The sequence below is a fragment of the Helianthus annuus genome, chromosome 10, assembly GCF_002127325.2.
Source record: "Helianthus annuus cultivar XRQ/B chromosome 10, HanXRQr2.0-SUNRISE, whole genome shotgun sequence".
Classification (NCBI taxonomy): domain Eukaryota; kingdom Viridiplantae; phylum Streptophyta; class Magnoliopsida; order Asterales; family Asteraceae; genus Helianthus; species Helianthus annuus.
Genome location: NC_035442.2, coordinates 175,490,506 through 175,562,594, shown reverse-complemented (window position 1 = coordinate 175,562,594; position 72,089 = coordinate 175,490,506). Strand labels below are relative to the sequence as shown.

At 36.4% G+C, this 72,089-nt stretch overlaps 4 protein-coding genes across 5 annotated transcripts; 3 read left to right on the top strand and 1 right to left on the bottom strand.

Moving 5' to 3' along the window:
• The first annotated feature begins 9,756 nt into the window (after positions 1 to 9,756).
• Positions 9,757 to 13,154, top strand: LOC110886713 (EIN3-binding F-box protein 2). The gene is made up of 2 exons (XM_022134549.2): positions 9,757 to 10,154; positions 10,865 to 13,154. The coding sequence occupies exons 1-2, from the start codon at positions 10,130 to 10,132 to the stop codon at positions 12,706 to 12,708; spliced, it is 1,869 nt and encodes a 622-aa protein (XP_021990241.1). The 5' UTR covers positions 9,757 to 10,129; the 3' UTR covers positions 12,709 to 13,154.
• Positions 13,155 to 21,757: 8,603 nt separating this feature from the next.
• On the top strand, positions 21,758 to 23,630 carry LOC110886714. Its single transcript, XM_022134550.2, has 3 exons — positions 21,758 to 22,324; positions 22,964 to 23,136; positions 23,229 to 23,630. Exons 1-3 carry the CDS (start codon positions 21,815 to 21,817, stop codon positions 23,389 to 23,391), a joined length of 846 nt encoding a protein of 281 aa, XP_021990242.1. The 5' UTR covers positions 21,758 to 21,814; the 3' UTR covers positions 23,392 to 23,630.
• A 1,735-nt stretch (positions 23,631 to 25,365) lies between these two features.
• On the bottom strand, positions 25,366 to 27,672 carry LOC110886715 (equilibrative nucleotide transporter 8). The gene is made up of 2 exons (XM_022134551.2): positions 27,163 to 27,672; positions 25,366 to 26,132 (listed from the first exon to the last, which is right to left on the bottom strand). Exons 1-2 carry the CDS (start codon positions 27,647 to 27,649, stop codon positions 25,438 to 25,440), a joined length of 1,182 nt encoding a protein of 393 aa, XP_021990243.1. The 5' UTR covers positions 27,650 to 27,672; the 3' UTR covers positions 25,366 to 25,437.
• A 21,471-nt stretch (positions 27,673 to 49,143) lies between these two features.
• On the top strand, positions 49,144 to 58,591 carry LOC110886716 (DNA replication licensing factor MCM7). Of its 2 annotated transcripts, XM_035978821.1 has the most exons (10): positions 49,144 to 49,387; positions 49,503 to 49,793; positions 49,918 to 50,038; positions 50,119 to 50,145; positions 50,381 to 50,449; positions 50,541 to 50,743; positions 50,836 to 50,892; positions 57,871 to 57,979; positions 58,077 to 58,298; positions 58,384 to 58,591. In XM_035978821.1, the coding sequence occupies exons 6-10, from the start codon at positions 50,643 to 50,645 to the stop codon at positions 58,486 to 58,488; spliced, it is 594 nt and encodes a 197-aa protein (XP_035834714.1). In that variant the 5' UTR covers positions 49,144 to 49,387; positions 49,503 to 49,793; positions 49,918 to 50,038; positions 50,119 to 50,145; positions 50,381 to 50,449; positions 50,541 to 50,642; the 3' UTR covers positions 58,489 to 58,591. The 2 variants fall into 2 exon arrangements, with proteins under 2 accessions (XP_035834714.1, XP_021990244.2); XM_022134552.2 differs by lacking the exon at positions 50,119 to 50,145.
• The last annotated feature ends 13,498 nt before the right edge of the window (positions 58,592 to 72,089 follow it).

The following is a 72,089-nucleotide window of genomic DNA, read 5'->3' as shown; positions in this document are numbered from 1 at the left end:
CATATTTACGTCTTGCATGGTTCGGATCGTCTCGGCTATGTCCTCAATCATAGCCACTTCGGTCAAACTCTTGAAGTCTTGATAACAATATCGTCTACATATACCTCCAGGTTTCTTTCCCGTTGTTCCCTGAAGAGGGCATTCATGAATCTCTGATAAGTTGCACCCGCGTTCTTGAGCCCAAAGGGCATTTTGGTATAACAAAACGTCCCTTCGTCTGTGATGAAGGCGGTCTTCTCCTCATCTTCCATCGACATTTGAATCTGGTGGTATCCTTTATAAGCATCCAAAAAGCACTTCAGGGGTATTGAGACAAAGAGTCTACTTGTACATCTATTTCCGGGAGGGGGTAGCAGTCCTTGGGACATGCTTTGTTTAGATCTTGAAATTTAATACGCATCCTCCATCCTCCATCTTTCTTTTGAACCATAATTGGGTTTGTGACCCAGGATGGGTACTTTACTTCCCTAACTATTCCGGCTTTAAGCAATTTTCTGGTCTCTTCGCAAGCGGCCCTCCTTTTACTAGGGCCCATGCTCCGCTTTTTTTGTTTAACTGACTTTGCCCAGGTGTAAGTGTTGAGTCGGTGTTCAGTTAGGCTCCTGAGGATCCCTGTCATATCCCTGTGCTGGAACGCGAATACATCTATGTTGAGGAGGAGCAACTCTTTAAGGGCGCTCTTGCATTTGTCGCTTAAGTGACTTCCCACTTTGATCGTCTGCTCTGGGAACCTGTCACAAAGGACCCATTCTTCCACCCCCTCCCTTCGGGGTTTCCCGGGTGCTTTCTCCTCGGACACAGAAGAGACTACCTCATATGCGGATTTCACCCAGGCTAAGCCCTTCGGTGTCTGAAATACTAAGGCTCCATGTGGGGTGGATGCTTGTGACTGCAAATCCCCAATTTCGGGTCTTTCTAAGATTGCATTATATTTTGAGGGTGCCCGGACCACTGTGAAAGTCAGGTTTATGGTTTGGACGCGATCCCCTACCCCGACTGTGAATAGGAGTCTGATTTTTCCCAAGGGGTGTGATATACTATTGTTGAACCCTACCAAAGGGATATAGTCTTCCTCAAGCCGATCTCTTACATCTCTGTCAAATCTGAGGAAACAATGCTCGTATATTACTTCGACCCCAGATCCCCCATCCACATGTATCCGAGACACCTTATGACCAGCTATTATGGCCGAGATGTTGAGGGGGAGCCGTTGCACTTCGTTTTCCTCCAGGTGTGGCATGAGAATGGGAGCTCTCATGCAGTCCGGGGAGCCCAGGATTCTGGCCTTTACACTTCGGGTGGTATCGAATTCGTTCCTTCTTCTAATCATGTCCACATCTGCCCTCCCAGGCTCCCTTGCATTTCTTCCCTTGCGATCCCCTCCTCCCTCCTTGATTTCCTTCACCAGATGGGCCAGTCTTCCCGTTTTCACCGCGGCCTCTATCTCTTTCTTCAGGTACATGCAGTCATCAGTTTTATGACCAAACCCTTTGTGGAACTCACAATACTCGTTTGGCTGTGCCTTTGGTCCAGGTTTTATGGGTGGTGGTCTTGGAAAGGAGTCCTTCACCCTCTCAGTGGCCAGTATCTCGCTCGGGGTTTTGGTGAGAGGGGTGAAATTGTCAGAGTAAGGAGGAGGGTCTCTTCCCCGAGGTCTGTATGGGGAATAGGAGGGTCTTGCCCTGTTAGGAGGTTTTGCGGTTGGGGTGACCCTTCGGGGTGTGACATCGGTCTCCTTAGCTTTGCTGACTGTGTCTTTTCCCCTGACAAAGGCTCTGACCCTGTCCATGAGGTTGTCAAACGAGTGGGGGAATTCCTCCCCCAGTTTTTCACATAACTGTGCGTGCTTTAGCCCGTTTATGAAACTGCTGATTTTCATAACTTCCGGGACATCCTTGATGTTCATACTCTCCTTGACAAACCTCTCCATGTATTGGTCTATCCGTTCGTTGTCTCTTTGCCTTATGTGCAGAATTTCGTTTGGATTCTTGACCACCTTTCTTTGTTGACCAAAGTTCCTGAGGAACTTCTCGCTTAGCTCTTCGTAACTGTCAATTCCTCCTGGAGGGAGGCTGTCAAACCAGAGCCGGGCTCCCTCTGTCAAAGTTTGTACAAACATGTGGCACCAAACCGGCATGGACCATCGCCCAAGTTGTCCTGCTCTCATGAAGGCATGGAGATGATCTTCAGGGTCTCTTGTCCCATCATAGCGGTCAAAGTTGGGGGGGGGGGGCAACTTTGTTTTGGGGGGCATCGTTGCTTCTGCAATCCTCCGAGTGAACTTTGAGACTTCGGCTAAGTCCCGTGGCAGATAGGGCTGATCCAAGCCGTCATCATTCTGATTATCCTTTTCTTTCTCCTTTCCTTTTGATCTTTTTCCTGTGACGAGCTCTTCCCTTTCCTTTGAGGACATCTGTCGAAGGGCTGTCATGAATGTTTCTAGTGGGTCACCATTACTGCCTTTGTTTTGAGGGTCTGCCCCTTCCTGGTTGGAAGGTGTATCAAAGGAAAGTCTAGCCCTAAGGCTGTTAAGTTTTTATTGCCTCTCCAAGACACTTTGTTAGTTTTTCTCTGTGCATGGCCACAAAATCTGGAATGATATGTTCCACTCTTTCTGGGTTTTCCACTTGATTCTCGTTGCCTTCTTCATGAGTTATATCTTCTATTGTGACCTGATCACGATCATTCTGTACCGTCTGAATGGTACGTGAACTGGGTGGGGTTGCCATGCTGCTGTTTGTGAGACAGGTTGCTCTTAACGTCGGAGTTTGATGTGGAAGCACCGGTCAGGTTGGTGTCCCACGAATGGCGCCAATGTCGAATACCCAAATCCCGGATGCCGTTAAATAGATCTTCGCTGACGTCAAGAGACCTATGTCTTCGTTACTGCAAAAGAACAAACCGTTAGCCTCGCCACGGAGGACCCCAGAGGGGGGGGGGGTCCGTGACCAAGCTCCGGCGTGAGAGTAAGTAAACTTGCCAGAGAATGAGAAGGAGTTATTCCGATGATTATGATCACCGGAGTAGTTCCTTTAAGGTGTGAATCTAATAAATGCCTGAATGTAACTAATGTGTGAGAATGTTGGTCGGAGATAATGCAGGGAGAGTAAATGAGAGTGTGTTAAATGTGTTCATACCTCTTGTTACCGTTTTTCTCTTCTTATATAAGCGAGTAACCTTATCTTGCATGTGGGATATTAGTTGACATGTTCCAACGGCTTCTGGTAATCTTTGGGGGGCTCAGACACGTGTCTGAACCCCAGCGGAAGGATGATAGTCTCATTTAATGCTTACGGCTGGAAGTGTACCATGCCAGCCGAGATGCTGGTTACATCGGACATTAAATGCTCTTTTTTACTTTTCTGAATTCGTGCTTCCCGCTCATATTTTCACGTGGAAAACCTTAATGGAGAAGCAAACTTATTCATGGGCCTCATGTGTTGGGCTTTTGTTGCGTCAGCCCAAACCAGGTAAATGGAGCAACCCATTGGCCTATCGTCATATTGTCTTTGAAAGAACATGCCCTCGACACAACCTCATTCTACAAATGATAACAACTTAAATCATTTTAAATACCTAATATCAAAGAAAAATTTACCAAAACATATAATAAACAATATACTCTTGGCTGCAAAATTAACATTCTTCTCATATAATTCAAATTTTGCCAATACTACTTAAATCATGCAACCACCAATCTAAGACATAAGTTGTGCTTTGTGAAACTTGAAAAAAAAAAAAAAAAAAAAAACGCCCCAGCATAGAAAAAAAGAAAACTAAAGGAAAAACCATGCACACTAATGAGTAATCGAAAGTATAACATGATAATAAGTTATTTCTATGCCAGAATTAGAATCATATTTAATAGGGCCAAACTATCTACACACCAAGTGTGATAGTCACCATTAAAAGGTGTTTTTTGTCCTTACATGCACACTCTGCAGTGTCGAACTGTGACCAAAATACGGCGTTTTGGTCCGTTTAACCAGACAAAGACTGACGGGTGTCTGACGGGTCTATTGCCCGGACCAAAACGCCAAGCTTTGGCCGCGTTTTGGTCCTGTCAACCAGACCGGGTGTCAGTCTTTTGTCTGGTTGACAGGACCAAAACGCGGCCGAAGCTCGGCGTTTTGGTCCGGTCAACAGACTCGTCAGACATCCGTCAGTCTTTGTCTGGTTAACCGGACCAAAACGCCACGTTTTAGCCACAGTTCGACACTGCAGGGTGTGCATGTTACAACATCAACTCAAAAGTTAATCCAAAAATGCATGATTACGGGCCTGTTTGTTTGCATCTGAGTGGATCCATTCAGAGCCTACCTCTGAATCGGTTAGAGGTATAGGCTGTTTGGTTCACAAAACATTCACCTCTTAATGGAACCATTCAGCTCTGAATGATTCAGCTAGTTCTATACGCTGAATGAAATATTTGACACTCATGCCCCTTGCCCAAACAAAAGAAACAACTGCTCTTCTTATTACACAACGACACCATCATCTCCTCCCCTCTCCTCTCCTCCACCACTCTGCCGCCCTCCACCACGTCGGCCCTCCACCACCACGGTCGGCCCTCCTCCACCGTCGCAGCCTTCCCGACGTCGTCTTTCTTCTGTCGCCGTTTCCTCCTCTGTCGCTGTTTGCCTCGGCTCTCCTCCACAGCCGGAGCTTTTCTCGTTGCCTCTCCTTCGCAGCCGGTGTTCTCAGGTATGTCAAGTTTAAAGAAAAGTGTCAGTTTCTGTTGTGAGCCCTAATTTTTCATAGTTTATTCAAAAATTAGCTGTTATTGGAATGTGAAAATTGATGATATTGAGATGTTATTTTCATTCTATCATATTAGATTTGAGGTGTTCAAGAAATAGCAGTAGCTTTTCAGTTTCTATTGTGAGCCATAATAGATTTGAGGTGTTATTTTTAATGGTAGCTTTTAAGTTTCTATTGTGAGCCATATTATGTATGATGTGCAGTTATTTTATTTGAAGTTGGTGATATTGGATTGTGAAAATATATATGTATGATTAGATGTGAAAATATATATGTATGATTAGCAACAATAGACAGTTTAAATGTGAAATTCTCTTTAGAAACAATTTGTAGTTCAGAGGGGTAAAAATGACATTTTACACAGTCATTAAGAGGTGTAACCAAACAACACTTTATTAGTTCAGCACTTACTGGTTTAGAGCCTCTTACCCATTCAGACCTCTTATTCATTCAGCACTTATTGGTTCAGATGTTGCCAAACAGCCCCTACATATTAAAAGATGATCAAAAGTAAATCCATAATAAAAAATTATCCAAAAGATAATCGAAAATCATTCAATTTTCCAACAAGCTCTGTTAAATAAAAGTGTACGATATGTTTATGCCATTTGAGTGTTGAATAGATCAATTTAACGATCGCATAAAAGATGAAATTCACAATTATTACCATCCTCATCAACTAGAGAATAACTATTTTCGTTTCATACAATATTAAATAAGAACTTTTAGTTACGAATAATCATAATATATAAAAATTTCGTAAGATAAGTAACATATATAATAAAAATAAGTAACAACTCAAACTAAAATAACCCTGGCCGGTATCGGTATTACGTTTCAAACCGGTATACCGGATTTTACCGCCGGTACAAACCTTATGTCGTTTCACTTATTTGCCGGGGTGTTTCGTACCGGATTTACATCTGGAAACGGTAATACGTATAACCGGTCGGTATTTACCGGTTTTTAAAACGTTGATTGAGAACGTATAGAAAATATTACAAAATCATAACGATTTTAACAAAATGAAAATGCAAACAATTGTAAAATGATTAAATTATGAAAAGAGTATAATTAAAAAAATAATCTATTATATATGGAGTAAACTTACAAATTGAAGCATCACTAAACTTATAGAATTTGGAGATAACTAACAACTTGAGTTTAATATTGTTAACATTGTTGTGGATCTTTGATATGCAATTTAATTTTTGTTACGAAACATGAAAGTAAAAAAAAAAAAACTCTTGAATATATCATATTCAAACAAATGTATGAGATTCTGTATATATACAAAATAGTAACACAATTTTTTTTTTCATAAATGTAAGTTAATCATGAAACTAATAAACTTATGTTTAAACAATAAGTTTGAAAAAGTTGCAATCCTTTTATCTAATAAATTAAAATAATTGTTCACTTTAAGCATCAGTTTTAGTTTTAGAGAATAAGAGGGACCTAATATAGCGGAGAGTTTAAACGAGAATAATTTTTTTTTATAAAAATAAAAAAGAGAAATTTAACCAATAATAATGTTTTATTTTACTTCATTTAATATTTCTATTAAATGTTATTATAAGAGTATATTGGTAAAGTTAAATTATTATTACATATATAAATAAGCAAACTTTTTGTGCATAACCACTTGTAACTTGTGCTTTAAGAGTTTTTCAAAAAAAAAAACTTGATTTTTTAATTTTAACCCAAAGGTTTTTACCTTTTGTAATTTTAACCCTACGTAATTTGTTTTTTTAACTTTAACCCAAACTTTTCATTACTTTTAACCCAAAAGGTTTTTACCATTTGCAATTTTAACACTACATAATTTGTTTTTTTACTTTAACCCAAAACTTTTCATTATTTGCAATTTAACTTCACAACTTTTGTCACTTATACTTTTCATCTTTGGCAAATTTTCGGTTTACGTATAGTTCTTAATTTTTCGAGTTAATACGACGCAACGCACAAGTGTGGTTCAACTTTTTTATGTTTTGTTTCAAATTTTGTAAGTTAATACGACGCAACGTACATGTGTGGTTCAACGTTTTTACCTCTATTTTTTCATGTTTGACAGGTTCGTCGCAACACGCAGATCCTAAGTCGAGTCAGTGTTGGTGGTCTATATCGGTTGTGTGACATTAGTACTATTTGACGCCGTTTTACGCTCCGCAGCAACGCGGCGTGTGCTTTGGGGTTTTCTAAAGAAAAATGGTTATACATATGGTTGTCGTAACCTTGGCTCTGGGGTTTCCAAAAAAATTGATTTTTTTTTTTACCTTTTACCCAAAATTATTTCATAAATTACTTTTAACCCAAAACTATTTGTTTTTTTTACTTTTTAACCCAAAAATTTTTATCTTTTGCAATCTATTCTCACAACTTTTTTTACTTTCAACTTTGGTCCTTTATAGTTTTTATTTTCTGCAAATTTTTCGCTTTATGCTTGGTTCTAAATTTTGTGACTTAACACATCGCAAGGTGCGTCTTTGGCTTAACCTTTTTACGTTTCGTTCTAAATTTTGCGAGTTAACATGACGCAACGTGCGTGTGTGGGTGAACGTTTTTACATCGTCTATTTTTTCACGTTTGACAAGTTTAACATAACGTACGGGTCCTAGATCGACTTAGTCATGACTAAAGAATCCCCGCCGCATTGCGGCGGGTCTCAATTCTAGTTGACCATTAATTTGTAGTCTTCATGTTTAATAACTAACTACATTAAATTTGTAACTTGTTTTCATAAAAATGTATATTTTAAAAAATAAAAAAAAAATTTAGAGTGTAGGATAAATTACGAGATGTGTAAGATAAATTACGAATTGTGTAAGTTAAATTTTAATATGTGTAGGATAAATTTCGAAATGTGTAGGATAACTTTTGATGTATGTAGGCAAAAAAAAAAAAAAAACTAGTATGAAGGATGATAAATTCTATAGGAGGTGGTTACCTCTCTAGAAGGGTAAACTCCTACCATAACCAATCAAACCAGGTCATCTTAACTCTTCTCTCTCACTCCTCTTTTGCACCCAAACATAACGTGTGATGTGTCCAAATAATTTTTTTTAAAAAGAAAAAATTATGATTGGTTGAAAGAGAGTGAGACACATCATTAACCCCCTCTCTCTCTCGTTTCTTTCTTGTGTGGTGATTAATCACCAAAATCAACTCCCCAATGAGGTAAACTCTGATGGTGGAGGTGTTCCCCGCGCGATAAAGGGGTTTACCGCACCTCCCCGTAATTCCTTATACATCCTTATGACTAATTAATTAATCAAAGATAATAATAAATAAGATAAGAGAAAAACTATTTAATATTTTACCATTCTAATTTTTTTTTTCATCAAATGATCCTCCCCTCCCCTGTGTTACGAAACTCATTAATGTTTCTTATGATTATAATTATAATTGACAAGCACGTGATTTACATTTCTTGTTCCGAAAATTTATTTTCATTAAATTTATTGTTTATTTTCTATTTTTCATTTTCGTTATTACTGAAAATAAGCATAATTTCAAAACCAAAAACTAACTTAAAAAGTAATAACTAAATTATATTTTATTAATTATGTATCGGTTACAAATTTAATTTCATTAAATTTGTTGATTATTTTTCATTTTTATTTATTATTGAAAATAAACATAATTAAAAATCATTTATTACCTATATAGTGGAGATTAGTTTAACATAGAAATTCTTACCCTTTTTATGTAAATAACATTTTAAAAAATAAATGTTTGAATTTTATAACACACTATATTATTTAGAATAAAATTCTAAAATGGTCCCTGAGTTTAGGTCATTTTTACCACTTCAGATAAAAAATCAAACGTTTTGTATCTGTGTACATCAGGTTTCATTTTTGTTGCCATTTTCATTCAATTTTTCAAATTGGATTAGAAATTTCTACCTTTTTTGTCGCTTTCCTTGTTTAGATGGAGTTCCTGATGTCAGAAAATGATAAACCCTCCATTTAAATGAAGAAAACGACAAAACGGGCATAAATCTCTAATCCAGTTTGCCAATTGTATGAAAATGACAACAAAATGAAACCTCATGGACTCAGATACAAAAAGTTTGATTTTTTATCTGAAGTGGTAGATGTGACCTATACTCAAAGACCATTTTGGCATTTTACTCTAAATAATATAGTGTGTCAAAACTAACAACTAACATTTTATTATGACTAACCATGTAAAATGGAATGGAAAAAACAAAATAAAAAATATAAAAGGTTTTTTTTTTCTAAATACTTAAATGGGGTTAACAAGTCAATTTTATACGGGTCAGCCCAAACCCGACCTGTTTTTAATACTAGTCAACCCAACCCCAACCCGTATTTCAAACGGGTCATGTTAGTCGACCCAAATTTGTGTTTTTTCGTGCCGTGTCAAGAATTGCCACCCCTATAGGTCATGGGTTCGAGTCTCGCCAGGAGCAAAAATGTTCTGGTTTGAGTAAGAGGTTTTATCACAATGATCTTTCGAGCGATGCATTTCCTCTGAAATGGTGGCAGGCGAGTTACCAGCGCCATCCGCATTTGCGGGTGTGGATGACCTTTGCCATTGGGCTTTACTTTATTGGTCGTCAAACAAAAAAAGAACACCTACATAGATATCAACTTTGAAGTTGAGTTTACCTAGCATGGCCGGACCTGGGGGTGGGCGGGGAGAACCACCGGCTAGGGCCTGATATTTCGAGGGACACGTTTTTTATAAAAAAAAACCCGATATGTATATGTAAAATATTTTTTTTAATCGGGTACATCCATACAAACACCAACATAGTCCCCTTACAAAACTATTCTTATAGTTTAGATTAGTTATTAATCCCTTTGACATTAGGTTTAGACCAAAGGGATTAATAACTAATCTAAAAGAAAACCCTACATAAATACATAGTTTGAAGTTGGAACATAATTACCGGCATTATCCGGTTTCGTGTGAACAACGCGTACCAAAATAAAAGGACAACAGTTTTGACATAACAAAATACATTTGATAAAGATTCAATGAATGTATGCAATGCATTACCAACCATGACTGTTTAGGGGGAGGTGGTTATAATGTATCTAACACATCAGCATGATTTACATACATCCCCTTTTGTATATATATAATCCCACTAACCCAATCACCATTCACCACCAATATCACATTTCAACCAATCCACCATTCTCCAAACCCCTCTTTCTTTTTGCCCTGCTACTTGACTGTACAGGGTTTCCTTGTGAATGCAGCAAAATCTTGACCAATATTTCTTCAACAACTTCAGTTTTTTCATCATTTTTGTGTGTTTTTTGGTGAAAGATTCAATCTTTTTGGTGAAAGATTTGATCTTTTTGGTGGGTTCTTTCCAGCTGTTACAAAGATGCCTGCTTTGGTTAATTACAGGGGTAAGTTTGCTTTATATTTTTCAAGAATCTTTTATTTGGGTGTTTCTTGAAAATTTGTATGAGTTCTTGATGGGTTTCTCAATTTAGGTGGTTTTGATTTCTGGGTGTATATAATTTTTTTTTTTTTTTTTTTATAATTTTGCAAGAAAAACTAGATCTGTAGGGGAAACAAGATCATGATATTGAAGCCTTAAATTAGGAAAAATACTGTTTTCTAATATTTTTTATATAGTTTATGTGATAGCATATATGGTTTGATAACTAGGGTTTCTTGATACCTTTCAAAAAAAAAAAAAAAAAAAAAAAACTAGGGTTTCTTGATTTCCATGGTACTTTATAGTTTGTTGCTAATAAAAACTAGAAATTTGGGGCTTATTGATAGATAAATTGGCTTCAAAAATCAAAATTTGCAAGAAAAATTAGATCTTTAGGGGAAACAGCTCATAAAAAAAGATATCACACTTAGGGTTCAGATCTTAATTTTAGAGCCTTAAATTAGAGGTTTTTTTTTTTTTTTTTTTTTTGTGGTTTATGAATAGGATTTAATGTAATTGACTTAAAGTTTTGCAAGTAAAATTGGATCTTAAAGGTTTTTTTTTTTTTTTTTTTTTTTTTTTTGGGTTTAGATCATGATTCAGTTGAGTTCTACGGCTTACGGCAATCAGGAAAATACCATTTTCTAATAATATATATGTTTTTTTGATTTACAGGGGACGATGACTATCATACAGGTGGATCACTATGCTCAAAAGATTCGACCCGTTTGCTATCCTTTTACGGGTCTCCTTGCAAACGTCAAAGAATCAGTGATTCATACTTCCATTTTCTCGAAGAAGAAAAGAAACCGTCTATTGAAGTCCTTCCAGACGAGATTCTTTACGAAATCTTCAGGCGTTTGTCCGGTGGTCAAGCGCGAAGTGCAGCGGCGTGCGTCTCTAGCCGTTGGCTCACGGTTCTGAGTAATGTCAGAACCTCAGAGATGGTTCATGATGTTCACGAACCATCTGATGACGTTGAGATGGTACAAGAAAACGATGGGTTTCTTACTAGATGTTTAGAAGGAAAGAAAGCAACGGATCGCAGACTTCAATCTGTTGCGGTTGGGACGTCTGCCCGTGGTGGTTTGGGCAAGCTTTCGGTCAGGGGAAGTAACAAGGTTACCAAGATAGGGCTCACCGCGATCGCACATGGGTGCCCGTCACTAAAGGTTCTATCTTTATGGAACGTTCCTTCAATCGGCGACGAATCGTTGATCGAGATCTCAAAAGAATGCCGTTTGTTGGAAAAACTTGATCTTTCTCATTGTAATTCAATTTCCAACAAGGGTATTTCTGCAATCGCCCAAAACTGCCCGAATTTGTCTTCGTTAACAATCGAGTCGTGTATAAACGTTGGAAACGAGAGTCTTCAAGCCGTTGCCCGATGCTGCCCGAATCTACAATCGATTACGATCAAAGACTGCCCGAATGTTGGTGACCAGGGAGTTGCTACTCTCTTGTCGTCGCTTTCGTCGGTTTTGAAGAAAGTGAAACTTCAATCGTTAAACATAACCGACTTCTCCTTAGCTGTGATCGGGCATTACGGGAAATCAATTACCAATCTTGCGCTTATCGGTCTTCAAACCGCTAGTCAAAAGGGGTTTTGGGCGATGGGTAGCGCGAAAGGTCTTCAATCGCTAACGTCGTTAACTGTCGTTTCGTGTTACGGGATCACGGATCTGAGCCTTGAAGCAATAGCGAAAGGTTGCGGTTTGTTGAAACAAATGTTGATTAAGAAGTGTTGCTTCGTGTCCGATAAGGGATTGGTTTCTTTTACGGAAGCTGCTGAGTCTCTTGAATGTCTGCAATTGGAAGAATGCAATCGGATCAGTCAACACGGGATTTTGAAAACTTTAAAGTCAAAATTGAAGTCTTTGACAATAGTCAAATGTATGGGAATCAAAGATATCGCCCAAGAAACATCCGATTTGACTCGATGTGAATCGCTTCGATCTTTAACCATTCGAGATTGTATCGGGTTCGGAAACACAACGTTGGCAATTTTCGGAACGTTTTGTCCACAGCTACAAAATCTTGAACTAAGCGGGCTTTGCGGGATAACCGATTCCGGTCTATACCCGATTCTCGAAAACTGCCAGGCTGGACTGGTCAAAGTCAACCTAAGCAACTGCCTAAACTTGACCGACAAAGTGGTGGTCGATCTCGCTAAGATTCACGGTGAAACCCTAAAAGTTTTGAATCTCGAAGGCTGCCGGAGGATCACCGATGAAAGTTTGGCGTCAATTTCCGACTACTGCTTCTTACTCAGTGATCTTGATGTTTCGAAGTGTTGCGTAACGGATAATGGATTACGTTGTTTGTCCGAAGGTGTTTTGATCGGCTTGCAAATCCTTTCCGTCTCGTGTTGCTCCAAGATTTCGAACAAAAGCGCGCCGTTCTTGAAAAAGCTCGGACAAACGTTAGTCGGATTGAACATCCAGCAATGCAATCTCATCAGCAGTAGTTTAGTCGATTCGCTCGTTGAGAATCTTTGGCGGTGCGATATCCTTTACTGAAGAATAAAAGTATCGGTTTCGTGTGGATCTTTAGCTAGTCAGCTGGTTTTCTAGTCACAAACGGCGAATTTTGTGACGGTTTTACCCTTGTTTTTTTGAACAAAAACAAGACGGTTCGGCTGCTGCTATGGTGACACACAACCCTGTCATGGTGTCTTGGTCTTTACTTTAGGGTCTAGTTTAGTTTAGTGGTTCGAGCGGTCTTATGGTTCGAGTCAGTTGTAAGCGTCTAGTACCGTTGTGCGGTTTGAGGATGCAAGAGGGTGCACCTGGTTTTTGGGCTATGGTAAAAACAACTTTGTGGTTGTTTTTTTTTTATGAACCATGGTTCATGTTTTTTGATGGGATTTTAGAGTCCTGTTTCCCAGGTTGATCTTCTTGCTACCTTAAATTTGTACCCTTTTTTAGTGATTATAATGAAGAGAAATGTTTAATGTACTTTGTTATTTATGTGCTTTCTTTAGTTATATACTTGTATTGTACAATGTGGTGTTATTAATTTTTTATAAATTATAAATATTTTAATTAGAGTAAATTGCCAAAACCGTTACTGAGGTTTGGATATGTTTGCAATTTTCATTCAAAACAACTTTTTTGTACCATATAGTTATTCACTTTTGGGATTTTTGACATTTTAATCCAAATGTCTGACTTTTTTTTTTTTGCCAAAATCGTCCTTGAGATTTGAGATTTTTTGTCATTTTCATCTAATTGTTTGATAGAAAAAATAAAGCAAATTAGATGCTTAGATGAAAATGTCAAAAAATCCCAGAAGTGAGGGACTATACTGTACAAAAACATTGTTTTGAATGAAAATGACAAACATGCTCAAACATTATGGACGATTTTAGCAATTTACTCTTTTAATTATATATAATCTAATATTTTAATGGCACAACCTATCAAATCATTCTTTTGGACAAGAAAATCATGTTCATTAAAAAAATAATATTACAATGTTCCATGCTTGTCCATATGGTAATTATTTTATGTAAAATAATAATGAAGGTTCAATGGACATGGACTCAACAGGTAGGGGCCAGCATCACCTAATCATATAAACAGTTCATTTAATAATGGTGTAAAAATGCCATAAAGATTTGACATTGTATCTGGCTTGTTTGTTGTCATATTTTGATATCACATATTTTCAGATTTTGCTAAAAGTATTTCATATAAAGTTGTGAAATATAATATATACTCTTTTTAAATAAATTTTTAGTTGATTATTTTACCTCTCTTAAATATATATGATTTTTTTTAATCTTATTTCGGTAAATAATTAGTCGAAATTAAAGTAGCAACATCCAAGTGTATATTTGTATTTGACTGAGTTCTGAATAAGTTATGGTATATGATTGATTGTGCTGTTTTGATGGGTTTTAAACAATTGTAAAAACTTAAGTGAATTTAAAAAATTAACATGCCATGATTGTACATATTGTGTGGTGCTTGTTTTGGATTTTTTTTTTTTTTTTTTTTTGTGTGTGTGTGTGAGATAAATAACCTTTCATGATGGTCTGAAAATGATGAACTTCATCCCCACCTTCTAACCATTTATGCATAATCATATGTACATTTTTAAGTACTGCAAGATGGAGAAGCGGTAATATTATATTGACATCAGTTAAAGTTGTTTAAATAGCTTTGAAACCTTGAATGTTGTATGTTGATTTGATTTGAAACCATTTAATATTTATGCAGTCATAACTCATATGCACATTTTGGCTACTTTTGTTGCAATTGTTTTTTTTTTTTGGATTTTGTGCCATTATCTTGCCTTTTTAATACCTACATATAAAACTATTTTTTCAACACCAACAGTCACGGATTCAACATTTTTTTTCATTAGATTCACTTTTTTCATATGACTGAACATAAAAAATTTCAGGTCGGTTCGACAGTGATCGGTAAGGTTCATCACATAATAAAAGTACGATACAATAATTAAAATAAATTCGTCATTAGAAATTTAAAAACACATAATATAAAATACGATAGTCTTTACAAATAAAAAAAACTACCTAAAATTATTGACGACGAGTTGTCATCTTTTGAAAACGTTGCATTACACTCACAACGAAAATTTGTTGTAAAAACTCTTTTTCAATGTAACAAATCCAAGAATCGTTCATGTATCCATCACCCATCCTATTACGCAATTCTTTCTTCACAAGCTTCATTGAAGAAAAACTCCTTCCAACACTAGCCGTTGCAACCAGTAAAACTCGTGACAACTTTATTAAACGATAGACCAACTGATACTCAATGTGTTTCCTTGTTTCCACCATCCTTTTGACACGTGTATCAAATCTCATGCCTCTTTATCTTATTTTTTTATTTTATTTTTATTTTTTTCTATTATTAAACAATAATGAAATAATATAATTTAGATATGGATAATAACCTTTTTATTAAACTTTGAATTAATAATTTCCTTATCTTATTTTTCAATTTATTTTCCTATTAAACAACAGTTCAATTAAATATAATTTAGGTAAGGATATTATTTTTTTTTATCAAACTTTGAATTAATTTTAACATGTAATTTGTATTTTCTCCTTCTTCGTATGAGATGGAAGAAGTTTTTTTTTTCTTTTTCTTTTGTAAAACCAGGCAAATATATAAATTTTTAATCTCATTTTAATTAGATTTAGTTAAGTATTTTTTAATACTATTATTATTTAATATTTAATAGGATACAAAAATAAGAAGATAATATTAAATCACAAACTTCATGGATCTCTCTAATCTTTTATTTTTTTCCACTTATTAATAATTATCTAATATTTCATTGGTTTTGCCACGTGTAATACACATGTTTCTAACCTATTAATAAGTTAATAAAAATTTAAACTTTTAATAAGTAAATAGTGCATCGAAATTATTAAAATATATATCTTGACCTGTATGTGTTAATCGATTACATAATGTTTATTAACTCGTGTATACATGAGATATTTTAAAAATATAACTATATTGCTTATTATATAAAATTAAATTTATATAACCCGTGTAAAATATGGGGTTCTAAACTAGTGGGTAAAATTGTCATTTTAGTCCCTGAGTTTTGTCCAAATTTGCCATTTTAGTCCAAATAGTTTTTTTTTTGCCTCGGGTCCCCGACTTTTCCCTTTTGTTGCCATTTTGATCACATACACTAACTCCATCCAAAAAAACTCCATCTTTAACCAGGGGTATTTTGGGGATTTTCAATTTAAATGTTTTCAATTGCTATTTTGATCCAATTCAAAAAAATCAAAAAAAATCCAAAAAATTCTAAAAAATCATAAAAATTCTAAAAAATCCAGAAAATCCGTTTCGGCGCGAACCGTTTCGAGCCCGAACCGTTTTGACGCGAACCGTTTCGACCCGTACCGTTTCGACCCGAACCGTTTCGAGCTGAACCGTTTCGACGCGAACCGTTTCGACCCGTACAGTTTCGACCCGAACCGTTTCGAGCTGAACCGTTTCGACGCGAACCGTTTCGACCCGTACAGTTTCGACCCGAACCGTTTCGAGCTGAACCGTTTCGACGCGAACCGTTTCGACCCGTACCATTTCGACCCGAACCGTTTCGACCCGTACCGTTTCGACCCGAACTGTTTCGAGCTGAACCATTTCGACCCGTACCGTTTCGACCCGTACCGTTTCGACCCGAACCGTTTCGACCCGTACCGTTTCGACCCGTAACGTTTCGAGCCGAACCGTTTCGAGCGGAAGCGTTTCGAGCCGAACCGTTTCGACCCGAACCGTTTCGACCCGTACCGTTTCGACACGTACCGTTTCGACCCGAACCGTTTCGAGCCGAACCATTTCGAGCCGAACCGTTTCGACGCGAACCGTTTCGACCCGTACCGTTTCGACCCGAACCGTTTCGAGCTGAATCGTTTCGACGCGAACCGTGCCTCGAAACGGTACGGGTCGAAACGGTTCAGCTCGAAACGGTACGGGTCGAAACGGGTCGAAACGGTTCAGCTCGAAACGGTACGGGTCGAAACGGTTCAGCTCGAAACTGTACGGCTCGAAACGGTTCGGTTCGAAACGGTTCAGCTAGAAACGGTTCGGTTCGAAATGGTTCAGCTCCAAATGGTTCGGCTCGAAACGGTTCAGTTCGAAACGGTTCAGCTCGAAACGGTTCGCGTCGAAACGGTTCAGCTCGAAACGGTACGGGTCGAAACGGTTCAGCTCGAAACGGTTCGGGTCGAAACGGTACGGGTTGAAACGGTTCGCGTCGAAATGGCTCAGCTCGAAACGGTTCGGGTTGAAACGGTACGGGTCGAAACGGTTCGCCTCGAAACGGTTCAGCTCGAAACGGTTCGGGTTTGAAAACGGTTCGCGCCGAAACGGATTTTTTGTATTTTTTTAGAATTTTTATGATTTTTTAGAATTTTTATTATTTTTTAGAATTTTTTTGAATTGTTGGAATTTTTTTGTTTTTTTTTGGAATTGGATCAAAATGGCAATTGAAAACATTTAAAATGAAAATCTCCAAAATACCACTGGTTAAAGATGGAGTTTTTGGATGGAGTTAGTGTATGTGATCAAAATGGCAACAAAAGGGAAAAGTCAGGGACCTAGAGGCAAAAAAAAATATTTGGACTAAAATGGCAAATTTGAACAAAAACTCAGGAACTAAAATGGCAATTTACTCTATATTAAAATTTTAAGTTTTAGACCATAATTTTCCTTTTTGAAAATTCATATTGCTCGAATGGATTGATAATTGATAAACCCTTTAATTTTTTTTTAGCATCTTTGAAAATTCATATTGCGAATCTATAAACCAAGTTTTGAACATGTGTCATTCATTGAAGCCATCTATTTTTATAGATAATTAATATCAATTAAAAGATAATTATACAATTAAATTTAATATAAAAATAACAATTCATATGGGAGATAATATATATAATATTTTAAAATAGAGTAAATTACAAAAATCGTCCTTTATGCATGTCGCTTATTGCAAACTGTGTCCTTTGTCTTCAGTAATTATAGAAAACGTACTCGATGTTTGCAAACCCTTGCAAGTTATGTCCTTTAGCACTAACTCAGTTAATTTAAATGATTTATTTATTTTATTACACTAAAATAGTTAAGGGTAGAACCTATTTCAAAAATGTTTAAAAGGTGTTTATTGGTTCTATACTTATATTTTTGTGTTCAATTCTCAACTCAAATATGGTAATCACTATGTTTACGTGACATTTATAAGAACAATCACTGCAATCACCTCATCCATCGTATATCGAGTATATCCGTTAGTTTTTTTAAGATATACATTTTTATTAGATCCATTGAACCCGTGTAATAAACGACGTTTTTTAAAGATATAACATTTTTATTTTTTTACTATACAAAATTACATTTATGCAACTCGTGTAATACTCGAGGTTTTAAAAATATAACTTTTTTTATTATGTAAGTATATAAAATTAGATTTATTCAATACATATAATACATAGGATTTATAAAGATATAACTTTTTATTGTTTGGTATATAAAATTACATGTGTTCAACCTGTATAACACAGCCTCCCGCTTTAGTCTCCCTAACGGTCGAACTTAGTCTCGCTCCTCAGCTCGACGAGGTTCTTAAAAATGTAACTTTTTTATTATTTAATATATAAAATTAAATTTACTTAGCCCGTACAATACATGGGAGGTTCTTAAAGATATAACTTTTTTTTATTATTTAATATATAAAATTACATTTATTCAACCAATGTAATAAATGAGATTTTTAAATATATATTGTTTTATTATTTGGTATATAAAATTGCATTTATTCAACCCGTGTAATAAACGAGATTTTTAAAGATATATTTTTTTATTATTAGATATATAAAACTGCATTTATTCAACCCGTTTGTAATACACGGGATTCTAACCTAGTGGATTGATAATTGATAAACCCTTTAATTTTTTAGCATCGACTTTATAACCAGGCTGGGCCTCGTTAAATCACATTACTTCATATATGAACCACGAACGCAAAGTAGACTGTATATTTGGGCCTGGTGCCATATTCGGCCCATCCTCATTATCTGTTCCCTTTGAAGATTTGGTAATAGCCAAAGGCCCTCGAGGGTAGGATAGGGTTTTGTGTTTTTGGGCCGCTTGAAGGCCCATATCGTACTGGGTTAACACTTGTGTAGTTCTCTGTTTTGTTCTTTTTGAACGGCAAAGAATCTCACGTATAAACCCACCCTGCTCGGGCTATGACCAAGGTCAACTCCTCGACTGCTATGAGACCGTGCCCCCCTGTTTAGTGGTATTTTGTATGATTTTAGTTTCATTGTTTCGCTAGTGGTAGATTTAGATATAGTCTACTACACCGTTATGTTGTGTATCGTAGGTGGTTTTATATTTTTTCTTTTATGTGACATAAAACCTGCAAACGTCTTTTGGATAAATATTTTTGCCGGGCGAAAGCTCGTTTACCTAAAAAGATGACTGTATACATAAGCCCATATAACTTTATAACCAGGCTAGGCCTCTTTAAACTGAGCCGATGTCGGGCTCAAAACCGTTTGAAGCTCAAATCGTTTATTAATTATTATTTAAATTTTTATACATTAGTAGCAATTATTTATACAACTGTAATTATAATTTCTACAGATAACATAATGCATATAGCTATTTTAATCATATTTTAATATAAAAGAAATAATAGACTCGTTTAGGGTCGCGAACCTAAACGAGCTCGTTAAATGAAGTTCGCCCGGACTCATTTATATAACGAGCAGTCAGTCATATTTCTAAGCTTGAGCTCGTTTAAGCTCGGCTCAAGTATCTCACGAGCATCTTGACTTGTTTACTCTAAATATATTCAAAGCTAAAATTGATCAAGTTAATACACGAAAAAATTATGCTAGTTTTTATACTTTAAACACTTAATATAAGTATAAAATTCATATTCATATTCATATTATTAACAGAATAATATACATGTCATGTTTTATAACCTTTTTTAAACGATATTTAATGAATATGTTCAATTTACACATCATATGAGTAATCAAGTTGGTTTTAATTTCCAAAGAACCAAACAAAAAAGTTTTGTTTTCTCTCTGAGCAGAATTTGATCCTCTACTCCCTACCCCACCCCTACCCCAAGTGTGTGACCTTGTAAAGATATGAAAATTCTTCATGAGGCTCATAATTCACATGTCATCTATAACATATAGTCTCCTCCACACAACTTGTAGATCTTTCCCTAACTCAACTACATCTCTACTATACAAAATTCCACTTATTTTCATCATGTGTGTGTATATGTTGTTATCATTTACTCACATATAAAGTTATTTTTCTCATATAATAAGCAACTACGCGATATTTGTCCTGATCCTCAAGGGCGGGTTTACACTAAGACACCAGTTCCTAGGAATCCACTCGGTTTGTAATTTTTAGTGAAAATCTCTATAAAAAATACAGTAGAAACCCATAAATAAATGCTGAGTGAACCCATAACAAAAAGCTTCTAGTCTTCCAGGTGAACCCATAACAAAAAGCTTCTAGTCTTCCATTGGTAAGACTCGTTGTTTCTATCCTTGACATCCAGAGTTTGATTCTTGCATCAACGCTTTCTTTTACAAATCAATATAGTGGTAAATTTAGAATTTTTTAGAGACGGAGATAGATAGTGGGATGGAAAAAAATATTGACTTTAGTGATAAAGCCCGACCCAACCCGACCCGAAAATTCGAACATTGAGTTGACTGAAAATTAAGCACCTAAAAAAGTGAACCTAGTGAGAAAAAAATCTGGATCCACCAACTGATGATCCAACCTGCTAGAGATATCAGAATCACTATCTTTGTGCAATGATTGAAGTCGAAACGCACATTCAACGAAATCTTTTACATATACATGATATTTTGTTGTGAACATTTTTAATTTTCAAAGTTGCACAAAAATAGTGATTCAAATATCATTTCGAATTTTAGTCGAACATATGATTTTCACATTGTAATCAATTATGGGTCCCATTGATTTCATCAAGCCTAAATGATTTACTACACACCAAAACCAATGGAAGGTGAGTGAACCTCAAGTCATAATCAATATATATGTATTTGAGATAGACACATAGCTTATTTGTTACGGTAGTAGTAATCCCCAAGAAAATAATGCAAACGACCCTATTAAAAAATTAATAAAATCTAAAATGCATTATATATCCATGTGAATAATGGATTTCCGAAAATCCATTCACAATAATGTTGTACCATCACGTTTTTATTAAATTATGATGTACTTTTTCATCATTACGTTTACATGTGAATGTTCATAGCCAAGCTATAACCACAACAAACAAACTGAACAAGTGTAGATATCATTTTGATTAGTATTATGACTTTATTTTTTTCTTTCTCGTTTTTTCATAGCGTATAGTCGTATACAGCTACCATATCAACTAAATATTCACTGGGTCCCGGCTGTAACTAGGGGTGTAAACAAGCCTAGAGGCTCGAGAGATACTCGTTATCGACTCGGTTAAACGAGCCGAGCTTTAACGAGCCCGAGCTCGAGCTTGAAATAGAGCTCGTTTAGTTATCGAGCCCGAGCTCGAGCCTGAAATACAAAGCTCGTTTAGGCTTGCGAGCCTAAACGAGCCCAAACAAAAATTTATTTATTTTATATATAATATAATAATAATGATGATAACATTGGCGAGCCGAGCTTGAGCCGAGTTTTGGCTCGTTTAAGCGATACTGAAGCGAGCCCGAGCCAAGTTTTTAGCTCGCCTAATGTTGTTCTCAAAATAGCTCGAGCCGAGCTCGAGCTTTGGGTTTTACTCACGAGCCGAACTCGAACTCAAATAAGTAGGCTCGAACCGAGCCGAGCTCGAGTTTCAAAAAAACATGACGAGCCAAGCTCGAGCCCAGGCGAGCTCGGGCTCAGCCCGACTCGTTTACACCCCTAGCTGTAACACGCAGGTTTAATAGCACTAGATTATTTCATAGTAACAACTCACAACCGTCCCAACGGTCAAGATTAATCCTCCCGCCTTTTCTCCTTATAAAACCCTCCAAACCCCCTTTCATTTTATTCAAACACTCTATCTTGAATTCTTTCAGGGTTTTCCATTTGGAAGATGCTACTTCGCAGCTCATCAAATCCAGCCCTTAATTCATGGTTTCTACATGAAACCCACAAAGAATCATCACCATTCGATCCGTTATCCATCCGCCGCAACCCCAAATCACCAACAATCACACTTTGCTCCATGAACTCACCCAAGAAACTCATCAGAGCTTCATCCGAAACCGATCTGATCATGAACTCTCTCTCCCCACTTACCAAAACCACCGGTTCTTTGATCGCGTCTATCGCTGTTGAAGAAGACACTGAAGGAGAGGAGAGTGATCATGAGTTTTTGATGTTTTCGTCTTCAGGTTTGTATGATAACGGGCATCGTGGGTTTGAGGTTATGGTGGATGGGACGGGTGGTGGCGGTGGAGGCGGTGAAGGGAAGATATATGGTGGCGATGGGCTCGGGAATGATCATGAGGATGATAGTACGGATTTGTATTATCAGAATATGATTGAAGCAAACCCTGGGAATGCAATGCTTCTTAGCAATTATGCTAAGTATTTGAAAGAGGTATATATGGTTTATTTGATTAATTTGTGTTTTACTATGCATATCATGATTCATGGATTGATAAAAGATTGAATCGAGCTGAGGTTAAACGAGTACATGCCTAAAAAAGAAGTTTGTTTAATAAATGAGCCGTGATTAAAGCTTGATACGAGTCAAGCTTAAACTAGCCCGAGCCTAAAAATAAGCCTGTTTAATAGATGAGTTAGAGGCCGAGCTTCACTTATCAAGCTTGAGTTATGGTTCATTAGCCTAAATGAGCTTATTAGTTATATAGTTATTATTTATTATATTAAATATATATATATATATATATATATATATATATATTTATATAACTAATATTTTGTATATAAAATTGTGATAAAAGTAACTAAATTCTATATATTATGCTATAGAAAAAAGTTACAATTATGGATATCTATAAAAAATGATTATATATATATATATATATATATATATAGAGAGAGAGAGAGAGAGAGAGAGAGAGATTAACTGATTGATTAAAAAAAGCCTTTGTCCACGGCGAGCTTGAGCTTAAAAAACTACTCACGAGACAGGCTTTGGCTTGGGCTGGTCTTGGCTCATTTACGCCCCTAGATTGATTTAACAATTTTCACATTGATCTGTTGTTTTAAATAGGTTAGAGGCGATTTCCCCAAGGCTGAAGAGTACTGCAGCAGAGCAATACTGGCGAATCCGAACGATGGAAATGTTTTGTCAATGTATGCCGATTTGATTTGGGAGACACAAAAGGACGCCCCTCGCGCGCAAAACTATTTTGATCAAGCCGTTCAAGCGTCGCCAGATGACTGGTATAACGAATGCTTATTTTTAAAGAACTTTGCTTTAGACATAATATTTTTTGCTCATTTGATCTAAATTTGTTTGTGTGATGACGGTCCAGTTATGTTATAGCTTCTTATGCTCGGTTTCTTTGGGACGCTGACGACGAAGAAGAGGAAGAAGAGGATGAAGTTGTTAAACAAGATATTTGTGATATGAATGTATTGACACCAAGTTTCTTAACAGGAACTTCACAGTTACCTCCAATTGCTGCAGCTTCTTAAAGATGAATACTCTATTGTATATTGACAGAGATAATATATAGTAACTTTCTAACCCCACCTTTGTTTGTTGTTGTTTTTTATTTGTTTTTTTGCTCTTTTAACAAGCCATGTGATATTGTCACTTGTCATATCAAGGGTTTGTTGGTTATTGTAGATATATTTCTAATTTCTATACATGTTGTTTTTGTAATTAATATGTTACAAAGGTAATAAAATGATATTATGACTTCTTGTATACTTTATAAATGATGCGGGCCCAAGTGTGGAGGAGCGGGCTACATTTTATTTGTAGGGTCAAGATCGCGTAACAAAAGGGGCTTCAATAAAATGGATCTAACTTGGCTACGAGGGCCCGTTTTGGGCGTGCGACCAGGCGAAACGAACGTGAGAACGAGCTCCATCTTGCTTCAAACCATCGTCCAGGCCAAAAAACGCTTATTTCTATTAGTTATTTACGTTTTTATGTTTTTTAAGGTGTTTTGGGCATTTTGTTTTTGGGCTTGTGTTTGGCCCATGGTCTTTTTTAGGCCTATTTCGAATTTCTGTTCCTATTTATATGTTTCTCTAGTAATTTGAAAGACCAGACTTCAATTTTGAATTAACTCAGTTTTCACTTCAAATTCTGTGCCCTTTGGGTTGAATTTTGGGGGTTTGGGGAAGACAACACGGGTATTCGTAGAATCAACGTGTTTTGATCTTCGTTATCGTATCACGCGCTACATCAATAAACAACCACTTCTTTACATATATAGCTAAGTAAGTTGCTTCATATATGAATGATGGAGCTTAGTTCAAGATAAAAAGAAATATTATTAGGCTTATAAAGAGAGGACCATTCATTGCCTTTTGTATTGAAGTACAGCTGCTCAAATGAATTGATTGGATGGAATATGACAAGAGATCAAAGGAGGGTTATGTTTTATTTATCTGTTGTTATGTGACTTGAAAGAAATATCTAGCTAGCATGATGTGAGACGTCGCACATAACGTGTAGCGGTATAGGGTTCAGGCCCCGCAAATATGTCATGATTATTGATTTAACTTCGTTGTATTTTATCATTACACACTGTTATGGATACAACATGAATAACAAATCCATGCATATACTACCATAAAAGAAACCATATAATTTTCATCATATCTAGCTTGTATGTATGTTAATGATTAGAAAAAAAAAAAGAAGCCCTTCATTGTAAACACCTGTTAGGACAATAAAGAATTGATTAGGGTATTGTGTCTTCCTTCTTGTGAGAAAATGTTTACATGTTTCATCTGAATTCATGAAGTTCTTTACTTTATTGTTTAAAGTTGATTGTGTCAAATGATTAAAGAAATTAATCTGTGTAATAAAGCGAGCCGGGAGTCTCACTGGAAGCAGCTTCTCTATTCTTAACGGGTAGAGGTAAGGTTGTCTACATCTTACCCTCCTCAGACCCTACCTTAGCTTTGCTATTGGTGGGATTTACTGAGTATGATGATGAAACTGTGTAATACAGGATTTCGGTTAGGGAAGATCACCAACTAACATATCTAATCAAGCTCACAAGCATATAAATATCGAGGGATTGATGATTAATGTAAGAACACTGGGGTGATATCATAGTTGTCGAAGGTGAAAGGTGCACTCAAGGCGCAAAGGGCAAGCCTTGGGCCTCAGTGCAAGGCGCTTAAAAAGCGAGGGCTTTTTAAGCGACGCGTATAGTATAAATATACCATTTTTAGGGGTTTCAGACATGTTTTAGGCTTCTTTAGGGCTAGTTTAGCTTGACTTTTGGCTTGTTTAGGGTTGGTATAATTGTTAGAGACGTGTTCAGACGATTTTTTTTTTGCAAGAATTTCGTTTGAACTTGGCCTGAAAATGCGCCTGAGGGCCTGAAAGTGGGTTATTTATGTTAAAATACTTCTTGTTTATATATATATATATATATATATATATATATAGTATATATATATATAATCAATCGCGTTTTATAATAACTAATGATATTCTTGTATATTATACTACAAATGAGAATGAGAATTACATAGAATCACTAAATAACAACTTCAAATGATCCAAAACCAGCCAAGAACCGAACCCGAAACTAATCCTAAACACAAAAACAAAGCCATCACAACAGCAGCCATTTCAGCTTCCGAAGGTGGAACCGATTTTGGCGCCAGAATCATTATGACACTTGTCAAATACCCATTAGTAAACCCCAAAACAACAGTCAAAAACACCACAAACACCTCATTTCTAACCCATTTCGGCCCATGCAAACAAGCCGAAAAAAGCGGATACAACAACAATCTCCCCAAACAACCCCATGTAGCTTTCGCAACACTCCTTAAAACATAAACCGCAGTAAAACATTTCCCTCCAAAATCCGCGATATTATAAATGGTAATTAAGACTATCGGGTACCAATCTTTGAGGAGTTTTGATTTTATGTTTTCAGCTAGAAATCCCGGGAAAATTGATAATGTTACGGTATATATGACGAATATTCCTAAAGCGGGCCATTGAATCGTTCTTGCTACATCCCAAAGTTTTGTCTGTGACGCCGAACCGTTATTTTGTTGTAGTTTGTAATGGTGTTCCATAACTGGTAACTTGTACAACAAGGTGCAACAAACCATGCAGAGTAGCAAAATAACTGTGCTAACTAGGAAATATAAGTGTGCACTTTTCTTCAGCCCTTGTGGATCATGTGGAAGTGATGCTTTTGTTATGATTCTCAAAAGCGATACCAAAATTCCTGAAAAATTTGTAGTTTTATTTATTAGCTTAATTGGCGCATCCGAATGTTATTACTACCCGTTTGCCTAAAAATGTGGCGATTTATTTTTTGTGTTGTGTTTTATTGTTTTATCTGCGACGGGTAAAGTTTAAAACTTTGTTAAAATGAAAACGGGTCAAATAGGTTAATACTTCATAATACCCCAAAGCATATTCAAATGCTTAATTTTTATTTAAGAGTAAACTTCCGTTTTGCTCCCTGTGGTTTGGTCACTTTAACGGTTTTGCTCCAAACCTTTAAAAATAGCCATTTTACTCCCTGATGTTTCGGTTTTTTTGCCAGTTTGCTCCCCGCCTCTAACTCCATCCAAATTGTTTGTTTTTCCATTTTGCTCCCTGCAGGGAGCAAACTAGCAACAAAACCAAAACATCAGGTAGTAAAATGGCTATTTTTAAAGGTTTGGAGCAAAACCGTTAAAGTAACCAAACCACAGGGAGCAAAACGGAAGTTTACTCTTTATTTAATGGATGCACTTTTCATAATTTCATATTTAGTTATGGGTCGATCCGGTTTTCTTTGGCCAATTCATAGGTGTCAATAGCGCACGTTATAGTGAATAGCGTAGCGTATAGGTGAAGTGTCGCTACAGGCCCAGTAGCGATAAATAGCGGATTTTTTTATTATCTTTGTTATATTTTTAGATGATTAGTGATAGCGTATTTGAGCTATTTTAGCACTTTTATACATATTTGGTGTGTTAAATATAGTTTTTTTTATTATTTTCTACCCCTTTGCGAAAAACATGAAATGACAGGCGCTATTTCGTCGTTATCGCTCCGTAGCATATAGGTAGTCTGTCGCTATGGTCCGCTATTCGCTATGGTCAGCTATTCGCTATTGACAACTAGGGGCCAATTACTTTTTAATATTTATAAAAATAAAAATGAACAAAAGAATGTTCCTGGGGTAGGCTCAACCTGACCCGGCCCATTACGCTTTATATAAAACTATCCATCTTAACTAGTTACCTAAACCGACCCACACATACCTGATGAAGCAGTTCCAGCAAAAACAGCCTGCATGTATTCTTTCGGCAACTTCCCGGCGGATCCTATAAGGCTCCCGCCAACCAAGCCATCAGCTAAACCGCAGACCACAACCGATGCAACCACTATATAAAATGCTGACATGGACTTCTCGTGCCAAGAAACCCAATCAAGCGTTGGACTTACCATGAGCGACGCAACAAACATGGTAAATCCAACGTTCATCCGCACTTGAAAGCCGACTAATCTGCTGAAACTACTCCACTTTATCATACAAATCAACGTTAAAAGCGACGAACCCATATAAGCTACTGAAAACACTTTTTCCACATGTTTATCTGGATAAAGATAACCGAAGTAATCGATAGCAGTGATTAAAGCATTCCATGGAAGCAAATTTCCTGCACCAAGTAAGAAGTGAATTATATAAGCTAGTTTGCAGGTGTCTTTCGGTATAATGTCATTCGACTCGTTCTTTAAACTCTCCATTTTTTCTGATCCTTTGGTGCTTAGAAGGGTGCATTATATAAGCAGGAATAAAGATATTTTGGTGTGAATTTTATAAAAAGGAAGATTCTTTTCAAATCTTTTGCTCTGGATCATTGGAAATCCGCCTTTAATTCAAGATTGATGTGAACTGTGCAATATCTCAGTTTTTTTTATATGATGGCTGTCTTTTACTTAGTGAAGCAGAATCCATCAATGTCTTACAAGAACAATAAAAGGAAGGTAGTTTTCTTGTGTATATAACTATTTTTATTTTTCCTTTAAGTACATCTTTGTTCTAACTAGTATTAACCCCCCCCCCCCCAACCCCAAGGTTGCGGCAGGGGCGTAAAATACTGCCAAGCAGCACCAATGCCACACCATGGTTATCGACCACCAACACTGAGAAAACTCGTATAAATACAAATAAAAATAAATAAATAAATAAATAAATAAATAAAAACCAAACGATGAGAAAAGTAGACGTAAAAAATGTTGAACCACACACGTGAAATATAAAACATAGAAAACAATAACTAAGTTGATCTAGGACCCACGCGTTGCGAAGGGGCCGTTAAACAGGAAAATAATAGGCGTAAAAACATTAAACCAAACACGCACGTTGCGGCATGTTAACTCGCAAAATCTAGACCAATACGTAAGACGAAAAATTTGTAAAACATGAAAAGTATCGGTGCCAAAGCTGAAAGTTAAAAGTGTTGGGGTTAAATTGTAAAACATGTAAAAATATTGGGGTTAAAAGTAAAAAAAACTTAAAGATAAAAAAACAAGTGGGGTAAAACCAAGTGAGTTACAACTAATAATGCAACACAAAGTTGAAAATTAATATATAGTTAATAGTTAATTAATTGACATAGACTAGGTTTTACAAAATAACGTGCTGACGTTAAACCCAAATGTTGTTACTCTATCATACAACAACACAACAACGACCATACCCAGTAAAATCCGGGGTCTAGGAGAATGCGATATAGGCACACCGCCACACCATACCTCTATCTAGCTATTGTTACTTTATCACACATGAAAACAAATATGTCCCACGTGGGGATGTACATGGATGGCAAGAAATAATTTGTAGTTTTTCTTTACTTTGTGATGTACATTTATTCTACTGTTTACTTTGTGATGTATATTTATTCTACTGTTATAACACATGTTGGCTTTGCTTTGGTGTTTTAATCCTTTTCAATCATGTTACAGGAATCATATTTATTACTCCAACAGATCATGTAATGACACCTTGGAGTCTATATGGTCCATTCCTTAGCTTCTCAGCGGTAAAATATTCTCCATATATTCTGATTTTCACCTTTATGTCATCTATCTATTCACAGTTCACACACATCTGTCATGTATGAGCATGTTTGGTTTGGTTTATACCCAAAGTTGTTTGAAAAATCTTGGATTTTGACTCCTGGGAGGTGGTATGGAATACAAAAGATCATGTTTTGTACCCGATTAACAACCTGTATGATCTATAAGATCATAACTAAAGGTGGGGGGGGGGGGGGGGGGAGGGGTAACGGGTCAAAATAGGATTGGGTTGGAAAGGGCCATTGGTATGGGTTGAAAGTTCGATGTGGTGGCGGAATTAAGAATTTATTTCATGGGGGTTGGAAATTTTTCATTATCGGCTGTCTATCGCTAAATATTATTTTTTTCGGTTCGGACCGGGTCACACAATAAAAAAAATCCAAATTTTTCGGCCCAAAAGTTTTCAAGCCCAAGTAGCAAAGCCGACAAAACCAAAACTAAACGGTTTTTACAAACCTAAATACCGAATTTTCGGGTTTTTTTGGTTTGAGTGCAAAAACGACCCATGCACACCCCTACAATCGGCGGCGGTAGGCGTCTCGACAAAATTGTCGATTGAGTTTTTACTTTGAAGAGTCGACTTGTGGGGGGGGGGGGGTAATCAAATATATAGCTCTCTCATTTTTTTATTAGGTTACTTTTTTAATTGTTTAAATTAAATTGATTGCGCGAAATGGTGTTTGGGTCTTTGGGTTTTAATAGTTAATGGGTTTCGTCTAAAATAGGCTTATTTTTTTACTTGTATAAAATGGGTTTAGTTGTTTTATATTTATTAATTAGTTTATAATAGGTTTATACAATTATATTTGTTTAACTTTAAATCTTGTGCAAATATTTCTTTAGAGTCGGTGTTAAAACTTCATGGGGTCAGTTTCAAAGTTTCAAAAATTGAATGGGGGTTGGTTTAAAAATTTCATAGGAATTGGTCTCTGTTAAAAATATTATTGTCTAATATTCTGGTCAATTCCATTTCCAACTATTTCCATTTTATAGTTCCATTTATCTCATAAGTTGTTTAATGTTTTGTTGTAACATGTTGCTGGATTTGGGCTTTTACATCAAGTGGACATCTTGGGCTCTGTGGACTCTGTGGACTGCTTAGGCTTATATCAAGTGGGCTTCAACTTGTGCAACATGTGGGCTTCAAGTGGATCCGGGTTGTTCGCTTATCAGTTGGTGGGATCCAGTATTATTTAAAGCTTTGGAGGAGATATTTCTTATCTAACTTTGTCAGTTTGTGTGGTCATTGTTCAGTCTTGTTTCTCTCATCTTTTTAGGCGATTAGGGTTTTCAGTTGTGAATCACTTTGATTCACCTTGTGATTGTTAGTTTCCCTTGTTGTTGTCTAGCAGATTATCTTGTTGATAATCTGCAAGTGAGAGTCTGTCTTTGAGTATATTCTGTCAAAGTTCGTCTTGTACATTTGTATCGGAAACTTGATTTGAGGTAATACACTTGTGGTTTGGGTAGATCTGTCTCTGATCCATATTTTTGACATGGTATCAGAGCTTTGGTAAGCTCTTGGGTGTTTCATTTGTTCCGCTGTGGGTTCTTGGGTTGGATCTGTCCAGATCTATTCAGATCTAACTGGATCTGACTTGGATCTAGTGTTTTCCGGTGGTATTTGTCTCTGATCTAGTGATTTTTCCGATTGTACTTGTCTCCGATCTTCTCTCGGAGTGTGTGCCTGGTGAAGAAGTTTGGGGATCTTGAAGAATCTAAACCCTAATCTAGGGCTTGTGGTGTTCTTGGTGCTGATCTACTGATTCGCGTTGGTCTTTGTAACCCTAGAAGGTTGCAAAGCAAACTGACCGAATCCTTGTTGCTGATTGTCTTCTAATCTGTTCTTGTAACCCTAGAAGGTTGCAAGACTGATTTGCTTGTTTTACGCACCCTCGGTGAGATCGTTCTTTATCTCTTTACTTTATTTCTTGTTTTGCATATTAGGCATCTTGTTACCGGACTAGTTGGGCCGGTTTGTTGGTTGGGACACAGACAGGGTTCAGTCTGTTGCATTGTGATTTGTTGCTATTGTTTGTATCTGATTGTTGTTGCTGTCTTGTTGTTTGATTCTTGGTTGTGTTCTTGGTAAGTTTGTTGATCTGTGTGTCTAGCATACAGCTCCTGTGCAAAGGCCTGGGTAGGCACCTTGAGTGACGAACCTACTATCTGGTCCCTGGCACAGCTTTGCAGTGTAGGTTATTTGCTGTTCTGTTTTTTGCGTGTTGTTTTTTGATTCATCTGGTGCTTTGTCATGGCTGATCTGTTAAACTTGTTTGGTGAAACTATGATTAGTAAGTTGGAACCTGATAATCCTTTGTATTTGCATGCTAGTGACTCTACTACTCTAACTGTGGTTGGTGTTAAACTTAAAGGTACTGAGAATTACACTGTATGGGCAAATGCTATGATTTTAGCATTGAGAGTCAAGAACAAGATTGGGTTTATTGATGGAACTTTTGAAAAACCAGTGGATAATCCTGTTCTTGAAACTCAATGGGAACGGTGTAATTCTGTAGTACTTACATGGATTCTGAATTCAGTTTCAGAAGAGTTGTATTTGGGTCATGTTTATTCTAAGTCTGCTGCAGAGGTTTGGAAAGATCTTAGGGATACTTATGATAAGATTGATGGGTCGGTTGTGTTTGATTTGTATCAAAAAATTAATTCATTCAAACAGAGTAGTTTAACTGTAGCTGAATATTATCACAAGCTTAATATAATGTGGAAACAATTGGATCAGATTCTGCAAATACCTGTGTGTACTTGTAATGCATCAACTCAGTTTAATAACTTTAACCATTTAATCAAATTAATGCAATTTCTGATGGGTCTTGACAATGTGTATCACACTGTTAGATCTAATTTGCTTGTTAGAGAACCTCTTCCTAGTTTGCAAGATGCTTTCTCTGTTGTGTCCAGAGAAGAGTCTCATAGAAATTCTAATCTATCTGTGTCTAATGATAGATCTGTAGGATTATTTGCTAAAACTAATTCTGTGGTAGATAACAAAAAGAAATTTGTTAAAAGTTCCAATCAAAACTTAAAATGTACTAATTGCAATAAAACTGGGCATACAATTGATAAGTGCTTTGAATTGATTGGATATCCCTCTTGGATGAGACCTCCAAGAGGGAATCAAACCAAAAAGAATAATTCAAGTAACAATGCCTGTGTTGATGATTCTAGTGTGCCTGTTACTTCTTTGACTTCTGATCAGTTGACTAAGTTGCTTAGTTTGATTAAGGACAGGGCACCTGAAACCTCTCAAAGCTGCAATGTTTCAGGTGGGCTTATGTGTTCTAATGTGTTTAGTAGTCCTGTTTATTCTTTTGGCTATGATGTGGGGAAGGGATCAGGTTGGATTATTGACTCAGGGGCAAATAATCATATGATAAAATCAGAAACTAACCTAAGTAGCTATATTGATGTGTCTGATTTAAAAATACAAGTGAAACACCCTAATGGTACTAAGGCTTATGTAACCAAGATTGGTTCTGTTAAATTAGCTGAAGGTGTGGTGTTACATGATGTCTTTGTTGTTCCTGAGTATAGTGTTAATCTGATTTCTGTGCATAAACTAGCCAGAGATAATAAATTGTTTATTGGTTTTGATGAACATAAATGTTATATACAGGATTTGTTAACCAAGAAAATCCTGGTGATTGGTAGTCAACTTGAAGGTCTATATTTCTGTGGTAATACTGTTGTGTCTAATGTGTCTAAGTTTGATACTTCTGTGTATAAATTGTGGCATGCTAGGCTTGGACACCCTGCTGATCAAGCCATTAGAATGTTTAAGGAGACCTTAAACATTCAGACAAGGCCTGATCATGGACCCTGTGATGTGTGTCATAGGGCCAAGCAGCACCGGGAGCCTTTTCCATTAAGTGAACATAAAAGTTCTCAGTTGGGAGAACTTGTTCACTTGGATGTATGGGGCCCTTACAAGGTTGCTAGCAGGGATGGTCATAAGTATTTCTTGACCATTGTAGATGATTACTCCAGGGCTGTTTGGGTATATCTTATGAAGAACAAGTCTGAGGTTTTTGAAAATATAAAAGGATTTGTTAATATTATCAAAACTCAATTTCTTAAAACAGTTAAGTGTTTTAGATCTGATAATGGGTCTGAATTTGTAAACAATCAAATGAAAGGGTTTTGTAATGATCTTGGGATTGCCCATCAGACTTCCTGTGCATATACTCCTCAACAAAATGGAATTGTTGAGAGAAAGCACAGGCACTTGTTGAATGTTACTAGAGCTTTATTATTTGAAAGTAATTTGCCTGTAAGATTTTGGCATGAATGTGTGTTAACTGCTGCTTATCTCATTAATAGGACACCCTCATCTGTGCTTGCTGGAAAGACCCCATATGAGCTTGTATATAAATTCAAACCCTTCTTAGATCATTTGAAAGTGTTTGGATGCTTGTGTTTTTGTACAGTTTTGAATGAACATGATAAATTGAATAGTAGGGTAGAAAAGTGTGTCTTTATTGGATATTCATTGGATAAAAAGGGATATAAATTGTTTAGTCTTGACTCAAGGACTATAGTTTTTTCAAGAGATGTGAAGTTTTATGAGTCCGTTTTTCCTTTCAAAGAACAATCAGTTTTTAAAAATTATGATTCTAATTCCAATAGAGACATCAATACCCTTAATTTTTTGATTTGTATGAAAACACTGAGCATAATCATTTTCAAACTGTGGATGATCCCAATGATGAAAGAAGGGTTAGAGGTGAGGCTGATGTGAGAACACAGGAGGATCAGCAGTCAGTGAATCTTGATAATCCTGCTGTCACGGCTGATCAACAGCAGACAAGTGAGGTCCAAGTTTCATCTGACATGGCAGACCCTGTGAGTATCACAGATGAAGCTCAGATACCTTCTGAGGGAGACACTGAGTGCTCAGCCACTCCTGTGGTACCTAGAAGGTCCACAAGAGTGTCAAATTTTCCAAAGAAGTTAGATGATTTTGTAGTTGACAGTAAAGTCAAGTATGGTATTGGAAAAGTGGTGAATTTTACTAAGCTTACTTATGATAATAGATGCTTTGCTTCTAATCTTTCTAAAACAATTGAACCTAAAAATTTTAATGAGGCTGTCAAAGATCCTAATTGGGTTTCTGCAATGAATGATGAGATTCAAGCTTTGCATAGAAACCATACTTGGGATGTGGTTGATAAGCCTAAAGATAGGAATATTGTTGGTTGTAAGTGGATTTATAAGATAAAGTATAAGTCATCTGGTGAAATAGAAAGATATAAAGCTAGACTTGTTGCTAAAGGGTTTAGTCAAAAAGAGGGGGTTGACTATGAGGAAACTTTTTCTCCAGTAGTCAAACTTGTTACTGTTAGATGCGTGGTTGCATTAGCTGTTCAAAATGACTGGAATTTGTATCAATTAGATGTAAATAATGCATTTTTATATGGTGATTTACATGAGGATGTTTATATGTATTTACCTGAAGGATATGAAAACCATGATAAGTCTAAAGTGTGTAAGTTGAATAAGTCTTTATATGGTTTAAAGCAAGCTCCTCGAATGTGGAATGAAAAACTTGTAGGAGTCTTGCTTAATTCTGGTTTTGTCCAAAGCAAATGTGATACGTCCTTGTTTGTTAAAAATGCTGATGGTGTATTTGTTGTGCTTTTGGTTTATGTCGATGACATTGTGGTGACTGGTAACTCTATGTCTGAGATTGAAAAAGTAAAACAAAGTTTGAAATCTCAGTTTTTGATTAAGGATCTAGGTTTGCTGCAATATTTCTTAGGTATAGAGGTCTTAACATGTGATGAAGGATTGTGTTTGTCTCAAAGGAAGTATTGTACTGACCTATTGACCGAGTATGGAATGTTAGGTTGTAAACCTGTAAGTGTTCCTATTGACCAAAGTCATGTGGTCAATGCTTTACTTGAAAATAATTCTGGTCCTTTAAATAATGTAACTGGGTATCAACAGTTGGTAGGGAAACTTATATACCTCTCTCACACTAGGCCGGATATTTCTTATGCTGTTCATGTGTTAAGTCAGTTCATGCATAGTCCTACTGAAGGACATCTAAAGCTTGCTTTTCATTTGTTGAGATATCTAAAGTCTGCCCCTGGAAAAGGGCTAATATTCAGTAAGAGTAAGTTGTCTAACTTGTCTGTGTTTGCTGATTCTGACTGGGCCAAGTGTTTGGTGTCCAGGAAATCCGTTACTGGGTTTTGTATTTTTCTTGGAAATTCTTTGGTATCTTGGAAAAGTAAAAAACAGACAACTGTGTCTAGATCTTCAGCTGAGGCTGAATACAGGTCTATGTGTGCAGCTGCATGTGAGTCTATTTGGTTGAAAAATTTACTTAGTGAGTTAGAGGTCAATGTAGAAGTTCCTATCAAACTGTTCTGTGATAATAATGCTGCTATATCTATAGCAGCAAACCCAGTTTTCCATGATCGGACCAAACATTTTGAATTGGATTTGTTTTTTCTAAGAGACTTAATTTCAAAAGGGACTGTAAGGTGTGTTGGTATAAAGTCTGAAATGCAAGTGGCTGATGTGTTTACAAAAGGTGTTTTGGTTAAAGATCATCAGTACTTGTGTGATAAACTACAATTGTTTGACATATTCAGGTAATGGAATTGTGGGGGGGTGTTAAAAATATTATTGTCTAATATTCTGGTCAATTCCATTTCCAACTATTTCCATTTTATAGTTCCATTTATCTCATAAGTTGTTTAATGTTTTGTTGTAACATGTTGCTGGATTTGGGCTTTTACATCAAGTGGACATCTTGGGCTCTGTGGACTCTGTGGACTGCTTAGGCTTATATCAAGTGGGCTTCAACTTGTGCAACATGTGGGCTTCAAGTGGATCCGGGTTGTTCGCTTATCAGTTGGTGGGATCCAGTATTATTTAAAGCTTTGGAGGAGATATTTCTTATCTAACTTTGTCAGTTTGTGTGGTCATTGTTCAGTCTTGTTTCTCTCATCTTTTTAGGCGATTAGGGTTTTCAGTTGTGAATCACTTTGATTCACCTTGTGATTGTTAGTTTCCCTTGTTGTTGTCTAGCAGATTATCTTGTTGATAATCTGCAAGTGAGAGTCTGTCTTTGAGTATATTCTGTCAAAGTTCGTCTTGTACATTTGTATCGGAAACTTGATTTGAGGTAATACACTTGTGGTTTGGGTAGATCTGTCTCTGATCCATATTTTTGACAGTCTCAAATTTCTTGGAGATTGCTTGGGATTAAATCACATATAATACTAAAAAAATCAAGGGCTACAATTGCACCCCATACTCTAAACCTAGGTACGCCCAAGGTTCCATGTCTGGTTGGGTTGACATGCGAACCCTTTCTTGTCAATAATCGGTTCATTTGACTTGTTTGAGATAAAACATAAATTCATATTGACCCATTGATAGAAAAAATGTCATAAGTTTCGAATTTGACAAGTAACAACTCCTGATATGAGCATTTAAGATTCTTGAAGAGGAGACATAATGTTCAACCTACACTTGCACTTGTTATGTAACATGTTTATTCTTTTTGGGTAATTGGCAATGACTTAAATTATGTAACATGTTTATTCTTTTTGGGTAAGTGGCAATGACTTAAATTTGGTATTTGCTATGCTTGGGTACTTGTGGACAACAAGTTTGAAGATGTGGGAATTTAAAAGTGAAGTTTAGAGGCCAGTTAAGGTGTTTAAGTGAACATCAACATCAAAATAGTGAACCTATCTTTCTTTAGGGTTGGAAAGAGGAGGTTAAAGCAATGGCTCATGTATTGGTGAGCCCTAAAGCTTTTGTAGATTCATGGACCATTGGCTTCTGTGTAGAACTTGATTCTTTCAACTCCCTGTACATTTCTTGTTTTATTTTTTTTATTCTTTTTTAGTATGGTTGGTTGGGTACCCCCTTGTCAAAATACCTGAGCTTTAATTTTTTAAAACATATACAAAATATAAAAATAGTTGATTTCTTTCGTAGGTTCTTTAAATATATAAATCAATAGTTGAATCTTTATTTCCATCTTACTTAGTGTTAATTGGGTTAATCAATATGTCAACAGTATTAGACCATACCGATATAGTATATATTTGCAATTACAATATTTACAATAAATATGTAAATGTATACTATAGATCGGTATGGTCCAATATATAGTACACGTACTTTCGGGTAGGCATGCACTTGGATATATTGGCAATGACTATGGACAAACGCTTTTTTTTGGTAAACGTGAGCCCATTACTAAAAACCTTACGGGACCCGATAATACTTTCCTAATCCATATGATCCGGTCAAATGTATCCTTGGTAAAACTTACAAGACCCACTAATACTTATTGGACCGGCTAATACCTTGCTAGTGGAAATTGTTTGCCACTGCCACATCTTGAAGTATGGACCAACTTTGTTGAAGCATAATGTCTTTTTAAATATTCTCTGTATATGCGTATATAGATTGAAAACAAATATATGTGATGGATTCCTATTGGCGCGAACAAAATATAGTCACTAGAGGTAACAATTTTGACTCATTTACTTATAAGTTGTCGGTTTGCTTATGTTTTATCTCTTAATAGTTATAAAAAGCTAGTTACAAAGGAAAGAAGCTGAAAGCAACACAAAATATAATTTTAATGCATGCTATCTCCTAATAACAAATTTAATTTAGTATTATAATGATGAAGTTTTTTTAATCTAATCTACGCATTAGTTAACTATAAACAAAAACTATTTACAGGTCAATCCGACTTGTATTTTATTATTACTAAAAGTTTATAATTTGTGGAATTCAGCTCCAATAAGAAAGTTTATGGCATAAAAGGATGCTTAAGATGCTACACTTTTTTTTTTTTAATTTGTGATAATAATGTTTCTAAAGAAAGAAATTGTAATAAATTGGATTATCACAATCAAGCACATCACTCACATTCACATAGCATATGGCTTTGCCCACAGCCCATAACCCAAACCCAAACCCAAATTTATTGTAATCTTCTATCTTGTCATTTAGATATGGTTCCTTTACCTTTCTGATTTGTGTAGTGAATCCAATGGGCTAGTGGGCTTCTTTATTGGGCCGAATTTGGGTTCTAGCCTGCATAAGGCAGTTTGATAAAATAACAACTTGGTTTGATAAAGTGACTACATCACCATCTCAAATAATAAAAACAATCTTATATATTCTCTCTTTTAGATGTTTCTCACCATCTCAAATAATAATAAAAATAATCTTATATATTCGCCCTTTTAGATGTTTCAAAACACGACAAAAAGCTTTTCAAGCATAATTCTATATTTCTATGTAGCATCTACTCTCGTTTATTATTATTTATTTAAAAACAAAAAAAAAATTCTTATTAGTTTTTTGAGTAAACTGCCATTTTGGTCCCTGTGGTTTGGCCAGTTTTGCCACTTTAGTCCAAATCTCAAACTTATTACATCAAGGGCCCTGTGGTTTGCATTTTGTTGCCATTTTAGTCCAAAATCCAAAAACCCTAGTTTTTTTACTGTTGCAACCTCCTATTTTGTCCTGTAGTGCAGGGGCATTTTGGTCATTTTGTTTTTCATTTAACATTTTATTAATTAAAATTTTGGTCATCTTCCCCAAATAAATAATCATCATCCCAAAATAAAACCCTAACTCTCTCTCTTCTCTCTCTCTTCTCCCAAATAATCATCATCAGCAGTAGAATATGTAGAACATCATCAAGAACATCATCATCATCAAAACCCAGAAAATCAAGAACATCATCATCAAGAACATCATCATCATCAACCCAGAAAATCCAGAAAATCAAGAACATCATCATCAAGAACATCATCATCATCAACCCAGAAAACACATGGTAAATCGAAGCTCAAACGCTCGAAATCGAAGCTCAAACGCTCGAAATCGAAGCTCAAACGCTGCTGGTGCTCAAATCGAAGCTCAAACGCTCAAAATCGAAGCTCAAACGCTGCTGGTTCTCAAATCGAAGCTCAAACGCTCGAAAACCCTAACCCTAAGAACACACAGATCTCCGCCCCAAATCAACTTGAACCGAGCACAAATCCACACCTGAGTTCACCCGAGTGAGCTAACCCGGAGTCGGTTGTACTCGCCGGAGTCAGAACACCACCGCCGTCGCCACGACGGCGCCGTCGCTGTAAGCCACCGTCATCGCCGCCCCCTTTCTTCCTCTCCTGCCTCTCTATCTCTCTCCCGTCTCTCTATCTCTCTCCCGTTCTCTCTTTCCTCCATCGGACTATTTGCTTCCCGAGATCAGTTGCGTGTGGTGGGGGGTGTCTGGTCGGAGGACTGCCGCCGGCGATGTGGAAGGAGGGTGGTTGAGGGTCCGGCTGTGAATGTGAACGAGAGAGAAGGAGGGTTGGTTGATTCTTTCTGATGTAGGATTTTCAAGAAGATGAAGAGATAGGGCAGGGAGTTGAGTGTGTGATTAATGTTTATTGTTTAATTAAAAATGTTAATAATAATAATTCCAAAATAACCAAAATACCCCTCCACAACAGGACAAAAAAGGGTCAGTAAATCAGTAAAAAAATCAGATATTTTGGATTTTGGACTAAAATGGCAACAAATTGCAAACCACAGGGCCCCAGATGTAATAAGTTTGAGATTTGGACTAAAGTGACAAAACTGGCCAAACCACAGGGACCAAAATGGCAGTTTACTCTATTTTTTTTTATTGTGATTATAAAGATGGTGAAGTGGTCAAAATATATTTTATACGAGATAAGTGATTATACGGTCTATACTTAAAAATAAATTAAAAAAACCAGTAACAAAATTTGATGACTATGAGTGTGTGGGTTCTTAGAAATCAAGAATACAGAGGTAACCTATGAGTGAGTTAGTGTATGTTTATATTTGTTCGTTTAACCATAACCAATGATAAACACATATACCAATGTGTTTTGTTGTTCATTAAGACTCGATGAACTTGTTCAAGCTTGTCTAACTTCTCTCGTTAATAATTTAAATGAACATAAAAATTAATACATTAATCCAACTGATAATTTGAATAGCCGATACACAAGCTTAGGATTTCTAACTTCTTGATGTAGCGTGTGTTATGATAACGAAGAACAAATCACGTTGATTCTGCGAATACCCGTGATGATCTTCCCTAAACCCCCAAAATTCAACCTAAAGGGCAAAGAATTTGAAGTGAAAATGGTTATTTCTCAAAATTCAATTATGACCATCCAAATTACAAGAGGAAGACATAAATAGAGCTTGGAATTCGAAAAGGGCCATACAAAGGCCATGGGCCAAACACAAGCCCAAAAACAAAATGCATAAAACGCCGAAAATACATAGAAGTGTCCAAAACTGCCATTAGAACGCGTTTTCTGGGGCGAAACTTGAACAAGGCCCTTCCGGGTCCTTGCCACGACATGCTCCTCGTTTCAAGCTTCGATTTGACTGGTTGAACGCCTAAAACGGAGACCCGTAGCCAAAGTTATGATCGTTTTCATAAATTACCATTTGAAACTCGATCATGGGCCTCTAGAAATGTCATGCCCCGATCTGTAAACTTGGGCCTGCATCACTTCTAAACGCCGCTGATACTTTAAATTTTATTGGCTTTATGTAGTCAAAATGGGATGGGTCTAGAAATGGTCAAGATACATTTTATTAGTACTTTAATTTAATTTAATATGATTTATTTTATAATTAGTATGTAGAAGGAGATACACACCGAACGTTAATGAAGGAGCTTTAAAGAACGTTAATGGACGAACAATACATGTGTTCATAGTTGTTTTGAACAAAAAAATCATTCGTATTAATTCACTTGTTATATCAATGATCATAAACAAGCTTTCTGCCAAACAATTTATTTATCGTTCAGTTTATTTACAACCCCAATTCTAGAATATTAACTAAGATAAAAAAGTGAGACATTCATTTTACTTATGATCAATTAAAAGGTTATCTCGTGTTGCATTTATTCCGGTGACACTATTCTGTACGGTATCGTGAAAGATACCCTTATGATTGTTGACTTTAACGTCTCTTGTTTTATGTTCGAGAATTTATTAGCTAAAAAAATCTCAGGATTCTTTCAAACACTACAACTTTGCTAACATAGTTTTATGATTCTTTTATCAATTATCCCATATTCATACGTGACTCACACATCTCTAAATGATTTCCCAAGTTAAAATCAAAACAAGGAAAAAATAGTGTTTTTTGTCATGCTATTTATGAACATAACTTTCAATGATTCTTCACTTGATGTAGATAGAACGTAATTGTATGAATAATTTATGTCTTACACTATACCTCTTTGGCGGATAACGTCAATACTTGAAAATTGAAAACTAAGAAAATGAACAATGAATTATATAGCTAACTAATGTGTGAATTAATGGCGAAGACATTATAGCATAGTGACATTTTAAGGGTGCGATAAGGTTTAGGGATCATAAGGTCCTGGGTTTGATTCCCACATTAGGGTTTTTTTTTTCCAGAGTTATTGGATTTCCTCCAGAATTGGTGTATTTGCATTATTGCCTAGTGGAGATAGTTATGATCGGGGTGGTTCCGCTGGTAGCACAATGATACTATAGTGATCCGTCAGTGATCCAAATTTGTCGTTTAAAAATGTGTGAATTAATGACATCAACGATTCACGTGATCGTAACTGAAAAACTAAAATCAAACTAAAACTGTAAAATTATATGAAATTATTTAAAATAAATGTCAGTGGTGTTAGTCAAAATGTCTAAACCCTTAAATCGTTTCCAATTACATCTGATGACCCTGTAATTTTAAACGGGTCAAGAGTTATCACCATTGATATCGTTTACTTACTAATTATTAGCTATACTAACACGTTATTAAACTCTCGACTCTTTAGCTGTCATATTATTTTGATCACTTAAACGTACTTAATCGAACTATTACTTTTGTTAAAATCGACGAACATTGACCCGTAAACAATCCATTACAAGAACATGATTCTATGGGAATCATACATTTTATATGATTGTTGTTCTAAATGTTCCCCACTAATCGAGTCCCAAACACTTGGAATTTGTGGGAATTTATCCAAGTTATCATCATGTTTGACAAAGCCTAAGAGCCATCCAAGCATACAAGTTGATGGGACATTTTTTTATCCTTTTGGGACCCAACATTCAACATTGTTTGGTGTTTATGAAAGGGAGGAAATTCTTTGATAACATGGGTGTTTGTCTTTTAAGATAAACATCAATGATAAGGTTTCCAAATTCTGTACAAATATATTGACTTTATATTTTATTCATTAAAAGGTATATTAGATTACCAAAAAATGTACAAGGATTATACATGATTCGAAACAACGTTAAGTCCATGATTCACATTAGAGATGGTAAATTGTAATTATTTGTTTGACAACTCTGGTTGTATCATTGAAGAGGAAAACAAATAGAGAAAACACGTAAATACACAGGCATGTTAAACTTATTGAAAAATACACAAAGTGTATTTACGTAATTATAACACAACATTTTTTATATAATTTCTTGATCGTATCTAAAACATTGATTATTATAGGATTGAGAAAACGTTTAAACAATTTTTATGGTTAAATACTATCTAATCTTAACCCATACTTGATAATGTGTTATTTGTGCTTAAAATCAAACTCATCAAAATATGTTAGTCCTTACCAGAGTTGTTCAAAAACCCTGAAATTCGATTAATCGAGTCTAAATCGATCATTTCAACAGAGCTAGGAGTAATATGGTTCGGCTTATAATTTTGGGTTTGAAAACTAGGTTCTTGATTTGGTTTATGGTTTGGAAAAGGTCGGGTAAATAGAACCGACCGAGATATTAACCAAAAAAATTAAAAATATTTATTTTTATTTGTATGATTTTAATAAAAAACAAAAATAAACAATCTTTCACATATAAATTTCTTACAACTACAATACGTGTAAATTTACAGTTTTATCATTGGTTTTGTTTTTTTCCCCTCCCGGTCAAATTACGATTTTGTCCTTTGTTCAAATTTACAGTTTTGCCACTTTTTTCCTGTCAAATTACAATTTTGTCCTAAGTGTAAACTTATAGTCATGCCATCGTTTTAATTTTTTTTTGACAAAACTATGGTAGTGTTTTGTTTTAATTGGTTGACTTGGTGTAACTTTTATTCATGTTAGGTGACTACCTGCCACACGCTCACTTGTCCCGAAAAATTGTAATTTTGTCCCCAGTTTAAAATTATAGTCTTTCCATCTTTTTAGTTTTTCTTAGGAAAAGTAAGGTAATGTTTTGTTTCAATTGGTTGGCTTGATGTAATTTTTTTTTGAGATCTTATTATGAGTAGTATGTACGAATAACCGAAATACCGACGTACATATTATGAGAGAAAAATATTTGGCTTAGTGCCCCGCAACTTTGGCGGGACAAAAACTAGTGTAAAACATTTTACTAAATTGTGTTCTGATGAAGCCAATCTTGAGAATGAAAGGAGTATATTATTTTATTATTACTATTAATATTAATAAAACTCAAGATTTAATATACTCTATGATCTCAAGTGGTTCTCAAGTTCATGTTTTATTAGTATAATCTTTTTGAGTTTTGTTCTAATATATTCCATCTAGTTTAGAAAAAGGCTAGTCGTTGTTGTGCTTCCTAAGCGAATAAACTATAAAGTGCATTTGCATCTAAATTTTCATGCCATTATTCGGATTTAAGTGCGTAAAAAGTGGGATTCCGCGGTTTATGAAGGTGTAAGTGTTACTTCATTCAAGGTACGTCTTAGTTTCTTAATGCATGACTTGGTCGGATTTTTACATCTCTTGTAATTCTTCTCTAAGAAGAGAACTTTCGAGAGTTCTTGGTTAGGCTACTCGGTGTGAGGGGTCGTGACATAGAGATGTGAAAAAGGGTTATTTAATTTGCTAAAATTAAAAAAGTAAATAAATTAAATAAGTGGGGTAGCGCTATCAATCATTTCCTTGGTTTCATCATTGGAAAGGTTTCCTCCAAGAACTATGACGTGTCGCTGAGGTGGAGGGTCTTCCTCCAAGGACTACCCTCCTCCCACACCGAGTAGCCTTACATTTGACAAGGGAAACAGTGGTGGATGCCACGTAACATCTACTAACTTTCCTTTTTTTATCGTACATGTTTGAATATATACAAAAGGATGGGGATATAGATAGTGACGTTGTCCATCGTATCCAAGCTGGTTGGTGTAGGTGAAGAGCAGCCACTGGGGTATTGTGTGATTGGAGGTTCTCAATTAAATTAAAGAGAAAATTTTATAAAGTTGCAGTTAGACCTGCTATGTCATATGGAACAGATTGTTGGGCTATCAAAAAGACGCAGACACGCAAGATGGAGGTGGCAGAAATGAGGATGTTACGGTGGATGTGTGGGCACACAAGGCTAGAGTGTAAAAGAAATGAGGTTTTTAGGGAAAGGCTAGGGGTGGCTAGTATATCGAGTAAGATTAAGGAGAGATTGAGATGGTTTGGGCATGTGAAGAGGAGGCCGGTGACGGCACCAGTTAGAGTAGTGGACGCCCTTTGTGTGGAGGGTAGGAGAAGTAGAGGAAGGTCCAAACTGACTTGGGAGGAGCAGATTAGGTAAGATTTGCACCTCTCTGAGGACATGGTCCAGGATAGGACTTCGTGGAGACGTAGGATTAAGGTTAAGGATTTTTAGGAGAGAGTAATGAGGTGTCTGCGATTTTTGTGTTAGAGGTTAATATTTTCTACTTTTCAGGTGGACTTTACATGTGTTTATCATCTTTTGTGTGTCTGTATATATATATTGCTTTAGGGGCTATAGTGTGTCTATTCTACTATGTTAGTCGGTTAACACTTATTCTGTGATTGGTGGATTCCTATTGCTATATTTGTAGTTTGCATTGTTTGCTTGATGTTCGGTTTCGAGCCGGGGGTATTTTTGGAAGCAGCCTCTTTATCCATATGGATAGAGGTAAGGTTTGTCTACATCCCACCCTCCCCAAACCCTACCATTAGCTTTGCTATTTGTGGGACTTATTGGGTATTATTGTTGTTGTTGTTGTTGTTTGAATATATACACACACTAACCCGAATGTGTAAATTACAAAAAGATGTTCATGCTTCAGTGGTAAGATGTGCTCCCCACAAGGGGGATGATGAATGTTCGAATCATACAGTGGGCAATTTTTTCAGATTCCAAACGTAATAAAATGAGCGATTAGGAATTCAGGGCGTTAAACTTTTTTATTTTAGATTTAAGTGGTTAAAACCACTAAAACACAGAGACTCAAAAAGTAAGTTACTCTATTTCCTTTTTAACTTATCATGGGGATATTTGTGCTCTACTAAAACACAAAGACTCAAAACTTTTTGATTTTGTAGATAAGCTGAAGAGAACGATCAAAGCATAAGACTAACCTTAGACTATTGGGTGTGGAAAGGCTTGGGTTGGGGGCATTGCTCGACACGTGACAGGTGTGGCCTTCACCAGTCCACTAAAAAAAGTGGGGTGTGGAAGGGACGTGGCTAGACGGCGTTGGGGTGCCATGTGGCACCTAAATTTCTTTTTTTTTTTTGTTTTTTTTTTTAAATTGATCATAGAATTTAGTAAATAATTTTAAAATCACATTTTATTTATATTAAAATACGTCACCTTTTATGTAAAACACCAAATGCTTGATTGATGTCTTTGTGTGCCGCCATCTGAACTTTGTTAAACTTCCTCCGTTTGGGTTAGGTTGGGAAGTACCTTCATCTGCATCTTCAACAGTAGCTTTCACCTCCATCTCCATTACTGATAATAATAATTCCGCCCTGTCGTCGGATGAGGATGGCAAAACAAATTTATCATACAAATCGCTTGAACATAAAAAATCCATTATAATATATATATATATATATATATATATATATATATATATATATATATATATATATATATATATATATATATATATATATATATATATATATATATAGGAGTTTGATAGTGGTTTTGAATTTTTGCATGGTAAATATGAGTAAGAAATGTTTGGTTTATATAGAAAATAATCAAAAGATTTTTTTAAATAGCCGTTGGCCAACGGCTACTCAACGCCAGTGGGGCACGCCATCACCAATGCTAGCCGAGTGTACTCTAGCCAGCGTTAAATGCATTCCGCCGCTCCAACTCACGCCACACACCCCGTAGTCTTAGAAGGAGAATTGTTGTCGAGCTTCCATACTAGCCATGTGGATCACATGTGTAGATAGACCATGAACACCTATTCTATTATCCTTATATATTAAATTATTATTTTATTATTATTTATTTATTTATTTAAATTAAAATTCAAACGGAATGAACAGTAAATCAAACACTATCCACTAGAGGAAATAAGGTACCAAATTTATCAAACTGGGTATATTTCTGGTACCAAATCCGTATCGGCTTTTAACTTTTTTGGTGTCAGTTTGAGACCTGTATTCAGCGGTTTTTACCCTCAAATACCGGTGCCGTACCGGTACCGAACCGTACCAGGTATATTCGGTACCGGTACCCACTTTTGGGGATTTTCGGTAACGGTATTTTCGGTACCGGTTGGTACCGAGCTCATCAAATCCTGTAGCAACGCAAGTAATTGCACCGGTTTAGATTATTTGTCATACACAATCCAATGAATAGTAACATCATCAAGGGGATGAGCAAATGGTATCGGGTACCGGTACTGGTATCAAATTTACCAAACCGCGCATATTTTCGGTACTGAATAGGTACCGACTTTTGACATTTTCGGTATCGTTTCGGCACCGGTATTCACCGGTTTTTACCCTTAAATACCGGTACCGTACCAGTACCGACCGGTACCGAACCATACCATACCAAGTATAATCGGTACCGGTACCCACTTTTGGGTATTTTCGGTAACGGTTGGTACCGAGCTCATCAAATCCTGTAGCAACCAAGTAATTGCACCGTGTAGATTACTTTTCATACAAACTGTAAGTAAATTGTATTTCGTTTAATTGATGTTTTATATACACAACAACTTATTTTGTTTTCTTTTTTGTCTTTTTCTATAATAAATGAATTGTAGCATGTAAAATTAACTTGGATATTTAGATTATTGATAAGCAAATCGTATCAAATCATGTAATCAAACCGGTATCGTATCGGTAACAAATTTACTGTACCAATTTGGTACCCACCTTTTGGCGTTTTCAGAATCGTTACTTTCGGTTCGACACCGGTATAGCACCATACCTGTATTTACTGATTTTTACCTTAAATACCATATCATACCATACCGTATCGTACCGAGTATTTTCGGTGCAGGTACCTAATTTCGATGATTTTCCGGATCGGTACTCTCGGTGCCGTTACCGGTACCGAGTTCATCCATATTTTAACGTGTTAGCACCGTAATAACTAAACTGAAAACAACTGAATTTTCAACGTGTGGGGTCCTATTATTATATATTAGTTTATTTAAAATCGTTTTTTTAGGACGAAGTGACTATCGTTACCACGTCATTGTTATTTGTGTTTTGATTTTCATTATCTGGTTGCCGTTGCCGACACACGTTTTGCAGACATTAGGTCCCGCCGCAACGCGCGGACGGAAAATCAAACTAGTTATTATGATTCGTGAAATGATTGTGTAAGGCTTCAGAAATATCCTGGAAGGCCGTGAATAACCCGTGAAACAATGATAAAAAAAGATGCCTTCCTTTGGGTTAGAGTTCGAAGTTATCAATTTATTATATAAAGTGATCTGCCAGTGAAAAAAAAAAAAACGTTGACATTATTTGAGAAACATAAAAATGGTAAAACAAGTTTTAAAAGATTGTAACATGGTATCAAATTCAAATTAAATAGTACAAATGAAGGATTTTTTTTATGTAATTTTTTTTTATTCTTTGAAATGTTTTGTAAGGCTTGCTAAGTATTGTGAAACCTCTCTGAAAAAAGAAGGATTATTTCAAACCGAGTAAATTGCTAAAATCGTTCCTGACGTTTGTTTACATTTGCTAGGAACCACTGAGTTTTCAAAAAAGTTGCTAAATTCATCCAAAATGACTAACACTCTAACAAAACTAACTTGATAGAGGGGTAATTTAGTCATTGTCTTAATTTATTTAGTTTACCCTTTTTTATTAGGATTGTCCTCTATGTGTGTTTTGAAATTTTCGAATATACTTAATTACATGTTCAATAGTAACATTGTAAAGTCAATCTTTATACACGGCACAAACTATATAGAGAACCTCATGTGAATCAGTGAATGCCCTAAAGGGTTTTAAAAGATGAATAAAATTTAGAGATAAAGGTGAGTTTTAGTGAAATCATAGAGATAGATAATTAAATGTGAAGACTCTAAAAAGTAGAGAGAACACAATACATTTCCAAGTCCTCAAGGAAATTTGAAGAGAAACCACATGGAAATGTACCAAAGCCACAATATGCAGGAAGTAAGAAAGGAAACACAAATCACATTCTATTTATTTTTTTCATAAAAGTATTCTGAAAAGAATATGTCTACATACCATAACTTAGCTGCTAATATTAATACAAGCACAATGAGTCAAAATTGTCTATAGATGTTTTGCTGAGCGTCCATAACAGTTTCCAATATGATAATATAATATTAGTATCAGCATTTTGTAGAAATTTCCATATCACATAACACCTACTAGCATTCTAGTGTATGCCTTCTAGAAATCAGCAATTACCATATGTATTCTGATTCCGATTCCCATTCTTCAATTACCATAATACAATCCACAATCATATAAGAACAAGTCTAAATCTTGGTTTGAAAAAAATGTGAGGCGCTCCAAGACATTTCGTCTCGAAGCCGAGGCTGTCATTGGCGTATAAACTTGATTTTGAGGGTGGGCACGTGCCCCCCGTAAGCCACCAAGAATTCCACTTAAAACATTCAAAATTATATATATATATATGGAACCCATTAAGTCTAACCAACTTTTAAAACAATCTCAGCCGTATAAACTAATCAACTTTTGATCCTGACCATCCAAACTCAAAAAAAAAAAAAAAAAAAAAAACTGTTTTTTTGGCAGTTCAAGGAGGTTATGTACTCTCTCTTCTAAAAATAGGCAGTTTATAGAGGTTACCTACTTTATCTCCTAAAATCATGGGTAGATCCTTTTCAAAAACCACCCACTAATTTACAAAAACTGCTTTTACGCTCTACTTATATCGCACCCACGTTTGAACCTTAATCGACACACACCTTCGTGATCCATTGTTCTGTACTGTATTGGTGGGATTTATGGCATCAGAGACAAAAAGATAATATGGTATCTTTACATTTTGTGTTGTTATTGTTATTTGATTATTTTTTTTTCTTGAAGCAGGTTTGCAATTTGGGTATATATACGAATCTCGATTTTGATGTTCCTGTCATTTGAAATTGCTTGAGGTACTTACTTTGTATATAATTTTACTTTTTTTGTTTTGTTTTTCATCGTAAAAGATGCGGATGGGTTGCGATATCTTTTAACATATGTGTTTTTGGATGTCCAATTTGCAATCAGGTTGCGATACCTTTTAACAACAATCAGCCCAACAACAATGGCGGCATTATAGATCGGTCTAAATTAAAGAAATCACATGTCAAGGAAGTAGAAGAAGACGACATTGGCGGTTCAATCGAAGATGATGATTATGAAGGGGAAGGAGTCGAGGAGTTTATTCTGTCGGAGAGAATGTCACGTATGGTTTAAAGTTCGATCGATGGTGGCGATAATGGAGGAAAATGAGAGTTGAATAGAGGTGAGGTTGATGTTTGTTCTTCGAAGCTTGGACTGGTGAGAACATCGAATTTGGTATGAATATTCAAAGTTAACACATTGTTATAATCTTCTTGCTTCTTTACTATGCTAGAAATTGAATGATAAAGATGTTAATTAGGAATTAGGTATTATTGACTTTCTTTCTTATCTTGATTAGGTATTCAATATCCACAGTTTAAATGAGGTATGCCTTGATTTTCTGGCCAAGAGAATGATAACATCAATCTTACTTCAAAGTTGGATGGTCTTGGAAGAACCTGCCCTAGATTACAAAATATGTAGGTTCATTCTTGAATCTTGATACTTTTAGTTAGAATTTAATATTTTTTTCATGTAACCCTGTTCTTGATTTTTGCAGCTCATGCCTTAAATTCATTTAAAGAAGGTATTATTGAAGAACCATTTTTGGTTTTATTAGACAAAATTTTGTTTTTTGTTCTTGTGTTTGTTACTACGTTATGCATTTGCCAATTAATTTAATCGTCCTTACACAACATCTTTTCATTTTCTTTTATCTATGACCTACAAGTGTTTCCTATTTGTACTAGATTCATAATGTCTGCCTACTTATTTGAGTTTTTATTTTGTTTATTGCGTATGAATTTCAATTGTGCTTGTAGGGAAGAACAGACAGTCAGCATTGCCAAGGCTGGAATCACAACTTCTTTGAATGCCGCAAATCCAGCCTGGTAACACATAAAACACTATTTCCATTTCTCATATATTATCAGTTTACTGGCATATTTATATTAAATATAGATATTTTATTTTGTTAAAAAGGGGAAGATACGATCTACGTAGAACTCCAGCTGAAAACATCAACCTCCCTCCAGCACTTCTATCAAGATTCGATCTTTTGTGGTTGACCTTGACAAAGCTGACATGGATAATGATCTTGAAATGGCTAGACATGTTGTTTACGTTCACCAAAAACGAAAATCTCCGGCCCTCGGGTTTGCTCCTCTCGAAGCTTCTGTTCTTAGGTATTTTCACTTCATCCCTTTTAGTAAATATACCATGTAGTCATGTATCCATAATGATTATCAATAATAAACTTATTTTTATTTGTCGACAGGGCATATATTTCAGCCGCCAGAAAGTTATCTCCATCTGTTCCGAGAGAACTGGAGGAGTATTGTCACACCCCCAAATTACCACCTAGGGCGTGTCCCTAATGGAGGTGTAACGATTCAACAAAGAGCCACCAATCATATCAAACACAATTTATAATGTAATAAAATACCCAATTGAAAGAAATGTATCGTTTGAAAGTTAAACCAAAACCAAAGTATTGAGCGGAAGCATAAAAGTATAAATGTGCAAATGTATCGAAACCAAATCAATGTAATTGTTTATCATGACCATAACCACTCCAGCAGCATCAGACGGCAAGCTCCCAAGTTCCTTCAATAATCACCTACAAGCATGTAAACAAGTGTGTCAGACTACGCTGGTGAGTTCAAGGTTTTGTTAACAAGTTATGTTACCATATGTATGTTAATACGACTTAACACTGCGATACAATGTTGCTCATGCTAGATACCCTAGGGAATGTGCCCATATGTATCCGGGGAGTGGGTACCCCTTAACGACCGTTTGCTATGTTGCCTTCGTTAGATACCCTAGGGAGAGTGCCCATATGTATCCGAGGAGTGTGCCTCTAACAACCATAGCCATACCCAGATAATTAGTTCACGCCCGTCCTTACGGCCCGGTGTGAGGTTTCCCACCTAATAGCGCTATCAACTAAATACCTCCATTGCCCTCCAGGCAATAACCAAAACCGATTAAGTTGTTTACCCAATGTTTCCCTTCCGAATGTTTACCAGTTGTCCCAGACCACCGGGACGCATGCTTAGAGAAATGCAATGAACTCACCTTTGGTTTGCTCGGTATGTTTATCTATGTATTCAAGTTGATCAATCAAATCCTAGCATGGTTATCAAAACCAATCAGTTTCTTAATCACACAACGCAAGTTGTACCACACATTATGCAAGTAACATACACACATCACCATGCAAATCATAACAGTTGATCATTCATTGATTAGTCCGTTATCATCGTTAAATCACACAACAAATATTTGAACGTCATACAAGTCTACATCACAACTTATTGTAAAAACATACCCTTAGTCGTCCATAACATTCATTACGCAGGAATACAACCCATTTATTCTAAGACCGAACGAGAGTATGTAATATGTAGCCCACACTTAGGTGTGCGGCTAGTTCTTATTGTGGATTCTGGTATCAAGTTTAAGGCACCCAACCGAATACATGTTCTAATACGGATGAGCTGCCCACTCATGCATAACCCGGAAAGTGTGGCCCAATAACTTAATGACCTACATGGCAGCTGTGCGACCCATTGATCCGAGGCCCAACCGGCGCTGAACCAAGCTGCGCGACTCCACACGAGTTATGATGTGTGAAGCCCAACCTGATTGGCCCGCGGATCAGTGTGCAGCCCAACCTTGAGTCCGCTTAGGCTGTGCAATTTATCTCAATTCGCGGCCCAGCTTAAAACGTTTACATGTAAGGCCCAAGTAAAATAGTGTAACCGAAATCGACTCAGAAGTCTACTGCCTAATTCCAAACTTACAATCCTCTTTCATTATTCATTTAACTAGATCAAACATCATCATTCATGGCATCCTATAATATGATTGTTAATCATCGAAATTAATAGTTTATAACCAGTTTAACATACAGCCCACTAAACGATTTTTCTGTGCATTATATTAACAGCCCAATAAATCAATCTACTCCTTATCATAATAATAATCATCAAAGACATTTGTACCCAATTACATCAAGCATGTCCTCGGCCAGTTTCTACAATCGCTCGATACCAATACTACCACTCTAATTGTATAATCATATCATCATTAATAATTTAACAGTTTCAATTCTCATGTGCAAGCATTATTTTGCAATTAATATAGTCATGTGTAATCATATAATCATAACCGAGCACATGTGTAATATACAAGAATCACTTTGCAATTAATATAGTCATGTAACACAGCTTATCAAGAATCATGCACGATAATCTTGCAATAATCAGGTATATCTACACAAGAATTAAACGACAATATAACGATTACTAACCACTATCCGATGGCCAGCAAGGTATCTTCGAATGGGGGGGGGGGTTTCTCCTGCTGCCGTAAGTAAATTTGAGAGAGAGAGATCGGGAGTAGGGTTTGTTATGGTTTTTAAACTAAGCAGAATTCGATTTAGAGTATAATACGTATGCCCATATCTATAAGGATTAGGGTGTTGGGCTGATTAGTCAATCTAAACAAACAATAAGAGAGTTGGGCCGGTTCCCTTTTCTAAACAACCGATAGGATGTTGGGCCGGTTATTTAAATAGGATTCCTACTTAATTAGAGATTTGGGCTAGTGATAAAAGAAAACACCATACATGTGGGCCGAAATTATCGTGAATGCTCAGTGGGCTCGGTTACACTCCTAATATTATGGGCCGAAGGGTAGTGTAAGGTGATTAAAGTGTGTGCTAATTTACATATGAGAATTTTTTAAGAAATAGAATCGTGAAACTACAAGATACTAACCTTTCAAGTTCCGGGTTATCACATCATCCCCAACTTGAAAGAAATTTCGTCCCGAAATTTAGCACGTAGTCACAGAGGAAGCTAACTGGGTTGCGTGGTTTTCTGGTTTTCCTGGGGTGTCACATCCTTCCCCCGTTGATTTGGAATTTCGTCCCGAAATTCCGCAGAACGATAGGAGTGAGGTCGATAGAAAAGGTCTGATCAACAAGAACAAGATAGCAACCCTAAACTATGTGTGTGGCCTTTAGACTTTTACCGTTTGCTAGTTCTACTATGTGCTCGGTGTTCAGAAGTGTTGGGGTACGATTAAGCATTTGACTAACTTTTAAAGACACGAAACTAGTATCGGCACCCGAATAAAATAAAACAGTAACACAAAAGTCGTCAGGTAGGAACTCACCCTGACCGATCACGAAGACACGTCCCCTAGCACCATTGTCGTCGTTGTTACCCCCATTGTTGTTCCCATTTCCTTGGTTGTTGTTGTCCTGATTCTGATTCAGCTGGTTCTGTTGTTGCTGATGTCTGGGCTGTGGGGCTCTACAATCTTTGGCTTCGTGGCCTGCTTTACCACACCTGTTACATGTTCGTCCACACTGCCCGAAGTGATGATAGCCGCACTTGTTACATCGCGGCTTCTTCCCTGCATACGAACCCTGACTTTGGCTACTTCCCTGGCCTTGATTGACAGGAAACGACTGGCTGCTACTGCGGTTGCTACTATTGTCTGGCCTTTTCTGAGTCTGTCCCGCGCTAGATGCTTTGTCATAGTCATCCCACTTCCGCTTGTTATCATTAGCGGACGCAGTGGCAGTGGGTGCAGTAGTAGTGGCTGAAACACGCGGTGGTAACGAGTTACTCTCCACCTCTTGATCCACAATCTTGTGGGGCAAACGAACAATTTGTGTCAAGTCATTGAGATGGGCTGCGGTGACCAAACTCTTTACACGCGAAGGCAGCCCCTTGACGAATAGCTCAATCCTCCGAGACATAGGCCGGGACAAGTTCGGGCACATGTCGGCCAATTCATACGATCGCTTCACATACGCTTCGATTTCAGATCCAACCATCTTCAAGTCGTAGTACTCGTTTTCCAACTTCTGGATCTCATCCCGAGGACAATACTCTTCCCTGATCAGCTCTTTAAAATCATCCCAAGTTGTGGCATTTGCTGCCTCAATGCCCAGCAACTGCACTTGGGCATTCCACCACGTTAGGGCACCATCCGCCAAGGTACCCGCAGCATATTTCACCCTGTCCCCAGCGGGGCAGTTACAGATAGCAAACACGGACTCTGCTTTCTCGAACCATCTCAGAAGTCCCACAGCCCCTTCGGTCCCGGTGAAGGTCTGTGGCTTACAGTCCATAAACATTTTGAATGTACACGCAGGCTGGTTGGGTTGAGGTTGCACTTGCTGACCAGCTTGATAGGCTGCTAAATCCTCAGCCACACGGGTGTTGATTAAATCTGTCAACTCAGCCTGAGTCATGCTGATGTTGCCACGTCCGTTTCCTCGTCCACTCATGGTTCTATAATAGGGGAAGGGAACAAATTTAGGAGTCGAGAACGAGAGAAGTGTTCAGGTTTATCACGTTAGGGACGATTAACTACCATGTTCATACACAAACAGGGAAGAACCCCTCTTACACTCGTTAAGCCTCATTGGGATTTGCATGCACCACGCGTTATTATTATGTGTGCACCCATGATAATAAGGCGGTTTGCATGCTCCTCTCAATGCTTCTTAACTTATGTTTGAAGTTTCTCCCACCCCAATCAACACAAAACAAGCACTACCAACAAGATTAGGATTTACTAGATGCAAGCGTTATGTTACACTATCAATGTGTCATGATGTCTATCATGTCGTATCGTGTATGCTATAAATACAGTTACATTTACTAGGCATATAATGTGTAAACTAATGAGGAACGAACCTTGCAATCTGAAGCTGAGTGTCATGGTCATCGTTTGGATCAATTCGGTTATAGTCTGGTTTTATGAAAACATTTTAAAACCGAGTTCTCTATAACCAGTGGCTCTGATACCAAACTGTCACACCCCCAAATTACCACCTAGGGCGTGTCCCTAATGGAGGTGTAACGATTCAACAAAGAGCCACCAATCATATCAAACACAATTTATAATGTAATAAAATACCCAATTGAAAGAAATGTATCGTTTGAAAGTTAAACCAAAACCAAAGTATTGAGCGGAAGCATAAAAGTATAAATGTGCAAATGTATCGAAACCAAATCAATGTAATTGTTTATCATGACCATAACCACTCCAGCAGCATCAGACGGCAAGCTCCCAAGTTCCTTCAATAATCACCTACAAGCATGTAAACAAGTGTGTCAGACTACGCTGGTGAGTTCAAGGTTTTGTTAACAAGTTATGTTACCATATGTATGTTAATACGACTTAACACTGCGATACAATGTTGCTCATGCTAGATACCCTAGGGAATGTGCCCATATGTATCCGGGGAGTGGGTACCCCTTAACGACCGTTTGCTATGTTGCCTTCGTTAGATACCCTAGGGAGAGTGCCCATATGTATCCGAGGAGTGTGCCTCTAACAACCATAGCCATACCCAGATAATTAGTTCACGCCCGTCCTTACGGCCCGGTGTGAGGTTTCCCACCTAATAGCGCTATCAACTAAATACCTCCATTGCCCTCCAGGCAATAACCAAAACCGATTAAGTTGTTTACCCAATGTTTCCCTTCCGAATGTTTACCAGTTGTCCCAGACCACCGGGACGCATGCTTAGAGAAATGCAATGAACTCACCTTTGGTTTGCTCGGTATGTTTATCTATGTATTCAAGTTGATCAATCAAATCCTAGCATGGTTATCAAAACCAATCAGTTTCTTAATCACACAACGCAAGTTGTACCACACATTATGCAAGTAACATACACACATCACCATGCAAATCATAACAGTTGATCATTCATTGATTAGTCCGTTATCATCGTTAAATCACACAACAAATATTTGAACGTCATACAAGTCTACATCACAACTTATTGTAAAAACATACCCTTAGTCGTCCATAACATTCATTACGCAGGAATACAACCCATTTATTCTAAGACCGAACGAGAGTATGTAATATGTAGCCCACACTTAGGTGTGCGGCTAGTTCTTATTGTGGATTCTGGTATCAAGTTTAAGGCACCCAACCGAATACATGTTCTAATACGGATGAGCTGCCCACTCATGCATAACCCGGAAAGTGTGGCCCAATAACTTAACGACCTACATGGCAGCTGTGCGACCCATTGATCCGAGGCCCAACCGGCGCTGAACCAAGCTGCGCGACTCCACACGAGTTATGATGTGTGAAGCCCAACCTGATTGGCCCGCGGATCAGTGTGCAGCCCAACCTTGAGTCCGCTTGGGCTGTGCAATTTATCTCAATTCGCGGCCCAGCTTAAAACGTTTACATGTAAGGCCCAAGTAAAATAGTGTAACCGAAATCGACTCAGAAGTCTACTGCCTAATTCCAAACTTACAATCCTCTTTCATTATTCATTTAACTAGATCAAACATCATCATTCATGGCATCCTATAATATGATTGTTAATCATCGAAATTAATAGTTTATAACCAGTTTAACATACAGCCCACTAAACGATTTTTCTGTGCATTATATTAACAGCCCAATAAATCAATCTACTCCTTATCATAATAATAATCATCAAAGACATTTGTACCCAATTACATCAAGCATGTCCTCGGCCAGTTTCTACAATCGCTCGATACCAATACTACCACTCTAATTGTATAATCATATCATCATTAATAATTTAACAGTTTCAATTCTCATGTGCAAGCATTATTTTGCAATTAATATAGTCATGTGTAATCATATAATCATAACCGAGCACATGTGTAATATACAAGAATCACTTTGCAATTAATATAGTCATGTAACACAGCTTATCAAGAATCATGCACGATAATCTTGCAATAATCAGGTATATCTACACAAGAATTAAACGACAATATAACGATTACTAACCACTATCCGATGGCCAGCAAGGTATCTTCGAATGGGGGGGGGGTTTCTCCTGCTGCCGTAAGTAAATTTGAGAGAGAGAGATCGGGAGTAGGGTTTGTTATGGTTTTTAAACTAAGCAGAATTCGATTTAGAGTATAATACGTATGCCCATATCTATAAGGATTAGGGTGTTGGGCTGATTAGTCAATCTAAACAAACAATAAGAGAGTTGGGCCGGTTCCCTTTTCTAAACAACCGATAGGATGTTGGGCCGGTTATTTAAATAGGATTCCTACTTAATTAGAGATTTGGGCTAGTGATAAAAGAAAACACCATACATGTGGGCCGAAATTATCGTGAATGCTCAGTGGGCTCGGTTACACTCCTAATATTATGGGCCGAAGGGTAGTGTAAGGTGATTAAAGTGTGTGCTAATTTACATATGAGAAATTTTTTAAGAAATAGAATCGTGAAACTACAAGATACTAACCTTTCAAGTTCCGGGTTGTCACAAGTATATTGCTACTGCATACTCGAGCATCAGGCAAAAAGAAGCGAAATCAAGGAGCCCACACTCATACACCACTGTCAGAACTCTTCTAAGTATTTTAAGGATATCGGCTGTGAGTTTTTTTTTCTTTTCAAATACGTTGTATTCTCCTTTTAGCTAACAATGGGCGGTCAATGGTGATCATTGTTAACAATAAAATAAAACTGCAGGCGCTTGCGAGGCTGAGATTCTCAGAAAACGTTGCTCAGAGTGACGTGGACGAGGCACTTCGGCTGATGCAAATGTCAAAGTTTTCATTGTACTCTGATGAAAGGCAGCGGTCTGGTCTTGATGCGATCTTGGATATTTATTCGATTTTACGTGATGAGGCAGCAAGGGCCAACAAGATGGATGTAAGCTATGCACAAGCTCTAAACAGGATTTCAAGAATGGTGAGTTTTCTCTTCATTTTTTTTGTAGTGGTATGGTGGTTTTTATTTTATTTTGTGGGTTGTAATTTGATTGTGGATATAATAGGGGTACACTGAAGCTCAGCTGAAAGAATGTTTAGAGGAATATGCAGCGTTGAACGTGTGGCAGATTCATCCAAACACCTTTGATATTCGATTTATTGATGCTTGAATTGCACTAGTCAAGTTTTAAGATTGGCAATGAATGAAGTATGAGGAACCTGTTGAGACTTTTTGTGTTTATTTATTAAGTAGGATAAGGTCTTAATGGTATTGTTTAAACCAACTTTAGTTATTTTCTACTCTGATTTTTTACTAAAACATTTTAAAATGATATGAGATTTATAAGTAGTTAATTTTTTTTTTTAAAATAACAATCCAACTCTACCCCCAAATCTACACTTGGATAGTCCTTCCTTATTTTTTCTGTGTTTTTGTTTGTTTTTTAAACCAAAAGTAAAATTGTCATTTTATTAAGTGGACTATGTTTCTACCTAATTTCATTGGCAATTTAACCTATAGTCATCCAATTGCTGATGTGATAAAACCGGTGAGTGTGGCAAGAAAATTGAGGGAAGATTGCACTAATGGTATTTTGTTGGTCAAAGATTTGAGATAGGGTGCTTCACATTGAACTTATTCAATGGGCTGATCTTATGGTACTTGCTCCTTGTCTGCAAATACACCCGGCAAGGTAATATAGATCACAATTCCAATTTCCGTATAAACTGCCATCTTTTCTAGAGGTGTCTAAATGGGTGGGTTGGGTAATGGATTGAAATGGGTTGTTTAGTATGGGTCAGATCGAGCTAGGTTAAATGGTAAAGCCTTTTGTTGTCTACATAGATGTGGGAGTATGGTTGGATAATGTGGGTAGGTTGACTGGTCAAAACATGTAATTTTGGTGTGGTTTGGGTTGAGTAGAAACATGTTTTACCCACTCTGCAATTATGGCGTACATACCGTGTGTTATAACGAGTACCCATGCATTCCTTACCCATTTCTATATTATCTAGTATAAAGCAATTTAATAACACACATGCTTAAAAATACACTATAAAGGACTTTTGACCAGTTGAATCCACATGGCAAAATGATTGAGATGGAAATGTCTCATTAGTAAGCACCTTTAGTTATTAACTTATAAGAAGAGATAGCAAGATGAGTTGATTGGGTAGCAGGTCAAAATGGATCTAAACAACAAAATTTTACCAATTTTTATATAAGGGTGTAAGGGGCGCTTCATTCATGGGGAGTAGTCCTCTCTCCACCCCAGTCAATCATACGCGTCCATGTCAACTCCCCTCTTCACTCCCCATTTTACACTCACACATAAGAGGTGCTTCACTCAAACAATTTTTTTCTTTTAAAAAAATTAAAAAGTAAATAAATATAAAGTGTGATTGGTTGGAAGAGAGTGGGGCCCACCATTAACCCCCTCCTCTTCCCTTGCACAGTGACTACTCCCCGATTGTATCCATTTACCGCGTGGTGAAGGATGTAAGGGACGGTGTTCTCGTGTGGTGAATACTCACCTCACACCCCTTCACCGAGTACACCCTGCACACCCTAACTTTTTATTGTATGTTTCTGCAATGTTCCTTATGAATGATTCTTCATCAGGAGGCTGCTTAACACAACTGGTAAGTGTTTTCACTCTCATCATACATTTGACCAAGTAATAATATACTTCACTCATGCAACAAATCATATCAGAGGTGGCAAACTGGGCGGGTCAGGTCTTTTGTCCAAAAACTGCGCTATTTCAATAAAAAAAATTGTTTCTTTTTTATCTACACTTACAAGAGGTGATTTAAGAGATCATGGAAGATCATGAGACAATGGTTGATACCTTTTCTCTACGTTCTTCATACCTCTTGAATTTTCCATTCTTAAAATTTCACTCATGTTGAACACATTTTCATGTTTCAATTCTTAAATATCTTTGGTGAAGCAACATTTCAACGTCACAAACTTTTGCCACAAGTTTTGATTCAATAATTTGACGAAAAACTAAAGGAAACAAAGACACACGAAACCATCTTTTGTTATATTCAATAGAAGTGATTTAGAAATTGTATTGATATGTTTTTAACAATTTTTTGCAGAAATCTAGATGTAAGGCGTGTGTCATGGGAGTAAAAAGGTATTACCTAAGTGATTGTGTTAATATCTATCTGAGTGTTTGCAATTAATTATGTCATTTTGGGTATGGATTTTTTCTCTCCAGGAGTATCAATGGGTAATTTTCTACAATGGGGTGGGGGCTCCTAACTGTTGGATACAAAAGCGGGTCATTGGATGCTAGCATGTAATAAAAATGACCACCGTTTATTAGGAACTCAGCAATAAAAAGCTTTGGTCGGAAGATTCAGTTCGTCACTGGTTGGGGCCTATCCCAGGACTGAAACCTTTGGATGTCAGCTTCAGTCTTTTGATCTTTCATAATACAAAAATGTTCACCATTTTTTTTGTGTATTTTGACTCTATTTTATTTTTCTGTGTTCATAGGTTTACTCATGTTAGAGAGAGAGAGAGAGGGAGAGGGAGGGAGAGAGAGAAAGAGAGAGAGGGAGAGGGAGGGAGGGAGGGAGAGAGAGACCCCTTGCCGATGCCACACCCCACAACCTAATACATCAACGTTGTTAGTATTATAAACTTAATTCGTTATATTATGTAGTTATATTCAAATTATAAACTTATGTATATGTGACAATATGTTATTATTCGGTTTATGGTTGGCACCGGTTCTTTCAAACGGTTATTTTCCCTCCAAGACCAACCGCTATTAACCGTCCCTATATATGTGATATTGCCGGCACCAAGACATTATCTAATTGATCTTGTCCTCTATAATCCTTTCCTGTACATTCTTGATCATTATGAGTTCCAAACTCACAATCAATTCCGCTGCGAATGAACATGACATTCAACAAACGTAACCCGTAACCCGTCCAACGGACGGGTATTAAACTAGTTTAGATTGTAAAGTCCTAGTGCCTACATTGGTTTAATTCTTAAAGGGCCACACTGCTAACAATTTCCGACTTGAATGTTTTGAATTCACAATTTCTAGATTTTTATCAATAGTTTTAGTGCATAAAACTTAATTACGTATTTAGTTGAGAATTCAATTTTTTCTTATTTATTTATGTTTCTTAATGTTTAATCGTAATACTTATTTGATTAACTATTTAATTTATCGTTGATTCGAGCTATAGAAAACTTGTATATCCGAAAATTTCAAAACACACATAGAGGACAATCCTGAGAAAAAAGGGTAAATTAAATAAATTAAGATAATGACTAAATTACCCCTTGATCAAGTTAGTTTTGTTAGAGTGTTAGTCATTTTGGATGGATTTAGCAACTTTTTTGAAACCTCAGTGGTTCCTACAAGAAAAAAAAACCTTTTTTTGGATGGATCTAGCAAATGTGAATAAACGCAAGGGATGATTTTAGCAATTTATTCTTTCGAACCCAATAAAAATGGTAAAAGTAAAAATGGTAGCATGATCGGTTTCAAATTAAATGGTACGAATGAAGGTTCTTAATGTAATTCTTTCAACTAGAAACTTACAATATTTTATATATAATTTAATTTGGAAAAACATTTTCTATGTGACAAATGATGTTGTGTGTAAATATGAAAAGGGTATTGTGAAAGAAAAAAAAAAGCCAAAAGACTAGGAGCATGACTTTCAATTTTGATATACCAAATTTTCTTAATCAGAGGGTGGTTTATCAAAATTTAAATAGACTTTATAAAAATTAAGAACTCATATTTTTCTCTATATATTTTGTTTAATAAATTATGTTTATTTAGAAAAGTAATACAATAATTGTGGGGTTGGGTTTGAAGTGACAAGAAATGAAATGAAATAAATGAAATTGCAGACATGAAATGACATTTCAGATTCTGGTGCAGCCGTTCCTTTGTACACACATTCCACCCATCAATAAAGACAAGCATAACCCAAGGGCTAATTTGTAATTTTACTTCACTTTATTTTCACGGTTAAACTTGAACACCATTTAAACCATAGAAAGGAGAGTGTGATTTTTGGTGTGGAGGCCTCAACCATGTTTGCACACCGCCTTGACTATAGCGTGGTGGCTGGTATTATGGTGAGGATGGTAGGATCTTCCCGGATGTGTAGGGTAAATGGATGGTGAGATGGCGACTTTTTATTGATTGGTGAATTTTGTGTTGCTTTTGATTGTTATTGTTTTTTTTTTTTTTTTAATAAAAACGTCACTTTCACACCCCTCCACTCTCTTTTTTTTACCACGTCTCATGTTAACGTGGTTGTCACATAGCACTTTATGCCCTCCCACTCTATACAATCTTAGATTGACCTCCTAACCTCCAACTACTTTAAACTTTATCTAACTCACCGACTATAAAAAAATCACTTTTTATAATTATTCTTTAAGAATATTGAAATGAATATTATTTATTGGTATTGGTTAACGAAATTTTACTATTTATATCATAGACATATCTTGTTAAATTATTAATTATTAATGCTTTTTATTAAATAGAATACTCCCTCCGTCCCATTAAAAGTGTCCTATTTTGAATATTCAAAGTCTTTATTTATAAAACTTTGACCTTAAATAATTTTGTTTGTGTTAGATAATATTTGATGAAAGTTATATGATTTGAGTGTGTTTTATAAGTGTTTTTATCGGGTTAATTTCCATCAAGTTTTATTTAACACAAAAAATATATAATTAAAGTCAAAGTTTATAAATAAAGACTTTGAAAATTCAGAATATGACACTTGTAATGGGACGGAGGTAGTATATTAAATTTCGTTCTTTATAACTACTATACTAGTATTAAGCAACCCCGCGTTGCAGCGGGGGCGAACACTAATGCCACACTACTGCCAGCGACCACTGACACTGAAGTTGCGGTGTGTTAATGCGAAGAAATTAAACTAAAATGTAAAACATAGAATAAAATAACTAAGTTGATTTAGGACTCGCACGTTACGATGAACCCGCGTCTATTTTTTCCGTTTGACAGGTTCATCGTAAACTATATATATAATATATATCATTACCACTATACAAACCATAATGCATACATTACAACAACCATTGCATCAATATGTTGCAAATTATATTTATACAAGATTTTGGCTAAATTAATTATATTATTATAAATAATAACAATTTACAAATAAAACAAAACAACTTTGAATGGATCAAACCGATTGAATATGGTAATATAATGAACCATTATTTGATTAGTACAATCACTTAAGCATAATATACAACCATACATGCATAAAAAATATATTGAATTTGGTAAGGTAATGAAACCATTATTTGATTAAGGTACAACCACTTAACCACAAATTACAACCAAACATGCATACAAATTTTCCAAATTAATAGTATAAATAAGGTACATCCACTTTAGCACAAATTACAATAAAAAAACATACAAATGTTCTAAATATTAATTAATAGTATAAATAAGGTACAGCCACTTTAGCACAAATTACAATAAGAAAAGCATACAAATGTTTCAAATATCAATAGTATAAATAAGGTACAAACACTTTAGCACAAATTACAACTAAAAAACATACAAATGTTTCAAATTAATAGTATATAAATATACAATCAAATAATATAATTTTCATATCATCAAATAATACAATTATTCATATCTATTAATTCATATTCATATTCATATTCATATTCATATTCATATTCATATTCATATTCATATTCATATTCATATTCATAATATCTATTAATTCATAAGATAACGAGCAACAGTGTATTTCAAAAGTGTTAAAGATGGCCAAAAGATTTTCTTAGACTTCATAATTTTGATCCTCAACATAAGGCACGTGTGTACTTTGTTTTTGTTTTTTCCCTTGTAAACAACTAGGTTTTGCCCCATCTGCATCACAGGGTGATGGCCGAATAATTCTTAACCAATTAAAAAATAGTGTCATAGTTTTGCTAGAAAGAAAAAAAAGAGTGTTAGGCAGCTCCTTGACACGATTTTTAGCTGGGGACAAATTCATATTTTTATTTTTACTTGGGGGAAAATCATATTTTTTTTCCCGAGGGTAAAATCCTAATTTTTAGCTAAGGGAAAACCATATTTTTATTTTGCACTAGGGGCAAAAAAAACGTAATTTTGAATTGAGGGTGATATCGTAATTTTGAACCAAGGGGAAAATCGTAAATTTTAGCTGGGGGCAAAAGCATAATTTTATTTTAAACTGGGGGCGAAAACGTAATTTTAAACTGGGGCAAAACCGTAATTTTAAAGCGGGTATAAAATAAAACGCTGAGGGTAAAATCGTAATTTTTGAACCGATGGCAAAATCGTAATTTTGAGCTGCTGGCAAAAGGGTTATTATATTTTTTAGTTGAGAGAAAAGCGTAATTTTCAACTGGGGTAAAACCGTAATTTTAAAATGAATATAAAATAATAAAATGGTTGGTCCAATAGAGGAGGGACAGCCGCCCATTTCGACCAATGACAGGAAAACACTATTTCCTGCCATGGTCTTCGTATATGTTGAATGATGAATAATTATCCTTTTATATAAAAAAAGTTCAATAGTGGCAACATGATAACATAAGCCTTAAACCTTGCTAACTTGACCCTTCCCCTTTTTGAGTTTAATATGCTAACATGAGCATTTCTTTTTCTTTTTCTTTTTTAAGTTTAGTTTTTTAATTAGCGAAACAAATACCAATATGGAAAAACCGCTTTTAACGTTTGGAATTTTGAATACAAATTGAACACGCGCATATTTTTTTTGCGTTAGTTATAATGAGTGCATCGAAACCGATCGAGTTCATATTGTTTTCTTTTACGTTTACTTTATTGTTTTATCTTTCCTTATTATATTGATGTTCAGAGCCAAGCTACAACGCAAATAACATTGATACATTAAGATATCATTTTGTTTAATCTTACAAATTTATTTATTAGTTGTCATGGTGTGTGATACGTAGCGAATTCCGACCGCGTCCTGGCATAACGTGCAAATTACTACAACCCTAGTTTTTTATGAATTGGCATTAAACAATTAGAAATATGTGTATTATGTTTAGCGTTCATATTTTTGTGTACAATATCTTTAGCTCGTTAGGGAAAACAGATACTTTATTAGTGTTTTAATGCGTTATGTTTAGCAAATAAAATAAATTATCGGAAATTCTATTGGCACACAGGCCCATCTATCCGCACACTTTTCCAATTCAATACGCATCGTATAGGCCTATACGATGCGTATTGAATAAAGTAAAAGACTTGGTAGACTGACAGGTGCAGGTATTATCTGACGGTTGGCTTAATACACATCGTTTAGGCCTATACGATGCGTATCAAGGCACTGAATTTTTGAAGTTTATTTTTTGGTGTGTTGTGTCCAATTCAAGGATCTTCGAGCGCGAACCCGAGAAACGAAAGGGATTTTGAGCAGTTGGTCGATGACATGATAGATAAAGATCTTGACATGATCATATCCATTTTCAAGTGTTAGATTAGATAGTCCAAGATGAAATATATTAAAACCATTCAAGCGCACCAGTCTACAAGAAAGTAATATAGGCCTATACGATGCGTATCAAAGCACTGAATTTTTGAAGTTTATTTTTTGGTGTGTTGTGTCTAATGCAAGGATCTTCGAATGCGAACTCGAGAAACGAAAGGGATTTCGAGCAGTTGGCCGATGACATGATAGATAAAGATCTTGACATGAACATATCCGTTTTAAAGTTTTAGACTAGATAGTCCAAGATGAAATATATTAAAACCATTCAAGCCCACCAGTCTATAAGTAAGTAAAATTCAGTTGTTGGACATTGTGAGAGAATGCATAGTTCAAATGGAGAACGGAATGCGTATGTTTGAGCACTCCAAGTGTTTGGTGGAAAGCACGATATTCAGATCTCTATTCTGTCATCTTTCCGAGCTTTTACACACGAATATGTGGTTCCCAATTTGTAAAATATTATATCAGTGGGAAATGTTTTAAAAATCAGATGCAGTTTTACGGCACACTTACCTTAATCACGTCTTCCATGGAGTCACAGATCCGACAATAAGGCCCACGGATCTTATGGCCAACTGAGACCGACCTCTGGATTACACGTTCTCCTAAAACGGAACATAATCCCAGATTGTCTAGAGAAGCGCTTTTATCATGTGTCATATGGTAAAAACTACTCAGGTAATACTTCCAATTTCTTGCTTTTTCTTCAAGTGTTCTTCTTTGTTCTTGACTTATCTTTAACGTATCTTCATACTCATTCTTGTACTTCAACAGAAACTTATCGTGATAGTTGATATGATTAGACACAACGGTTCTCCAATTCCAGAAACTAAATGAAGGTTGCTATTCAACGAGGTTGTTCTCCACAACGACGATACGCTTGTTGACTGTCACATCTTCCATGGAGTCACGGATTCGAAAATAGGGCCCCACGGATCTTATGCCCACCTGAGACCGACCTCTGGATTACACGTTCTCTGAAATCGAATTGGGTCACGTGTTGAATGATCGAGAGAAACTTCTTTGAGCTAATTGCTGATATCTCATCCTTCTTATCTTGTTCAAAGATTCTACAACGAAGTTTTCTCCGTCGCTAATTTCTCCACTCACCGTGAAATCAAACAGTTTCTTCATAGATTCCGTCCGGTTTCAAAGTCGGTTGAGGATTATGAGTGTTCTAAACTCGTTCAAGGCATGCTTGTTTGTGCGATTTACAGAAATAAGGATGAAGCTCTGTATTTTGATGCCGTTGTTGACGTTGTATGTATTTTATCTCTAATTTAGGGCTATTTTATAAAATTATCATATGATGGTAACAACTACCAAGGGGATAATGGATATGGTAATAACTACCATGGCGGTAGTTGATATGATTAGACATAACGGTTCTCCAATTCCAGAAACTTATTCAGTTCTCTATTCGGTCATCTTTCCAAATTGCAGTTTTTTCAACTCTCCAGGCTATTTTCAAACAAGTGGTTATAATGATGGGACCTTGATTTGAAACGCATAACGTGCGTTGATTGGATTGTAGATATTCTAGAGAAAGCAAACCGAGTATACATTCATTGCGTGCATTCATATTGTTGAGACAACAACAAATAATGAACGAATTGTTGGACTTCTTGTTCCAAATGCAGCTGATGAAACCAGAGCTGTTATCTCGGTTGTTCAGTACTTTCGTGATAAATACAATGTTCATCTTCGTTATCCTTTGCTTCCTGCAATTCAAGCAGGCACAGATACTAAACATACTATTATTACATCCGAGATGATTCAAGTGAGTCCTATGAAGCAAGTGTCTGTCTATTCAATTGAGAGGAATCATTGCATTACATGTCACGGCCCTCGGCCCCGGTTTGACCCGGTCTAGAGCCGCGAGGCAGGAAATCCCGTGGTATTTAATTTAGGCGACAACGGAAGTCTTTAATACAGGATCTTTTAAAAATATTGCCCGTTTACTTTATTACATAATTTAGGGATAAAACCTCGTAATTTACAATAAAAGTGATTTCACTGGGAAATTTTTATTTTACAAAACATATTTCTTTCTTTATTTATATTGAGCCACTTCTCTAAGCTTGTAGTGCTTCACAGCACTTTTCTTTGCTCACAACAGATCACCTGACACATGTTTGAAAAAGGTTTTGTCAGCGGGAAAATACTGAGTGAATCATTCAGTTTACTGAAAATGACACATTTGTTATAATTTACAGTATTAAGAGCGATTACAATGTTTCAATGTCAACCAACTACCCACAGTATTTGTCACTCGACCCATTGGCCCTTATTGTCCAATGGTGTCTGTGACTATGGTCATATCACCCATTGGCTAACTCGTTGTCCAATGGTGAAGATTATCAAGTAATGTATACAAAACCCCACATACCGGCTGTAATTTGGTGATTACAAAGACTTAATCCCTATAATTATAACTTTAAAAATAACTTGGAGTTTTGTAAAACAGTTGATAAAAAAGAGAATGACTCACATTGCAGATTTAACGAGCAGTATATAAGCCTACTGATTAGCCTTGTTTAACCTAATTTAAATAACAATGCACACAAACTGGGTTAGTAATTAATACAGCAGTTACGAATATTCACGAGATTAAACCCTCACAACTAATGACTAAGTGCGATACTTAAACATCCAGCGGATTCACAACGAATGACAGAGTATAGCCCCAATTTGGACAACACTCAAACATTCAAGTCGAAATCACGACGAATGACAAAGTATAACCCTAATTTGGGTAGCACTTAAACATCTGTTGGATAGTTTCAATCGATCGGACGTTGAATCGTAATAGCGATCGAGTTATTACCATGTTTTGCGGCAGCGATTCGTGAATCGTGTGTGTTTGTAGCATTGTTTCTGCTATAATTCAACGTATAATTTGAATTAGGACGTCGAATAAACGCACAGTATCAAGTCCCACTGCCCCCTATTTATATCCCGAAAATTGCCCCCCTCGCGCCACGCGAAAGGTTCCCTTGTGCGCGTCGCGTGGTGCGAGAGACCCTAGTCTAGCATAGGGTGGGTTCGTGTCCAGGTAGCTTGGGTGAGTTGGTTTCGCATGAAAATTCAATTTACACGTTAAACTGTTAGGATATTACCAACTAGGGTTTACACCCCCTGAGTTTTAGGGGCCCTGATCCTGATTCCGATTGTTCTGAAAATTTTAGGGTTAGTGCAGAATTACTTGGGTTTCTCAATTAGGGTTTCCTTATTAGATAATTAACATACTAGGTAATAGTTTTAATGAGAGTTGTTACATCCTCCCCACCTTAATAAAAATCTCGTCCTCGAGATTTACTGGAATAAATGAGGATATTTCCGCTTCATTTCTGATTCCAGCTCCCAAGTGTATTCCGATCCTCTTTTTGAATCCCACTTGACTTTGACTAGCACTAGTCGTTTGTGCTTGAGAAATTTAACTTTCCTGTCTTCTATCTGTAGTGGTTTTTCTATAAATTTTAACTTTTCATTTACCTCTACATCTTGAAGAGGTACTACCAGGGATTCGTCAGATAGACATTTCTTGAAATTGGATACATGAAATACATCATGTACTCCAACTAGTTCTTCTGGTAGTTGTAAACGATAAGCAACTGGTCCTATTCGTTGCATTACTGGAAATGGTCCTACGTATCGTGGACTCAGCTTTCCTTTCTTACCAAATCGTACTACTCCTTTCCAAGGAGAGACTTTCAAAAGCACTTTGTCTCCGGCTTGAAACTCTAGTGGCTTGCGGTGATTGTCTGCATAGCTTTTCTGGCGATCTCTAGCGGTCTTCAGTCTTTCTTTGATTTGAGTTATCTTGTCTGTGGTTTCTTGTACAATTTCTGGACCTGATAGTTGACTTTCTCCTATTTCTGCCCAACAGACTGGAGTTCTGCACTTGCGTCCATACAGTGCTTCGAATGGGGCAACTTCAATGCTTGAATGATAACTGTTGTTATAGGAGAATTCAATTAAGGGTAAGTGGTTATCCCAATTACCACCAAAATCAATTACACATGCTCGGAGCATGTCTTCCAAAGTTTGTATCGTCCTTTCACTTTGTCCGTCTGTTTGAGGATGATATGCAGTACTTAATTTTAGTCGGGTTCCCATTGCTTCCTGGAAACTAGTCCAGAAATGGGAAGTGAACCGACTATCCCTATCCGATACAATGGAGAGTGGAACTCCATGTAAGGATACTACTTCATCTACGTATAACTTGGCTAACCTTTCCATGCTAAAGGTTTCCTTCATAGGTAGAAAATGAGCTGATTTGGTTAATCGATCCACAATTACCCAAATCGCATCATTACCTTTTCTGGTTTTGGGTAACTTAGTAACAAAATCCATTGTTATGAGTTCCCATTTCCATACCGGCATTTCTAATTGTTGTAGTAGTCCTGAAGGTTTCTGATGTTCTGCCTTGACTTGTGAACAAGTAAGACACTTAGATACGTATTCAGCTATGTCCTTTTTCATTCCTATCCACCAAAAATTGTTTCTTAAATCTTGGTACATCTTATTGTTACCTGGGTGCATGGTATACCTAGATTTATGGGCTTCCTCTAGAATCTCATTCCTTAAATCTCCCTGCTTAGGTACCCAAATTCTTTTCTGGTGGAATCTCCAAATTCCATCATTTCCTTGCCCTAACTCTTTTATTCGTCCTTTCATTCCTTCAGCATCGTCTTCAATTGCTGTTTCTTGAATTTTCTTCAATTGCTCCATTAAATTAATTTTCAAATTTAACCTGAGAGCACGGACTTGCTTTTGCTTTTCATGATACTTACGACTTAAAGCATCTGCAACTACATTTGCTTTTCCTTCGTGATATTGAATATCACAGTCGTAATCACTTAGGATTTCCATCCATCTTCTTTGTCTCATATTCAACTCTTTTTGTCCAAATATCTACCTTAAACTTTTATGACCTGTATAAATAGTAAACTTACTTCCATACAGATAGTGTCTCCAGATTTTAAGGGCAAAAATTATAGCTCCTAACTCTAAGTCATGCGTTGTATAATTCTCTTCGTGCTTCTTTAATTGCCTGGAGGCATACGCAATTACCTTCTTGAGTTGCATCAGTACACATCCAAATCCTAATTTTGAAGCATCACAATATACTTCAAAATCTTCTGTTCCTTCGGGCAGGGCTAAAATTGGAGCATTTGTCAATCTTTGCTTTAAGATTTTAAAAGCTTCTTCTTGTCTAGGTCCCCATTCAAACTTAATTGCTTTACAGGTGAGCTTGGTCAAGGGTACAACTATTTTGGAAAAATCCTTAATAAAGCGTCTATAGTATCCAGCTAAGCCTAGAAAACTTCTAATTTCCATAGCCGTTTGCGGGACCTTCCATTTGGTGATTGCTTCTATTTTAGCAGGATCTACGTGAATTCCTTCGTGATTCACCATGTGACCTAAAAATTGTACTTCTTGCAGCCAGAATTCACACTTCGAGAATTTGGCGTAAAGCTTTTCCTTTCTTAACAAAGTTAAGAGTGCATGTAGGTGCTCACAATGTTCTTCCTGACTTTTGGAATAAATAAGTATATCGTCAATGAAGACAATTACGAATTTATCCAAGTATGGTTTACAAATCCGATTCATCATGTCCATGAATGCTGCAGGAGCATTTGTGAGTCCGAAGGGTATGACTGTAAACTCATAATGACCATAGCTAGTTCTGAAAGCAGTTTTAGGTATGCCTTCCTCTTGTACTTTCAATTGATGATATCTGGATCGTAAGTCTATCTTAGAAAAATACCTAGCGCCTTGGAGTTGATCAAAAAGATCGTCAATCCTAGGTAATGGGTATCGATTCTTAATTGTAACCTTATTTAGTTCCCTATAATCGATACACATCCTCATCGACCCATCTTTCTTTTCACAAACAACACTGGTGCTCCCCAAGGGGATGAATTAGGTTGTATAAGTCCTTTGCTTAGTAATTCATCTAGCTGCTTTTTCAGTTCTAGCATTTCGGTGGGTGCTAATCGATAAGGTGCCTTGGCTATTGGTGTAGTACTAGGAATTAGATGAATTCTAAACTCTACTTCTCTATCGGGTGGTAATCCAGGTAATTCTTCCGGAAAGACATCTGGGTATTCTGAGACTACCGGGATGTCCTGAAGTTCCTTATTCTTAGTGTTAATGATTACAGAAATCATATACACTACTTTTTGTTTTCTTGAATAACTAGCCAACTTCATTACTGAAATGAATT

Coding starts and splice junctions, on each gene's coding strand:
- LOC110886713 (XM_022134549.2), top strand. CDS start 10,130: ATGCCTGCTTTGGTTAATTACAGGG. Junction 10,155..10,864: donor TGCTTTGGTTAATTACAGGG/GTAAGTTTGCTT, acceptor TTTGATTTACAG/GGGACGATGACTATCATACA.
- LOC110886714 (XM_022134550.2), top strand. CDS start 21,815: ATGCTACTTCGCAGCTCATCAAATCCAGCCCTTAATTCATGGTTTCTA. Junction 22,325..22,963: donor ATGCTAAGTATTTGAAAGAG/GTATATATGGTT, acceptor TGTTTTAAATAG/GTTAGAGGCGATTTCCCCAA. Junction 23,137..23,228: donor CAAGCGTCGCCAGATGACTG/GTATAACGAATG, acceptor ATGACGGTCCAG/TTATGTTATAGCTTCTTATG.
- LOC110886715 (XM_022134551.2), bottom strand. CDS start 27,649: ATGGAGAGTTTAAAGAACGAGTCGAATGACATTATACCGAAAGACACC. Junction 26,133..27,162: donor TGCTGGAACTGCTTCATCAG/GTATGTGTGGGT, acceptor CAAATTTTTCAG/GAATTTTGGTATCGCTTTTG.
- LOC110886716 (XM_022134552.2), top strand. CDS start 50,643: ATGGATAATGATCTTGAAATGGCTAGACATGTTGTTTACGTTCACCAA. Junction 50,744..50,835: donor CTCGAAGCTTCTGTTCTTAG/GTATTTTCACTT, acceptor ATTTGTCGACAG/GGCATATATTTCAGCCGCCA. Junction 57,980..58,076: donor GTATTTTAAGGATATCGGCT/GTGAGTTTTTTT, acceptor ATAAAACTGCAG/GCGCTTGCGAGGCTGAGATT.